Raw genomic sequence first — 72,089 nt, forward strand, 5'->3', positions numbered from 1 at the left:
TGGGAACATGGCATTTTTCATGCCGTACCACCACCAGCCTATTGAGATAAAAGAGGACAGGAGGAAAGACATTTTCTTGTTGCTGCCAAATTGCTGTTGAAGATTTGAGGGACACAGACAGTGGCTTTGGGGAACTGGTTTCAGCCTCTGGGGAAATAGCTTTAGAGTTGATCAGCACTCAATAAACTTTATGGTTTTAAAATAGATTATGATTTGGAAGTCCTTAGGTACCTCACTAAAAAGATTGGATTTGTCTTGACATTCACAAGACATTTTTATTACTAAGAGTTCTGTCTGTCTGTTTCTTTGAGAGTTTTCATTTTTTTTAAATGCCCTCATTTAAATTGTCAGAAGATCTCAACTGGCTGTGAGGGACAACCTCACACTGGCTGTAATTACCAAAGGGCAGTGATCAATAGGAGCCTTTTGTTAGCATTACAGGATCACTATTGACTCGGGAAGTGAAATGCCTCAGTGGGTTAGGCAGAAAGTGAAACAGACAGGCCTTCCTGCCCTTGGCGGCTCAAAAGCCAACAACCTACACTTAGCCCATTCATTATTCCTGTCCAAATGGCAATAGTTGTTGTGATCTGAAATCAGCTGTGAGGAAAAGGAAGCAGCAAGGCTGCATAGAGGGTCCATTTAGAGAGCCAGGAAAGGCATTCTTCCCAGCATTTGCCAAGAGAACCACACTGTTTGGTTAAACGCTGGGTTCTTTTTAGACATAGGTGATGGCACCTAAGGGACGACTCCCGTCAGCACTTAGAAATGGAACTTGTCTTCTGCAGTCTGCCCTGTGTTTCAACTTGGAAAGGAACACTTCTATGACACAGTGACCCAGCTCCTTTTACAGAAATAGACAGGAAGGAACATTCTTCATACCACAATAACATTCTTCACACCACACTGCCTACCTGCAAGTAAAGATTCCCATACCCTCCTTCTTCACCATTTTGACCAAAGACCAGGTCTCCAATGATCAAATTTTAAAAAATCATGTACAATAAGGAACTGACAGAAATGGCAGTAGAGTGAATATTTTCCTTATTCCTTAGCATCTGGAAATGATGGATTACATTTATAGGCAGACATACAAACATAAAGAGACATAAAAATGTATGAAAAGCCTGCTGGGCCTGATCAAAGGTGAAAGACCTTTTCAGAAAGGAAGCAATAGCTCAATTGCTGCAGGCCCCACACATGAAGGGCCTCCATTCAAAGGATAGTGCAGTATTGAGAATGGTGCTGGATGAAAGGGGTGTCTTGTATTTGCTTCTATCAGTTTCCATTCCATTTGAGACAATTGAATTGGCATCATAAATTCTCTCAAAGGGAAAGTGGATTTGTGAGGGGGGGCATAGGCAAAGTGGATTCTTGTTCTTGTTCTTATTTCGTTCCTATGATATGGCCAAGGATAAATATCTTTTTCTTCACTGAATCATCATTTTCTTCATGCTTCTCGTGTTTCAATTAAATCTCAGAACGATCTCATCAACCAATCATTTGTCCCTGATTTCCCATGCTTCAATTAAATCCCAAAGAAAGATATCATGGGAGATTTGTTCTCACTGTTTGGTTGGTTGTTTTTGTGGGGAGGGAGGGAGGGATATTTTATTTAGAGTAAAGATATTATCATTACTAAGGATAATCTCATCTTGGGAAACAGTTGGACAATTTTTTCTTGCCTGAACAAATTATCCACTCAGTTTCTCTCTCCATCTATTTGGTGTGAAATTCCAAAAGTAAATTGGACCCTTTTTTAATATTAGATGGTCATAGGGATTTATAGTTTCCATTCAAGCCTGTGAATTAAATATATTACAGTATAATCTTAAGAGTTCTTACAACATTTAGGTTGGCATCAGTAGAACAAAGGCAACTGAGATTCCAAAAAAAAAAACCTTTCCTACTGGAACCCAACCTTCCTACCAAGGCTGGACTGCATATTGTTAACTTGTAAATTTTGCTCAGCAAATAAAAACAAACCTACTATGTTTCCTCCCATAAATGGAAGAATTATGGGTTATAACCAGTCCAGCATTTACTCTTGACAGCATGTCTTTGGCTCTCTGCTTCAAGCAAAAAATAAACAGGCTCATGGTGCTAAGGGAAGAACATGCAGTATTTATTTCTTAGATGTGCCTCCAACAGAAATACTCAAACACCTTTAAGCAAAATCACATAGTGGAGTTATGAAAAAGTATGAGAATCCATTACCATTTATTTAAGTACATTTCCCCTGCAAAGTTTCTAGGTAGAAAACCCTTGCAAAATTTCCTACCCGGATACAAACAATTACTGGCAATCACTTTCAAGATCTTGTGATACTTAAATTTTAAAATAGACTTGAGCACTGCAAATAGAGGATGCTCTATGTTGGACAAAGACTCTTCTTGCAGGATCCAATCTGGGTCGGTCACTAGGACCAGAGGTTTACCTTCCAAGCTTTCGGATTCATGCTGGAGCCCAATTTCAAGGAACTTCTCTCTAACATCTTAACTCTTCTTCCTTTCCAAGTATTGCAGCTGGCAGACCACACTGCCTAGCTGAGTGAACTGGAGGAAAGGAAAAGGGGCAAGATGCCTTCTTTGAAACATGTGCGAATCCTCCCATGTAATATCTGGACACATAGGAAGATGGATCATATCTATCTAATGATCTTATCTTAGAATAGATGTTCCACTCTTAATTTCAAATTGAAATTAAAATCTGTTTAACTTCAGCTATTGAAGAAATTTACATGTGTGCTTTTTTGAAAAGCAATCATTTGTTACCTATAAAATTACTGACTATGCTATCATCCTGGTTCCATGAAGTTCCCCAAAGAAGGCAAGAAAGAAAGGCAAGAAAATGTGACTCTGGTGAAAAAGACTCTGGTGAGAGGGTACATAGTTGTTTTTTATTTTTTAAGTAAGCAACCTCTGCAACCTTTAAACAAAACTAAAAACCCAGCAATCCAAGCACACCTCAAAGCCATGTTATTTTATGCTATTCATACCACTTTTCTTATTTACCCAGAACATTTTTTGTTTTCCTTTCCAGAAGAATGCTGCCAATCGCCAGAGGCAGACATGTTTATCAAGCTGTGTATCTTGACATCTGACATAAAATCTTTGGTACGGCCAAAAAAGTTTCTGTCAGCACCTTGGAGAATGCAAGACCATGGGGCTGGCTTGAGACCAGAGGGCATAAGTGAAATGGTTGAGCTGTTGACACTACGCCAAGAATCACAAAGAAGGAAAGTCAAGTTGGAGTCGAACAACCTTTTTTCCATCTCCTCTGTTTAATATGTAAGGGAGGTACCCAAACTGCAAATCTTTCACAGTTTCAATGAGAAAATAAAAGAATAAATAGTTGATTTTCTTCCTGCATGAAGCTTTTCTGTGTCTACCGATATATGTATGTATATACTCCTTATATTGGATATGAAAAGAAGTGGCACTAAGCTCATGAAACTCTACTGTATGCTCTCGTGATAAGGAAAAATATCTCTCTTGATATTTTTGAAATTACATTAATTTTTAAATAATTAAAATCCCTTTTCCAGTAAGAATCCTGTCAGGCAGGAAAGAGAATGTCAACAGGAAAGAAGATAATCCTGCACTGATACCCTGTAACAGATAAAAGTACTACCTTAAAAAAACCAAATCGTAGGACTAGTAAAAGTTATTCTTTGATAATGCATCCCTGCATTTTAGGGAGCAGACTTTAGATACAATACTATACATTTGGACAAAAAATGAATGACTGGTGCATAAACAACTTTGATCAGGAGAGATATGTCATTAGAACTTTTGGTCCTAAAGAGTTCTTCCTTTTGGTTGTGTTCACATCAAAGGACTACATCAAAGAGCCTCCCTTTCAATAAATCTACTTCAAAGGATCTCCGTTGAAAAAAACACCTGCTTTTGCATAAGATGTAAGCATGATGGGGAACTCCTAGGAGTAATTAACATATTTCTATAAGCAATAACACATGTAAGCCCTAGTCATATGGATATCCATGTTGAAATCCTAAAAGGATTTCATTTGACAAAGAGGAAAAAACAAACCACTTCAGGCAGAATCATTAAACATATGCAGCTGACTTTACTTTCGCATCTACCCATCATTGTTCAGTTTCATTCATAATTAGGAAATATCTCCCCCAAAACATAAAAACTTCAAGGATGACATTTTAGTTTAAAAAATCATATTTGTTTTTCTATAGCTTCTGTTCTTTTTTATGTCCTTGCTATGCATATTCAGATATAATGGATAATCAGAGCTGGAAGGGACCTTATAGGTCATCTAGTCCAACCCCATGCCCAAGAGGGAGACCCTACACCATTTCTGACAAATGGCAGTCCAATCTCTTCTTGAAGGTCTCAACTGATGGCGCTCCCACAACTTCTGTTCCATTAGTTGATTGTTCTCAATATCAGAAAGCTTCTCCTTATTTCCAGGTTGATTCTCTCCTTGTTCAGTTTCCATCCATTATTCTGTTACTTCTGCTCAGTACTTCTGTTTCTATTTCCTTGCTGGCAAGACTCAATTCCTTAAAATCAGTAGGCCTAGGCAATATTCCATATTATATGGGAATATGAGAGAAAAATTAAAATGGGCTGTGTTTCAGCATGTTAAAAAAACTAACGCTAACATAACACTAACCCTAACCCTGATATCCAATCTGGCAGTAGATCAACTCATCTCTTTTCCTAATTCCATTCTCCATAGCTATTTTTCACTTAAAATCTCCCACAATGCCTTAAAATGATGCTGCATTAAAATAGCTAACTGGGATGAAAAGTAACTCTTGCTATAAATTTATAGCCACCTTTACCTGCCTATAAACCCATGAATTATTCCAAATATGTAACAGAAGACTACCATCAGAAGGAACTCATGAGATGACCAGGAGTCTCCTCAAATTTGTAGTAGACCTGAGACATTAATGAGCTTTCAATATCATTAGGCAATGTCTCACAATCTTAGCATCTTTAAGATGTGTCAACTTCAACTCCCATGCTAGCTGGGGAATTCTGGGAGTTGAGGTCCACCTATCTTAAAGTTGCCAGAGTTGATATTTTATTAGGATGATTCTGTGCCTTTTAAAAGAAGAGCTGACATAGATCTCATAAAAAATATCTTCTAAAAGTACTAAGATCAAATATACTTTTTTAATAGCAATTTTATTAAAAATTATAACTGAGAGTAAAAACTAATATAAACTAAAAAATATAGAAAAATGAAAATGAAAGAGTAGAAAGTTCAGAAAACAAAGAAAAAGGAAAAATAGAAAGCAAAAATAAATAAATAAAAGAGGAAAAGAATATATATAAAGAAGAAATTCCCTTCTTCATCACACATATAAGTCATTATAGTAACTTATCCCTCCTCTTGAAATACAAGGAATATTAGCTCCCCCCATATTCCATTTCTTATCTATAAATAAATCCATAAAATCTCACATTTAAGTCCTGATATTAGCAATATTCCATTAAGGGTTACCAGAAATAAAAACATAGCTATTTTAATCTTTATCAAATAAACTAACTTTATATTCTGTCCTTTTGCTTTTAACAATCTTAATCTTTAGTAGAGCTTGATTTCTTTTCATTTTCTTCTTTGCTGCATCTCACAAAACTCTTCAGATTTTAAAAGCCTCCTTTGTAATTTCCTTATAGAAAATTATCCAGTTCATGGCTTTAGTTTAATGTTTATTTATTCATTTGTTTATTAAAACATGAGCCAGTTTCTTTTGTATGTCCAGCTTAACTTTTTCTATGTTATTCTTGTAGCCTGTCATTTTTAAATCTACTTTCAATTCCATCTTGAACTTACCAGGTAAAACATATTACTCTTTCACAACATATTTAGACACTGTCTTTCCATTAGTGCAAATGTCTCTGTTAGATAACTCTATTGAAGTTATCCTTCAATATATGCAATGTTTTGCTTCATTCTGTAACTGTAAGTCAAGTTTATGTGTTCTTAAACTTTAATTTTATCTTTAAATTCTTCTAGTATCCAATTTTTAAAACATCTTGTTATTTTAAAAAAAAACAAAAGCAATTTGCCATCAGAAGGATTTTTTTATAATTAATTTAAAATCCTATTTCAAATTTATCTGGATCTTTAGTCTATTCATGACTTTTTAAAATCAACCTCTTGTGGTTTATTCCAAAGGTGGGGAAAGTCCATAAACTTAGAGTTAAATTTTTCTTTCACGAACAATTGAAGGAAACCTGCCTGCTGCTGTAAAACCTTTCCACGTAAAGATTCTTAATAGCTGAGAAACATTTAACAAACAATTTCAAAAAGTAATTTGAAAGGAAATATGTGAACGTAATATCCTTTCAAAGGCAACAATCACAAACTGAGAAAAATGGGTTAATCCCTTGTCACCCAGAGTTTTAAATCCACCAGATGCAATATTGCTATATTGCAGACTCCTTGCAAGATAACAGCTGTCTGGAGAACTTGTAGGTAATCTCCAGTCCTCTCTTTGTCCAGAGAGGAATTATGAAGAGCCTATCAATCCCCAGTCTTTATTCTGACATGATCATCAGCTCTGCTTTTTGCAGAGCCATCTTCAGTTCGCTATTTTTTCCTATATATATATATGAATATTATAAATGTTTTTCCTATAAATACCTTATAAATGCTATTTATGGTTGTTGAGTCAGGTCGCTGTATTAATATGAGTATCAAAGAACAACAAAGAATTTTGTGGAATCTAGAGGCTAACAAATTTATGATTTATTATACATATACTTCATGGGTTAATAGTTTATTTTATGAAAAGCATAAAAGTTTGTAATATGGTAAATGAGGGCATATGTGTAAGGCGCCATAAGATTTTATTGCTTTTACTATAATTTAATCCAGCTATCCATTTGGAAACTATGCAATATATGTATATGTATACATATGCGTATATGGATCATATACCCATATATTTCTAGGGGTTGTATTTTTGCTACAGTTATACTGTATACTGAATTCAGTCAATATTCTTAAACTAGAGTCCCTGAAAACAATTTCTTGAAACCACGGATAGAATTAGATAGAAATAGATGATTGATAGCTTAGACCAGGGGCCACAGGCCAGATCCAGCCCTCAAGGTGCTTGGATCTGGCCAGTGGAAACAGCCTGGAAACAGCAAAGATCTGGCCCATGGTGCCTCTCCAAGTGAAAATGGAGTGAGGGCAAGCTCCGTTTTCGCTGGCAGAGGACTGCAGGAGGCCATTGCAGCCAAAAACAGGGCATGGTGGGACATGCGCAGACCCCCCCAGTCCATTTTTGCAAAACAAACTAAAAACAAAACAAAATGAGAAATATTTCCCCTTTTGCATTTGAGCATGCAAGAAGGGACGGGAAAGAAAAAAGGGAAAGAGGAAATTCAAAAAAGAAGGAAAGATGGGAAGATGGGAAGAAAGCAAGGAAGGAAAAATAAGGAAAGAGGGTAAGGAAGAAGAAAGGAGAAGGAAGAGAGAAGGAAAAAGAAGAAAAGGAAGGTGGGATGGACAGATGGAAGGAAGGAAGGAAGGAAGGAAGGAAGGAAGGAAGGAAGGAAGGAAGGAAGGAAGGAAGGAAGGAAGGAAGGAAGGAAGGAAGGAAGATTATAATGAGAGTGATGAAAAGTCTGAGGGAAGTCCTGCCTTAGCACGACAGGTGTCCCCAACATGAGTGATGTCAAGTTGGCCGCATCCACACCCTTGGCCATGCCACACACCCAAGTCAAACACAATCCTGATGCAGCCCTCAATATAATTGAGTTTGACACCCCTGGTATAGATGATGGATGGATGGATGGATGGATGGATGGATGGATGGACGGACAGATGGACAGAGAGACAGAGATAAAATGACAGGGCAAGTAGTGATTATGTCTAGGAAGATTTTAATGTAAATGTGTATACACAACATTATTTAAACTTCCTTTCTTTTCAAATTGACCCCACTTTTCAGGCCGCTTATTCTCACCGTAAAGCAGTGTGATTAACTCATCATTTGCAGCAACTAAAAACATTTCCCAACAGATCTGCTCCAAAACTTGAGGATGATACAGCAGGCAAGTTGCTCCCCAAAAGGTGCTTAGTTGAAGTTCTATGGGCCTAGTAAAGGCAGTAGCATCTGTCTCAGTTGGCTTTACATTTGCCATTTCTTTGTTTTCTCTCTCTCTCTCTCTCTCTGTATGCCCGCGCGTGCATGTGTGCGTGTGTGCGTGTGTGTGTGTGTGTGTGTGTGTGTGTGTGTGTGTGTGTGTTTATGTGTGTTTTTAAGACAGCAGCCATCTCAAATGAGAATGGTAACTGCCTTCGAATCAAATGACAAGTCTCTATTCAAATCTCAGCATTTTCAGTGGCCTTTTATTCTCTTTCTATGTCTCTTTGCTAGCGATTGAAAGCATCTTGGTTTCAAAGGCCTTGGTGCTCTTAGTTACAGACTAAGTATGCTATAACAGATGCCTACTTTAGTTTGGAAGTCTTTGGAGCAAAAGTGACATGCTTTTATGTCTCACTGAAAGAAACATTCTAGTCATTTACCCAGACTTTGTGGGTCAACATTTTCATTTTCATGAACCTAAAAGATAATGTTTTCTGCATACTGGAAGTAAAAAAATTATGTGTGAATTAAAATTACCTGAATGCAGTGCAGTTGCTTTTATCTGTTTTATATTGGTAAACTGTTGGAGTTTAATGTGAAGAAGATTTGGAAGGAACAACAGCAATAACATCTGCAAATTTAAATTTACAATGTTTCAACTTTAGCAAATATTTTATGAATTAAACTGAGAAGGTCCATCTATGCAATTGTTTAGAAATAACCTCAGTTGATTGCACATATTATTGAGAATCATGTTATGAAAAGAAAAGGCACCTATATGTACGTCATAAACTTCATAGCTATTTTTTATTTCCACCAAAATTATTTTGAATAGGAAATCTAAATTTATGCATGCTTTATTGGGAATAAATCTATGAGTACTACAATTTTACGCATGTTTACTCAGAAATACATCTTCTGAAGTCAATCAAACTTGTTTCTTACTCTTATAGCATAAATCTCGTGGACATTATTGAAACTATTTTCTAGGCCCACAAGCAGAGGATTGGGCTGCGCACAACAACTAATCATTTCTCTGTGAATTAATAGGAGATTGCCAAATATTTTCCCAGGAGTTCATAATCTCTCTGGCATGCTATAACTGAGATTGCTCCAAATCAATTTCCCTGCATTGTTTAAAAATTCCATTCAGGCAAACAAATGTGATTAAGTTCAGAATATTTCTGTAACTTTTACAATAAGTAGCCTTAGTTCCTCCATGTTGAAAAAATAACAATATTATATCTTTTTTTAAAAAAATATAATCTCTCAGAATTTTTTACAAACATAAACAATCAACACTATTTAATTCTTATTTCTCTCAGAAAGAGGTCTCCTTGATTTCAATTACTACATGCAGGTAAAGCAGAAGGAATTCAATATCTCCTGATGAATTTTGCCAAGCATAGTATAATTTCCTATCATATTTCTGTGAAAACCTCTCAACAGTAATGTAAGTTCTTACAATAATGGGACATAAAGAAAAGAAAACCTGGTGCATAAAACTTTGCATAGTAAGAAATGGAAAAACTTCCAATTCCCAGTACATCAAAGAAAACAGGGAATATCACAAGCTTACTCGCTCCTGTTCTTTTGTTAGGTCACTGTCCCACTTTCTGCAGTCCTACCCATAGAAAACATTAATTCTTGTTATTTTATTTTTTTCAGTTCCTGTTCTTCCAAAATGTTGACCAACTTAGAGTAAACAGTTATAAAATTCCTTTTTGAGTCTGCATTCCTACTTGATAAAATTTGCCTGGAATAAATCCCATTAAATTTAAAAGGGTTTATTATTAAGTAGGTATGCAGAAACTTCTCCAAAATTAGCAAAAAGTGGCATTGTTAAAATAAATACAGTCATGGATGTCTGGGTTGGGGATCATTGGAAACTGACTTCAATGACAGCTTGAAGTCTGCAAATTCGTTAAGGGAAAAGAATCAGTACATGTTCAGCAGAATTTGTCCTCCCACACGTTGAAGAAGAAATGTTGAAGGAGAAAGAATCCTTAGTCTCTGGATATGGAATCTTATTTAGATGTTCTTAATGGTTGCTGCAAAAGCGAGACTAGGGGTTGTTTTCCTTAGCTTTCCTCCTGGAGATCATTTTCTAACCCAGAAAAATACAGTACCAAAAATGTCTTTCTATATCTCATTGTTGGCAGCTTGACACTGTAAGAGACAGGACTGCATAACATTTTTCACCCTATTATCTACCTAACATTTTTCACTCTATTATCCACCTGTATATTCAGCTACACATTCTTGCTCTTTTCGCTCAGCTAAGAAGATTTTTCTGTTCAGGCAGGCTTTTCCTTGCAGAATAAATAATACATGGCTTGAAAAATGTCATTTTTATGTTGTATATGATCCATTTTCTATAATGGATCATATACAACATGTTCTTTTTACATCAGAAGAGGATGGTATTTTTTTTTTTAAAAAAAGATTGCATTCTTAAATGGTAGAGTCCCAACAGAAACAATGTCACATTTTTCTTTCTTTTGAAAGTTGAAGATGTTCACAATATTCTCAAATTTGGCCTTCAAAGACTGTTTCTGCAGCAACGATAGGGAATCTCTGCATCATTTCTGGCTCAGTAGTCAAAGAGAATGAAAGTTATACTCCATAAAGACTGAGGAAGATACACATCCTTCTCCCCACTTCATCTTAATTCTAGGGCAGTCCAAAAGCTATCTGCTAATATTCCCTTAAACAATGAAAATTGGTGCATATATATGACTCACATTGGAGAAAATCTTTTGAGGCTTCTAAAAATGTATAAATGAATCCTGACAAAATCTAATGTGAGAAAGTTTGTGAGCTTTCTGAATGATATTTGAGAGGCCTTCATTTCTGACTCCACAATCAAACCAACAAAGAATGCTGAATCTCCTTTGGACATTTGACTCCATTCTGAATGCTGCTGAAATACTGGTGCTAAATCAATGGAACTTCCTTAGAAAGAGCCTCTTTGACCTATCAAGTGGAAAATATTGAGATTATGGGCAGCTCATTTTTGGAGCTAATGAAATGTGTCAGTCAAAGATAACTCCAAACATCTCAGCCATAGTGGTCATAACAGCACATGGTTTTCTTCCTTATCCCTCTCATAGTTTGCTCAAATGTTACAAGATGGCTGAGTATTCAGTTGAGTTAAGACTTTTGTCTTATTGCGTTTGAACGGCTGAAATGATTATTTAAAATAGAATAAGCTCATTATCACAAAGAACATCCATGGAAGAGATGTAGCTGGGTCCTTTTTTAGATTGTTCACAGTTACGATTTGACTAGGCTTCCAAACTATAGTTTTGACCTACAGTCATTTTTATAAAGGATAATGTTTACCAATTAGTAAAGATATAGTTGTGGATCGATCCTAAAAGACAAATTGAATACAAGATGCAAAACTTGCAAAAGAGCATGTTTAATTTTCTTCACAAACCTTGTCTTCATTCCTTAAACAACTCACCCAATCAAATAGTTTTATGTATGAACCAATAATCAACTGAGTCTCTTTTAAGAAGACAGCCTTTGTCCTTTTACCTGTCAAACAACATGAAAACATGAATAGACATTATAGGAAAAGTTTAGCAGCTGTCTTTGTCACCAATACCATTATAAAGCTATACCAACTCCCCCACCTCTTTATATCTCTGTTTAGATTTATATTGCCTCCTCGTGGCCAAAGTGAGATACATTGGGCTGCGAGATGGGGACCTAGGCAGGAGTGGTGGAATGGGAATCATTATTATAAAATTTGCCCACAACAACATCCTCGTAATTAGAGGATTTGTGTTGGTAAGGGTAGGAATCACTGGGCAGCTGAAATGGTAACTATATTTACAGGGAAAGACTGTATTATAGTTAGTCTTATCAACCATTGTAAATAAATTATTCATGACCGGGGAAGGAAGATTGCAGTCCTGGAGAAAAAACTGTCAGACAAAAAAAGTACATTTTGTCACAGAAAGCAAAATGAAGAGATCAAAAAGATAGATTTCCTGCAAGATGGCTGATAAGAATCAATAAGAAGCTTAAAATATGAGCCTTCCTTGTAAGTGTCAGCTTTCACTCTGAAATGTGGAAAGTATAGTGTGTTCTCCATGTTCTGAAGTCTGAACAAGACAATGATTTCCCACACAATCAGACAAGTTCCACAATAAAGGAGAGTAGCTGGAGTAGTTTGGCTTTCGTTTAAACATGGTGACCCAGTCCTACATTTAGAGACTATTTCAGTGTCTATGGAGATTCTCAGTCATCCAGGCCATGGTTGCCCCAAAGGTGCTTTTTCAAGAGGCAACGGGACTTTCTTTTTTTAAAAAAGACATTTCACTTCTCATCCAAGAAGCTTCTTCTTCTTCAATTCATGAGCCTCTTGAAAAAAGTCTATTTCTGCGTTTTTCAACATCTGCAGTTTTAAGCTATGCGGACTATTATCTATCCTATTATGTTGGTCTTTGTGTTACATAATGTTGTGTTACAACATTCAAATGTATTTTATTTCCCTTCTCCCCATTATCTCTCTCTCTCTCTCTCTCTCTCTCTCTCTCTCTCTCACACACACACACACACACAGAGCATGATCCACAACATATCAATAAATTGATTTAAAAGAGATCCCAGATCGAATGGCTTGATTTCCAAGTAGGCATGAGGCCTATCTTTTATCAAAGCTTTGGTCAATTGAAGCTAAGTCTTTCTGTCCTGCTTGACTGGTGGGGACATTACTAATATTCAGATGTCAACATTTTTAACTTGAATGGAATATAAATTCTCAGATGTGAATATGTTTTTAAAAGAATAAAAAAAATTTAAAACACCAGAGTGCAGTAACTCAGACAGCTTTATTTGCAGTTTATGTTATTTGTATCAACAGAATGTTGATACAAACAGTTCTAGTTACAATTTTCATGTTATTTGTATCTACAGAATATGCATTTTCACATTTGTAAGTTTTATTCATCCATTTTGACCAATGGGCACCGTAACTAGAGGCAAAAGTAAAAAGTATGCATGTGCAGGTTTGAGAAACCAACCACATTATACGATCAAAACTGTTTTATTGTGATTGTATATGCCATGCCTTATTTAAAATAAAGGATATTTTTGCATGCATGTTTTGATACAAAAGTATTTTAGAAATTATATATGTATGTATGTATGTATGTGTATATATATATATATATATATATATATATATATATATATATATATATATATATATATATATATATATATATATATATATATATCTTTCCATCAAAATCTTCCATCACTAAGTCTGCTGTGAATAACATCTGGGGCTACTGCCTTATCAAATAAAAATGGTGAATATTTGAAGGTTGAGACCTGATTGTCTGAAGAACTCTTTTGGATTCCAGTGATGAATATAGAATAATAGAGTTGGAAGGAACCTTGGAGATCTTCTAGTCCAACCCCAGCTCAAGCAGGAGGCCCTGTGCCCTTTCAGACAAATGGCTGTCCAATCTCTTCTTAAAGATGAACACCCACAAGTTCAGGAAGCAAGCTATCCAATCATGGTTCATTGTTCTGTCAGGAAATCTTTCCTTAGTTCTCTCCTTGATTAGTTTCCATCCATTGATTCTTGCCCTGCCTTCAGTTCAGTGGTGGGCTTCAAATTTTTACGACCACTTCTATGGGCATGGCTTGAAGGGCGTGGCAGGGGAAGGATCTGTAAAATCTCCCATCAAAGGTGGTATTTGCTGGTTCTCCAAACTACTCAAAATTTCCACTACCAGTTCTCCAGAACTGGTCAGAATACCAACTGCTTGAATACCACCTTTGCTTCAGGTATTTTGGAAAATAGGTTGACTACCTCTTCTTCGTGGTAAGCCCTGAAATATTGAAACACTGCTATCATGTCTGAAGAAATACACTAAATGAAATAGTTGGGAAATGCTTATTCTGACTGAGGATTCTGGTGTGTCTTATAATTCAGCTTTGGCAAACACCCACAACGAAACAGAATTAAGAAGTTCTATGTGAAATATCTTGCACTTTAAGAGTAATAAAATACTGTGATTTCACTGAAATGTAGCATTGTCTATTTCAAACACTGACATTTAAAAGCAAAATATATATATATATATATATATATATATATATATATATATATATATATATATATATATATATATATATATATGATTTGGGAAGTTCAAACCTGAGAGGCATTTAAAATACAAAAATATTGAAGTATTTAAACAAATGATTATTAAAGATGTCTTCCAAATACCAGAAATTTCATTTATTTGTACTGTCAGTGTACCTCCCAGATCAGCTGGGACAGAACCACAGCTATAAACCATCTAAGAAAAATTCTCAGATCAAGGATGAGGTCAAGAGTAAGTTTGTCAGAACACACCTATCCAGTCACTCTGGTTTTGCAAATTTCTAGTTACATATGCTATAGACTGATTAGGCTATAAGAGTATTATTCTCTCCAGCGTCAATATCCTATAATGGTTACTCTCCATTTCTGCTTTAATTAGGCTTTTTCATTTTTAAAAATTACTTCGGCAAAAGAGAAGGGTGTGAACAATTGATATGTCAAGGGTTTTGTTTAGCTGACTTTTTTTCTTGGTTCTCGAACAACCTCAACCACCTTTCTTCTTCAAACTTCTCCCCCTCCCAGACCATCTGACGCAGGCTTTTCCTGAGGGAATGAATTCCAGCCCTGACTGTCTCCAAGGAACTGCCTTTATTTAGACAGAAATGACAAACACAGAGAAAGCCAGAGCAAATGGACAAGAGGTGGGGGGAGGGAATGCAGAGAGAGGGGGGGGAGAAAAAGGGAGGGAGGGAGGTAGAGAGAAAGAGAGAGAGAGAGAGAGAGAGAGAGAGAGAGAGAGAGAGAGAAAGAAAGAAAGAAAGAAAGAAAGAAAGAAAGAAAGAAAGAAAGAAAGAAAGAAAGAAAGAAAGAAAGAAAGAAAGAAAGAAAGGCAGCAGCAGCCAAATTCGAAGGTTGAGACCTAACAGCTGGGAAACTATGTTGGTGGTTTACATCCGAGGCTTTGTTTAGATCCTATTTTACAGTCTCCAATGAAAACAAATTCCATAAACTTGGTGTGTGCAATTTCCCCCTATTTGTTTTCCATTTTGCTTGCTTTTTTTAATCAAAACAAATCCACACAATTTCTTCTCCCAAAGAACAGATTATTCAAGAACAAGGGTTAAAACACATCCTGTGCTGTCTTTTTAGGAGCAGCTGAAGAAAGCTTCTACCTATGGGCTGCTAGAATCTTTGTTGTCAACCAAGAAGGGGAAAAAAACCATCGCTGATCAATAATCCTGAAAAACTCCAACACTGGCATCTTCCTTTGTGGCCATTTTTGAAGCAAAGGCATTATATCAATTTGAGACTTAAGAGTTGCTGCAATATCTAAGTCTGTAGATCGGTGTATCTCAAATTTAGCAACTCTTAAGATGTATGGACTCCAACTCGCAGAATTGCCCAGCCAGTGTAGTTGGCTGATGTAGTATGGGAGTTGAAATCTACACACCTTAAAAATTGCCAAGTTTAAGAAACAGTGTTGTGGATCAGCTAAAACAACCGGGAATACCAAATACTACGGGCACCCCAGAAATATAAAACAAATCTATGGCCCAATAAAATTGAAAGAAATCCATGTTGTCCAAAGTTGAGCAATTACATCCTTACCCTCATCTGATTTAAGTCTCTATGGGGAAAAGCCAGGCATCTTCCAAACAAATTTCAATGAAAATCCATTTTCTTCTGGGTAGACACAGGGAGAATGTTATGGTACAAGTGCAGATTGTAGGAAATTTAAGATAGCAATAGCACTTAGACTTATATACTGCTTCACAGTGCTTTGCAGCCCTCTCTAAATAGTTTACAGAGTCAGATATTGCCCCCAACAATCTGGGTCCTCAGTCAATATCTAACTGCTGGTAGCTGGCAGAATTAGCCTGCAATACTGCATTCTAGTATGGGGGATGTGGTGGCTCAGTGGCTAAGATAATGAGCTTGTTGATCAGAAAGTCGGCAGTTCAGCAGTTCAAATCTCTAGCACCATGAAACAGAATGAGCTCCCATTACTTGTCCCAGGTTCTGCCAAACAAGCAGTTCAAAAGCATGTAAAAATGCAAGTAGAAAAATAGGGACCACTTTGGCAGGAAGGTAACAGCATTCTGTGCACCTTCAACATTTGGACATGCCAGCCACATGATCATGGAGACGTCTTTGGACCCACTGGCACTTCAGCTTTGTAACGGAAATGAGCACTGCACCCTAGAGCTGGAAACAACTAGCACATATGTGCAAGGGGAACCTTTACCTTTTACCTTACTGCATTCTAACCACCGCGGCACCATGGGTCACCATTCTCATTACCTGCATGCAAAAATATATAATCTCTTTCTCCTACTCTCGATCCAGGGGCAAAGGCATCCAGTAACCACTTCTTCTGATGTATTATTTTTTGCCGGGACCCATCTTAAACACCACAGATTGAATGGTTTGCAGAATTTAATCCTCATCTTCCAGCAACAACTGACTATAGCATTTGGTATGTATCTTCCCCTCCAGCTATTCGTCACTGTTTAGCTTTATCTCATCTTGAAGAATAACACCAGCATTGCTCTCAAATGTATAGCCAGTGGACTCACATCTATACCAGGGGAAGCCAGGGTAATGACAATGGTGAGCTAGATATGGGCAGAGCAGTCCGGTATCTAGACAAGGGTCAGTTGTGTCATTCGACTGGATGGAGAGCTTAGGAGATACACTAGAGAAAAACATGAGATACAGCTTTGAAGCTTTGGGTCTCTATCTCTGGCAATAGGATGCCCAGATACTGCTTCTAGAGTGGGGGGAATAAGTTGTCAAACAGGTGTAAATAAGAAAAAGATGGTTTTGGTTGAGCTATTGTTCCTGCTCTTCTTCTGCCTTCTCTTCCCCTGGATCCAGTTCTAGCTTGAGGCAACAGCTAGCTGATGGGCTTAGCCTGATCTATGAGACATAGAACCGAGAACAAAATTCAGAATGGCATTGTTTTTATTTCCACTAAAGAAGCAGTCATTCCTATACAGGGATTACAGTCTCCAGTAGCTGATTGTGTATAGGTAGTCCTCACTTAGTGGCTCATTCACTTAGCAACTGTTAGAAATTCCAACATACACCACCACCCCCAAAAAGGTACTTACATGTTGGAGAGCAACTGTCCCAGTAGGGAGGTAGGCTCATTGAACAGCTGACTTCATTAATGAGTACAACACAAAAGACCCCCTCAAATGATCTGTTGGAAACTGCCATTCGGGTTCCCATAAACAATTCACATTAACCTCTGAAGGTTCTCATCTTTTCTGCTTCTCTTCAAAATCTTTACTGGTCAACTCCCTTGGTAATGCTATGAAACTAGCTGCTCAGTTGGGGCTGCTTATGGTGCAGATTAACCAGAAACACTGGCAGGTGGACATTCTGCATTTTTGAACTAGTTGAAGCACAGTTACTGCCAGGGTTTTCACCTTGGTCTTGTTGATGCAAAACAGCATACACCACATTTTGATCCAATGCTGCTCTGATTAAGGATATGTGGCCACTCTAGTAACCTTCCAATGTTCCTGGACATAAAAGATACAAGTCTGGGGAAATTAATGTCAGGTATGAACAACCAGACCTAAGCATGTAGAGTTCAAATTAGTTACTTTATTGCTGTCTGCCAGTAATACAGGATTCTCCCAAGACTGGCAGCTTTGGCCTGGAAAAGACTAAATAAAGCTCAAAGGTATTTGGGGAGAGGAGGTCACACATTTGCCCTCTTGTGTTTACTTAGCAAGTCCAGGCTAATTCCCTACTTAAGCCCAACTGGAACAATAGCTTTCCAACATTATGACTGATTCCAAAATTCCAACAATGGCATTTTGGCTGCTTGGCAACCAGTTCACCTTTACAGCTGGTTACTATGTTCTATATTCATATGATGTGGTTTGCATTTTTTGCCAGATATCAGTCTTTTCACACTGCTTTTGACAACAACAACAAAACCCCTATAGGAATTGAATCACGTAATGACCACGGCATTGCTGCAAGGAAGGCCATAAAATCTGCCAGTCACATAGCTCTACTTACAACCATCATTATTTATGACAGAAATTCCAGGTTCTATTGGGCTCATAAGTCAAGGACTCAACTGTATTGGTTCTAAACACTTATTGATAGTAGTCTCCTAGTAACTAATGCAGGAAAAGACTCCCATCCAATCTGCAGAAGATGGCGGACAGGCAGCAATGCCTGTAAAGAGTTTTTCTAAAAGTAAACAGGTTTTTTTTTCTTTTTATATTTTTAACTCACTTTTAACCCATTTTAACCCATACTTGACTTTTTACAAAAGCACATATAGTGAAGCTACCAATTTGTTTAGCTACATTTTAACAATACTACAGGCCAGGATTTTTAAGAATGAGGAAAAGGAGAAAGAGACAACAAAGCTGAGTTCATCATTCATCTGCTGCCATTGAAGCAGCAGAAAATGGAAGGTTGTACTGCAAAAAGACAATCTGCTCCGGTAAGGTGTCAACTTTCTTCTGTCTTTGCTTTGCTGGATATTGTTCTTGATATTATTCTTTGTGTGTTCATGAGTTGGTCCAACAACTTAGGTATAAACTTTTTTGTTTCTATAAATGTGCCAAGGCATTCCTGTCTTAAACTGTTACCACAAAGAGGTGGTTTCATTATCTGGGAATAAAGAAAACATGTCTGTCTTCCTGTAACCCCATTCTGGGTAAAGTCCATAGGAATTTATTTTTCTTAAAGAAGGGTTACCTTTAGAAGTGTTGCCTAAACAGAAAGCTTTCTTCTGTCACTTTTGCTTTGCTACTCTTCTTTTCCAGCAATCATGTGTTTCTCATAGGTGGCTTTCCTATTGCATTTTGAAAAATGCAAAAGCTTTTCACAGTACAGCTAAACCCCTGGATATGAAGGTTCACTTCATAGAGTGGTCAGATTACATTCCTTCTCACTCCATTTCCCCTTGCTTCTTTCTTTTCCAAAAGGGGAGGGAAAACAGTCCCAAAACTGCATACACTGCCCAACTGCAATGATTCTGAATGGTGGTGAATCCACATTAAAGGGAAGTAATAAGGCCATGCAAAGTCTCTTCCATTAATATTTGAGCCACACCAGTTGTGGTTGCTCATTTTAAGATTTTTTAAAATATCTGAGTTGTTTACAAGGGGGGGAAACTGTTCTCTTGAGCTTCCTATGCCTGCTAAAGAGATCATCAACAAAGTTTAGGAGCAGGAGGAAAGAACTGTGAAAAATCAGATAGAAAATTAGAGACAGGCTCCACCTTGTGGGGAAATGATTGCAATGGTATGAATGAGGCTACATAGAGGATCTGAGGCTACAGAGACAAACTGAGGAGCAGGGAGAAGCTTAAATACACCCCTCCCTGCCCCAAGAAGGCCACGTCTTCCAATAATGTGGCAATCCCAAATGGATGTTGTTGTCCCTCTAGCCTAGCCCTTTGTCTCTGAGTCACTGCTGAATTTTGAAATCAAGCTTTCAAAGTCTAAATTCATGAGCAGACATCAATGTGAAGCAGCACATAAGCTGATGCCAAAAAGCACCTTGAAAATGAATGCTGTTTATGACTGTAACTGCTCAGTCTATATTATTTATGAAGTACATAAACATCAATAGACATAGAAAGAGACAGTGACTTCCCTGCCACTAAATGCAATAGAATTTATTAGAGAAAGTGCATTGATTACATTGACACTCAGTTCTATTTCAACTTTGTACTAATACACAAGGAAATCGATAAAAGACATAATAATTGCAAGAGCTCCAGTCAAAAAAAGGGAAGATTATGGTCCCAGCTTGGTGTACTGAAATAGTTTCTCTTTAATAACTTCATAATATAGGAGTAAATAGCTATATAAAAGCAGAAGATTTCTGGAGTTTGGTTTACTCAGCCTCTTCCAAGCAAACATATTATCCAAGCCTTTTTTAACCCAATCTTTCTAGGTGGCTAGGTCTTCTCTCTCATAATCTCCATTTGGCTGTGGATTATGTAAGCCAATATCCAGCATGTCTCCGCATAGCTGTTTCCCCCAAAAAAACTTTTTCCCGAAATCCTAATATCCCCATAAGAGTTGTAATTAAACATATGGGAGGGAAATATCATTACCTGTCTACCAAGTATTTTTAGGTGGCATTGGCCACAAGATAAAAACCAAACTCTACTTTTTTCAGTACAAACAATCCATTGCATTTTCAGTCAAGGCCAGAGGTCATTCATTCATTCACTCATTTTTCCCTTCTACTTCAAACTAACACCCTCTTGAAGGATTATTTCTGAAGATGGGTCCATCATCCTTTTGAAAGAGCGCTAAAGTACTGTTCAGAAATAGATTGGTTGACAGAATACAGGGGTGGAAGAATTACTAGCACCCATTTTCTTTCAGCTTCTCTTAACACCTGCTACTTCCTAGTCAGGCCACTTGACAGATTACTGAATCTGTCATGCCAGGCACCTATCCATACACTGCTTCACTTCCCATTTGGTTATTGTTTGGGGAAGCTTGATGGGAAGAAAACAAGGCTGAAGTAATTACAAATCACTTTTTAAATTTGTTCCTTAAGCTGTCAGGAAGCTCATTTGCCTTGATGTTGTGCTACTGTGGTATCATCAATGAAACAAATACAATTGCATTTACTTTTATGTTGACTTAAGAAAAGATATAGTCCTTTAAAGTACATTTTGTGAAGAGCCCTTTATTCTACAGAAAGTATGTATCACTGTTGTATTACCAAGGTAAGCATGTGTCCCATCTCCTTTTCCAGGAGATACCGAGGAGCCCCATGCAGACCTTTAACAATGTGGATGTGAGTATCCAACAGAATGCCATGTTGTCCAAGAAACTCTATGCAGTCCCAAAGTTTACAGTCTTGAATTCTCACCACATAAGTAGCAGTTATTTCCTTGAGTAGAAAAAGCCTTTAATTCCTATATGCAACCACATAGGTCAATAAATACAGAAGATTCTGTTGAAACAAGGTAATTTACACCCAGAAATATGACCCAGTTAAGCTATAGGAACCCTACTATAGGTAATGTAGGTTACTCAAAAAAACAAAGGCCAATTGTTTCAGCCTTAATCAAATCTTATTTAGCTACAGGAATAAATATTCTATTATTGTAATGCAAAATTACTTCTAGATAAGTACATTATAATTAGATTCAACACAGCCCTGATAGAATGTCAGTCATAGCAAATACAATAGAGAAAAGTGTAATTATATAAATATTAACAAAATGTTCTTACTTAGCTCTTTAAAAGCTTGCCATCTGGTGGTAGAAAAAGGAACAGCTCTTTTAAAATGAAACTGGGACACTGGTGAGTGAAGGCCAGTAAACTGAGCAAAATTTTATACCTCTCATCTGTATCCTTACTGCAATTGTTATTAAGTCTTTATCATTACATAACACATTCATGATCTATTCACGATTGTTATCATACCAATTTTCAGTGTTATTAGTTTACATGAAATTAAATAAAAGGTGAAAATAGCTCTGGATTTAAGAACTGTAACCCTCTCAGAATAACTGCATGTTGTTAAACAGAAAAGTTTAGAAAAATAAATTCCTTTAAACATTTGTTCATCATTTGATAAGTTTATTCATTTGCATTACACATTTATATGTTTTTAATCTACACCAACTCTCTTGCTATCATAATTATTATTGAATAAAGAGATGTTTGGCCATAAACATTTTCATTTTCATCCTAACGAATCATTTATGAAAGTAATGGCAGCACTTCATTTTTGTAGCCACAGGGTGGCAGTAAAAGCAGGTATTTATAGTGGGAACTATTAATATTTGCATGGCTAACTCTGATTGGTTCAAATCTACATAAGACGTCATCTCTTTCGTTCTTATCCGTGTTCACCAATGGTTGAGAGGAATGCCTGCAATTGGTTTTTCTGACGATCGTCAATCATGGCTGATTTGCATAATGAACTTTCGCTGACGTCCTGCCTGCCAGTCAGTGGATGCAGAGAGCGAAGGGCGGTGGGGCGGTGGGGGGGCGGTGGGGGGAGGAGAGGACCGCTGCGTTACCGAGCAATAGGGGACATTTGAAGGAACGGGGTTTAGTGCAGACTCCGCTAAAGCAGGACGATAAACCAGCTACCATGTTCAGGAAAGAACCCTGCAATATGTACATAGGCATTGTGTAGAGGGGGATAATATTGTTGAAAATAAAGTTTTGTTTGAAGCCTTGATCAAGACTATTAGTGTAATTATGAAATCGAATTTTTAAATAAATGATAATGTGCAAATGTAGGTGAAAAATAAAGTTGGCGAAAACAGACAAGAGGAATAAAGTATTAGACGCAGTTTTGCGTTCATTGGTCCCATTGTTGAGGAACTGTGAAGTGATGTGCAGTAAACATAAAATATTGAAAATGTGTCGATGTGAACGCTTTGAAAAATTCTGCCGATTTTAGTTATTTACCACCATTAATAAAGATTTGGAGAAAAGATCATCATTGAGGAGGGTCTTAGCACTTGTTTTAGGTGTTACTAACATTTTTCTTGCTGAGACAAAATAAATCTTCGAATCAAACTAAAATTCACCTTTTAAACAAAAGAAGAAATTGCTTAAATAGGGCGGACAGAGAAGCCTTTGGTTGGGGTAAAGACATAACTAGCTATAAGACTTCTAAATGTTTTACCAAGCGATACCGAGTTTTTGAAGGCCGTCTCATTTGGGTAAGATCAAGGGAACCCTTTCCATATTGCAGAGGTTTTAGCGGGTGTAATTTTTAAAAACGATGTAGAACTGTACATACCAGTAGGTTATTTTCACGTAGTGGAAATGTAAAGGAAATTCCCAGGGAAAGAGATGCATAATGTTTTTTTTAATCGGTTCTTCGGTGCATTTTTCCAGTTGGCATGTCCTGCTAATCCATCCCTTGAAGAAACCTACTCTGCCCCCATGCATTATTATACAGGTTATCACTGAGATTATGTACCAGCAACGTCAACCTATACAGAACGCTTCCCGATGAGCATGCGCCACGCACCCTTCCCCTTCGGAGGTCAGACCTGATCTGACTGACTCAGCGCAAAACGCTCCCATCCGCGTCTAAGCATTACCGCCGCTCAAGGCTGGAACTGTCAATCATCCTCTCTCTCTCTCTCTCTCTCTCTCTTCCTTCCCTGACGAATTGCCATCTCATTGGGGAGAAAGCGACCAATCATCGAGCAAGCTGGAGAAACTAATGAGAGGCGGGGTTTGCCGTGGAAGCGAGTTGAAAAAAATTGCAGAAAGGAGAAGTAAATCCGTCGTTCGAACTGGAAGGCCTGCGATGATTTATGCACGTGTTTTATTATTTGTAACACGTTGGGAAGTTATTAAAAGCAAGATCTATAGCTTCCTTTTCCTAGGTACAAATGGCTGTTACTATTCTTCCTTGTGCCAAATTACACAGGGGGATGTATCCAGGCGAGCTGAGGCTTTATGGCCATTGTGATGGATTCTGTTTCTTTATGATTCTAGATGCTCGTATTTCATTTATTTTTATGAGCTTAAAATTTGATCCTCCAATCTACGTTGCTGTAAAGCAAGCACTGATCCGACTGATTAAGGGAGCCTGAGAGATTGATCATAATTCACACCTAGAGATCTGTATCTATACAGGGGAACCAGAAGACAGTTTAGTTTGGACATAAAGCGTGAGCAAAGGCAATCCTACAATATTACTTCGTTTCTTTTTTTAAGATATAAGAAGGCCTTGAGACCTTTGGAAGAGTTACACTAGTTGCTTGTTTCTAATCTCGAAATTAATTCAGGCCCTTTACCTCCCAAGGACTTAATTGCAGTTCTATATTATCTTGAAATTACCCGGCACTTAAGCCTGCAGTTTAATCTTTACTCGAGGACTGGCCCAAAATTCATAACATATTCTGTAATTAAAAATCTAAGTCAGATTTTTTTTCCAGATCTATGAGACTTAACTCAGAAGAGAAAGTGACCCGGATGGTTCTGAAAATTCTTCACCAAAAATGGCTATTTGATACTTAATCGTTAGAATTTACAACACCATCTTGTGCTCGGTAAGAAGTTAATCTCACTGCGGTCCACAGGTTTACTCTCAGTTGATTTATTCCTAACGGGTCTCCACATTGCAGGGTGATTGGCAAAAAAAAAAAAACCCGATGAATTCCTTTAGCGCGATAGTCAAGAGAATGGTAGGAAATATGATTATATGTACTGTATAAATGCCATATTGGCTCATACCACCTCTGAGGAAAATTAAACCGGAATCAAGACTTCAGGTATTCAGAAAACCTTTATTTAGTCATTGACTTATGTTTAACCGAATGCAAGGAGAAGAACTTCGGTAGCTCAAAACGTCACCAGACAATTCTGTTTGCATTTTCCACCGCTTTTTCTTCTGAAAGGTTTCCTTCTACTACAAGGCTTGCTTTCCTTTTAACCGAGGGGGAACGGCGAAATCTTTGTCTCGCTTCTCCGACGCGAGGGGGCGCTTCATCATAGATCTGAACAGTACGAGCAAATAAACGGTGGGCCTCGGAGAAATGTATCAACGATGATCTGGGCTAAATGAGCCATATGAATAATGGTAGTAATAGAAGTTTCCCACGCACATTTTTTTTTTTAAAAAATCCTTTTTCTGCATGTTTCCGGCAACAAACCAAAATAGGCTCCACCCTATTCCTTGACTAGCCTGTATTCCCGTTCTGTCATTGGCGATGAGGTTAAGCTTCACTCTTTGACGGGTTGGGGCGAGGGAAGCCCATCAATCAAGCAAGCGGTTTAATCTCCCCCGGCAGCCGAGGGACAGCGGGAGCCGTAACTGATGAGCTACGCCTCCCTCGCCAAATGCAACGAAAGGAAACCCTGCGTCTAAATACGATCTGGCAAAAGGTGCCGCGCGTGGTAGAAGATTTGCAAGCAGCAAACGACCGTGAACTGTAGCGTCAAGTTTCTCAGATGACATGTTACAACCTGCTTTAAAACCCTATTTTTGCAATCCTGCCAGAAAGTTTTAGATTATAAATTGATGGGGCAAATGAGGGTCGGGAACGAAGTAAATAATTCCGTTTTGAAACAATAGTTCGGGGTTTGTATTTGTTTTCCCAGAACGTGCAAAAAGGCAGAAGGTATTAGAATTCCTGTGGCTTGCAGTTGAAATGGGCTTCTTGGGAGCCAAAATCAGATCGTTAAAATGAATGTATAAACATAACGGGGTCGAATTATCCACGGTGCTTTTAAAAACATATCACTGTTTTGAAAATAAATTCAAAATGGTTTAACGTGAACTTGGATGTTGGCATACCTTTCCAGCGGGGCGAGGGGAGGTGCTTCCTATAAATTCAAGAAAGGGTCCTTTCCGCGCTTTCTCGTATTACCCTGTTTGTTTATGAAAGGGAAGCCGAGATCCGACGCCAGCCAGCCTGTTTGCTTCACTTCCAAGGAGTCTGATTTTATCTATTATTTCGCTATTCTTAAGTGATATAGCTAGAGTATTGTATGCAAATACAACAGTTCCCAAAGGACATACTTTTTTTAACAATATGCAGAACAGCGGAGACATAGAAATTTCTACTTAACATTAAAGTGTAGTATTGCTCTTTGTGAAGAGATATTGGTAGGTTCCCGTGGTGGGAGGATTGTTATGGGGGCTTATTTCTGATTCCGTTTATAAAAGATATATAAGTATTATTTATGGACTGGCCGAGAAATAAAATACAAATTATCTGCAACATGTTTGAAAAAGAAATACACTTTTATATCAGCCACAGCCTGTATTTCCAACTCTCATATTTTTTGGAAGTAATCCCCATTAAAGTAAGTTTGAAAAGAATTCTTAAAAATCAACCTCAATAAAATTAACAAAAACTTTGCTCCAAATTTTAGGTTTCAGACTTTGGCTTTTATCACATTAATAAATGGAAAATTTATTGCTGATTTGGATTCAACTTTTGCTGGAGGCAGGTGATGTTCTCTCACATTTTTTTCTGCAAATGTGGTTCTACTTAACCTCAACAAATTCTTATGGCACATAGCTATACATAAATTACATACCTGGCTCTAGAACTCTATCTGCACTCTTATTTAGTTGAGACTAAATTTCAATTAGTGAGGCTAAAACCTTTGTTCCACCACGCTTTTAAAATGCTTTGACACGTTCTTCTTTATATATTTTATGCATGGATTTCCATAAAAACAATGTGTACAGCTACAAAAATTAAAGCTGAAAGTCTATCACTTTTTAAGCACTTTTTTGATTGAACTCAATGGGTCTTTTTAAAAAAATTATGGCTTGAAATCCAACAGATTTATTATGGCACATGATTTAGTATACTACAAATCAGTACATCAAATGCCTGAATCATTTTTAATCTATAGATGTTCTGTGTCGGTAATACTTAATGCATATATGTAGGAACAAACTGTATAAACATAACAGAAATTATTGTCTTTGCTGTGTAATTTAATATGCCACATTATTTCGTATTTAATAAGGACATTTTTACATACATCTTTGCTGCTTTTCATGAGCACCAGTCCCCATTTATCCTGCTAGTTCAACAATGTTAAATACTTTATATCAACAAACCTTAGTAATCCAATTTTATTCAAATTGATAAATCCAATTTTCTTCCAGTTGGTAAATTCCAGATATGTTGGATGATGATTCCTGTAAAGTATGGAGAATTATGGTTTGTAAGGTCTGGCAATACGCTTAAGCCAAAAATGAAACAAAAGATTCAGTCTGACACATCAGATTGAGAACATCTGTATGTTTATTTAAGATACAAAAGTTCTTCCTGATTTTGGTGGAGCAGGCTAACACATTTTTCTTCTAATATGCATCCAGGCTTTAGCTTTCTCAGATTTTAAGAGAGTTTTAAGCTACTGTCTTAGGGCAGGCTAAACATTAAAATCTGCTATAATCACGTCTAACAAAATAATGATGTCTCCTGAAAATGGGGACCTCTGAAGGAAATTTAAAGGAATTTTATAAATCATGGTTTTATAATACCCTGCTCTAAAGAGCACTTCTGGCACTTTAAAGAATAGATTTATTGCCCTGTATTTTATGAGAGTAAAGTGCTAGTCCAAAAAGTTGATGCCACAATAAATCTTAAAAAGCTGAAGTGGCTTTTAATTCTGCCCCCACCCACCCACCCCCAAAAAGTTGTGTCAGAATGCATTTATTACGTGCCTTTAAAATAGTACGAATCTTTTTTTATTAAAGATAGGGGAGTTCAGGTCCCACGTGTATCATATTAAATTCTGACAGATTTTTATGTTTTGTAATTTTGTATCACACTCCCCTTATACTGCTCTTTGACCATAATAAAGATTTGACTTGATTTGAGGTCCTATATGAAGATAAGATTTGAGAAAGACTGGATAGGATTTCTGCTCACTTTTTGGAAACAAGGTCAATTGAGTTCATTCAAATTTAGTTTTAAATAACTATGTCCAGATATCTGCTAGATAATTATGTAGTTAATAGAATATTTTTTCATATTATCAATTATATGTCTGTACAAAGTTTGAACCCTTGACGGCAATTTTCAAAGAACTGTTTTTTTTTTTGTGTTGATTATTTCCGTGTTGCTACCCAGTAATGGACAGAAGAATCCAATATCACAGTATCAGGACACATTAAACACCTGTAGGCTTTGCTGGAAAAAGTTATGCTGAAATAAAGAAAGAAAGAAAGAAAGAAAGAAAGAAAGAAAGAAAGAAAGAAAGAAAGAAAGAAAGAAAGAAAGAAAGAAAGAAACCAAAAATTGTACTGCAACTTCTAAAAGTAATAAATCAGAAAGACCGGAGGAAATTGCAGGAAAGTTGGGAAATCAAGCAGGATTGAAAGTTAAATGCTAATTTATTTGGATTAGATTTAACAAGCAAATTGTTTTCACATTGACATTCTAATGTTTATTGAGTTGCATGTTAATTGCTCCCAGTTTAAATATATATAGGTTTATTATGTTTTCTTCTGGATTTAAAGTATCAAAACTTAAAAATTTTCACGGATAAATTTAAAGCTGCTTGCATCAATCTTGACAATGAATAAAATAGAACTAAAATCAAATAAGCCAGAACTTATGGACAATTTTTGTTTAAAGCAATCTTAACACTTATGGAAATGTACAACTGTAGTAAGCTCTACTTTCCTCTTCATTCATATCACACACACACACACACACACACACAAAGTTCAAGTCATTGTTGACTGGATTACTCCCTGAAGTTTTCTTGGTGATATTATATATAAATATATTATATATATGTTATAAGAATACACACATACATCTAAATTTATGCAAGTTAATATCCCATGCCTAAAAATATTTTATTGACAGGAACATCCCAGAATTTAAAGGATCCAAATAATAGTTCTGGAAGTATTTATTTTTATTACAGGTATTCCTGACAGCCTTACTTTTCTTCCAGCCAACTTGTAGCATTCAAATAAAGTATAAACTAGTTTTATGATGTTTACTTTTCTCTCCAGGTTGATGTGGGATAAGTTCAAGAGTCCACAGATTCCACAGGGGTAGGTGCAGCAAAAACTGGCACCAGTTGCATCAGAAAACATATTGTTTCTCTAGTTACTTAAATCTTTTAGCTGCCAATTTTCAACTGCAGTCATATTACAGGCGTTAGAAGTGGGGGGGGGGGGGAAGGAACCTTTATTTCTTGGGGAACCAAATTTCTAATCAGTGGGATTGCCAAATAATTGAAGAAAAAAACTGTCCTAAAAAGGCATCTGGGTTTAAACGGTGCTGTGATTTCTGCACCGAGCCTAAATCAAGAGAAAGTTTTCCAAGGTGATGATGGAAGAAACATTTCGTCAATTGTATATCTTCGGCTTCAGTGGGGCTTCACCTCAAGATTTTGTACTCCATTTTTCAACCGGGCAATTTAATTTAGTATAAACTATATCCATGGTATAATATCTATACCTGTTTTATTTACTTAAATGTTTCCCATCCATATGAAAAACTTGATGTATAATAATACTCTGTGACAGGAACTGTGGTATAACACTCCTTCATGATGGACCACAGGGTACGTGTGATTTAATAGCGGAGAGAAGGGTGGGAGGGGAAGGGAGAGGAAGTCTGCGGATAATAAGACCTTTTCCACTAAAACCCAAAACAGCCCCGGGTCAAGAGACCACAGGCATTGCTCCTGCAGCTGAAGACAATTCACTCGATTTCCTCTCCCTTTCATGTCCCTGTTGTTCCTCCGAAGCGCAAGCAGGATATTGAAAGGCAATACCGGCATAATACGCAACTCTTTGAAGGCGTGTCTAAAGCATCGGATAAATCAAAAAAAGCTTTAGAAGGGCCCTTAAGAGCGCCCCACAAGCTGAACACGCAGAATGCCTTTTATGAACAGGTTTACGAGACCGACGAGCATTGCAAATGCCGGGTGTTGTTTTTGTTAAGAGCCTACCCTAAATAAGTAATGGGACCTTGTAATGTTTTAGCTCCATCTGGTTGTTTTTACGAGCTCCGAAGAGAAGTGCAGGGCCAACGGATCTGCAGAGGACGACTGATTTGTGTTGTGTGTATTTGGAGAGATAGATGCCTCTGTAGAAGGCATTATGTCTATGCACGATCAAGTGGCTCCCCCCCATGTAGTCCCCTCGCCATCCCGCTTTGAGAATTGAACGTAACAGCCTTAATAACCCCAAGTGTAAAAAGGGAAGTCCGGTGGGATTTTTGTTCTGTTTTATGTTTCAAGGTCCCTTTGATCCATAGAAAACAGATCCTCTCGAGTTACGTGGCTTATTAAGATGGTAAGATTAGAAAGTCCGCTTACAAGAAAAAGCCGCAGGGATGGGGCTGATCGTTTCCATCTGTTGGACATGTAGTGGGTTTTTTGGCAAAAAAGTGGGGATTAAATAATAGAAAATGAAGAAAGGGACCTAAAGACTGGGATCCCACATCAGATCAACCCAAATGCTAATGATTGAACTAGAAGATAAGGGAATCACTTTGAAGATAAACAATAAATTCTGGGGGGGAGGGTGGGGGGGAAGGAGGGAAATGAATTTGAACAAGGAATAAGAGAAAAACTCCAGGAATTGGACACCTTCCCGAATCACGGAAGGAAATCAGTAACCCCATCCCACCCATGTTTTTGCATATGCATATAGTAGATTTCAATATTCATTGTAGTAAGCATCATTTATGACGTCAAGCAGTCGGATTGGTAGTCGAACTTAGGAGGTGGTCACTGTTTTGTTCTCCGCCTTAACCAATCATATGGCCTCCGAAAGACTGTCCAATCACAGTCTTCAGCATATTCTAGCAATCTGATCTTCACGCACTTGAAACGCCTCTCGGGTAAACCCACCGGAAGCATAGGAAGAGCAGCGAATTGAAAAGCCGTATGCAAATAGTGAAAAGGGGTGGAACGGAAATGATTCGTTCCGGGGGGTATACTAGATATCTCACCCTACGTAACAGCGCTGTACGTACTGTGCTGTGAGCGAAATGCTCCTATTGGTGGAGCCGATACTCCTCCTCTTCGAAGGTTCCATCCGGGAACTTTATAAGCCGAGCCTATAAAACACAATATTAATTATGCATGCAAAAAGTGGCCTCTTTTCCCTCCTCCTTTTCTCTGAGGGGCGGGTCAGTAGAGATAGGAGGAGGCATAGTAGGAGGGCAAAGTAGACTCCGCCTGCTCCAAGTCACGGAGGCGCTCGAGATAGGATAAAAAAGTCCCGTCTTAAAGAATTGGGGCCACGGTTGGATACAAACTACGTAGTACTACAGTATTTATTTTTTTATTAATCTGGATTTAGATTGGTCTTTGTATTCACCGACTATTGCTGCGGTATTTCTGCATATAATTGAAAATACATTTTAAAAAATACGAAGAAATTGATGAGTGTTTAACAACTTGGTCTCAAAACTTTCAGTGAAGGAGAAAAACTTCAGCAACGTTAGCTTAAAAGGCGCTTTTATATTCATTTCTGACTTACCTTCTTATAGAATCTTTGAGAATCGGATGGCATACACGTTTAATAAGTTATTATAATTGAAAGTCTTGTAAAATCTTAAATTCAAGCAGAAATATTCTCTTCGATTTTACTAAAACGTCCAAGTTTGCAAAATGTATATTTTTCAGTTCCCAAGTATAAATGTTTAGAATTTTTAGATCACTTTTTAAAATTAACTGTATTGAACTGTTTTCACATTATACTGTATATGTAGTAGAATATCATGTGATAACAGTCCATAAAAAGTAGGTCTGGTTTTAAAATTACTGAATACTTTTAATATACAGTTACATATGTCATTGTGTTCAGTTTCACACTTGAAAGATAAAGCAATCAATTTATTGTAATTATTTTTAAGACAATTTTTTTCTATTCAATTTTACTAGTTTTTACATAGCAGAATTTTTTCCATCCCTTTTATAATCTTAATTATCATAAGGGGACGACATAGGTTTTTTATGTGAAACTCATTTTAAAACTACCACAAATATACAAAAAATTAGATTCACATAGTGATTTTTAGATTTCTTATTTACTTTTTCATCTTCAAATCACAGTCTCGGAATCAAAAGACCCAAAAGCAGAGCTGTTAGAATCAAATAGAAATGACACACCAGTGTTTGTGAGCAGTTGAATGCCCATAGCACTGCTGATGATTTCTGTCAGGAACAATTGCATAGCAGTTAGATGGGGCAGAGAGCTTGCCAGATGCCAAAATAGGGCAGAGTTGCTCAACCTGACTAACTTTTTTAAAAAACAGACTTCAACTCCCAGAATTCCCCAACCAATTAAAGTTGCTAAAGTTGAGAAAAACTAAGGCACGCTAGTCCAGCAGGCACTAAATTGGTAATCTCAAGTTCATTCATTGAGCTTGAAACATTTCCATGCTATTCAGTAATGGAAAAGATATTTCAAAAAATAATGGAACAGCAACTCACCAATATGGTGGTTCTGTGAAGAAGATGACATGCTAGCATCTTCTAATTATCTTTTTCTACTTTTTTTTTCTCTGATTACTTAAACTGACTGCTAAAAGGCCATGTGAAGATTCCTTCCCAATATTCAGCTTCTAACAGACAAACCTTTGGGGGGGGGAAATATTCCCAATTAATGTAAGGATTTGGAAATCCAAAATTTATACTCTCCCCTGCCTTTCAGTGCTATAGGTAGGGAAGCACTAATGGTCAAAAGTGATGTGTACCTTTCAACAGCATTCAGGCTGATGAGGATGTTTGCCGAACCCCATCCTCAATTATTTGTAGTGTCAGCAACCATCCCAGAATTGATAAAGTATGTGATAATATTTAATTGTTTTTGTTTTGTTTTCTTTGACCAAAAGAAAATTACTGAAGCTTGACCACAGGAACAGAACAAAATTAGTCTTGAGGAACAGCTGTGTTTACACATGCCTACCATAACTGCAACTGGCTGCTTTCAAGTCTTTGTAGTAAAATGGTTTACAATGCAGAGTCTTATGTTTTCAGTCTTGCATGACAGAAAGAATCCAGAAAGCTCAGTTATTTCTTTAGAATAGATCTGACTCTTTAGACATCATCATTCCTCACTTTTTCCTAAAGCCTGACAACTGCCATATAGCATTTTATATTCTAGTCCATACTGGAAGATAGCAATGGCAAACCATTCCTGCACAGGAGCCAAAGAAAGTACAGGGATCTGTCTGTGGAACATTAGAGGTCTAATATGACTTGAAGAAGACTTTATTTAATTCAACCTTTTCAAAAAAATGAACATTGTCAAATTTCCTCAGATTAAAAAATGGCAGGGGGTTGTTTGGTGTTTGAGAAGGTGAAAAAAAAATCTAAACATTTTCTAGATTATACCATCATCAGAAACTGGCATCCAAAGGCCAGAGTTGTCCTTCAATACATTCATTTCAATGCCATACAAAAGTAGAAATACAAAGATCAATCATTTTGGAATGAACTAACAGTGCAGTTTGAGATCTGCTTTTCCTAACATCATAAGTGTATGTTAATGAACATTAAATTCTAATCTTGGCTTGCAGTCTTCTACAGATCTATTAAATTTCCTTGAGGTTGTCTTCAAGAGGTAGACATTATGCATGGATGACTCCACACTGAATAGCACAGTGTACGAGTGCTAAAATGTGTGACTGCAAACTGAGAAGAAGTGAGAATGATCACTGAGACAGGCACAATTTTAAAAGCACATACGAGGTTCATTTTAAGAACCACATTAGTTGCTATATTTCCAACAAACCTTGTGATTAACTATGCTGAATGGCTTACTGGTAGTTGCAATTCAGCAATATCTGGAGGCTACAGATTCCTTTGTTGCATATCTAGGAGAAAAAGCTTCTCAGTTGTTCAGAAGGGGAAGAAGGACTTCCAAACATGCATCTCTCCATTGTTTTATTCAAAATGCCCAGCTTTCTATAAGACTGCCCCATGGCTTCCAGTCTGACTGAGAATCACAAAGGGAAAAGTTCCTCCATGTCCAGGGTTACCAGATATTTGAACAAGCAAAAGAGGAAATGGACATTTGGAAAGGTGGACAAGCGGGGAGGGCCAAGCAAGAAAACCACATTGTTTAGATTTCTTGGCATCCATAACAAAAATTTAAAAATGGCAAAATGAATAGAAAACTAGTTAAGCCTACATCTACTGAACTTACTTTTTGCAGCATCAGAAAGACTGGTTTTTCAACCACAGTTTTTCCAACAAATCTTTTATTTTTAAAAACATGTTAGTGAAAATCTAGAATGGACAAGATATATATTCCAAATTTACCCTAGAAATGTTTAGTGAGTCATGTGATTTACAGATTGTTCTCAACTTACAACCACAACTGAGTCCAAAATTTGTTAAGTGAAGCAGTTAAGTGAATTTTGTCCCCTTTTATGACTTCTCTTGCCACAGATATAGTGAATCGCTGCAGTTGTTAAGTTAGTAACACAGTTGTTAAGTGAATCTGACTTCCCATTGACTTTGTCAGAAGTTTGTAAAAAGTAATCACATGACCTTGGGACATATAAATATGAGTTAGTTACCAAGCTCCTGAATTTTGATCATGTGGCTGTGGGGATACTGCAATGATTGTAAGTGTGAAAATAAGTCACTTTTTTCAGTGCCATTGTAACTTTGAATGAACTGTTGCAAGTTAAGAACTACCTTTGCAGTGACCACAGATTTAAAGGGGTTCAACTGAAGCCAATTGCTGGAATCAGATGGCAACCTAATTTTTTGCTATTGAGCCTGTTGATAGACAAGGGAAAAGATGAAACAGGACATTTACATGGTCACAATGTATAAAAGCTCCAATAGTTATTGTGAAAACAGTTTTAAAAACATAAAACACCCAGGAGAGTAAAAAAAAAACTGGACAATATTTGAGTTTAAGGCTATGCCTACCAAACGGCATAAAAACAAAAACGAGGGCATATCCTCTTGTAGCTGGATACCCTATCCATATCTCCTGCTATTTGATCCAAGATGAGATTTTTTAAAAAAGAAATTCCTATTGCACAAATCAAACAGCCAGAACCATCATCCAACCTTCTTCACCCTTAAGTTTAAAGAAAGACAACAAGAAATGGAAATAGATAAAAATGAACAGAAAACAAAGAAAGGAGACAGAAATACTAAGGATGAAAGAACGCTGAAAAAGAGAAAATGAAAGAAAAGCACAAAAATAAAATTGGGTGTGCCTTTTCAAAAATGGCAATAGGTGCATGTTTCTCTTACGTGGTATTTAGGTGATAAAGTTATATAGCCCAACCAACATTTATCATTTCTTTTGTAATTATTACATAATGTTTATAATTAGGAGGCTGGGTACTGATAAGTAAATTATTACAAGTTATAGAAATTAAAATGATGGTGCTAACATTACTACCTGCTGACATTTCTGAGATGCAAGTTTTATTTGTGCATATGTGCCAGCTAAGTAAAACGTGATATTTCACAGCAGCATAAATACTTCCTGTTTTTAAGAAGAACAGAAAATACATTTCTTAGAATTTCTTAAAATAGCTAATTTATCTTTCTAAGTATTTTTTTCAGTTCCTGCTTGTCTGCATCTCTTTCATAGGGACTAGTAAAGGAGAAAAATAGTTTATCAGCACTCTTCTTAAACCACCAAACAGCATGTTAGCTATTAACTTGTTCAAAGACTTGTTCATTCATTTCTTGGAACAGGAATCCGTAGTTTTTGACATTTTAAAAGCCATACTTTTCAATCCTTTTAAAAAGTTGACCGATCATTTTCTAAACTTCAAGATTTTGGGGTGAATGCTACCCTAATTGTCACTTAGTAGAAGCACTGGCCATTTTGCCAGGAATTATTTACTGTATTTCACTCCTTCCTCTGGGTAGGTGGTACTCAAGTTAGTACTTAACAGTCTTCAGGTGTATCCTAACAACAATCAGAATACTGGATTGAGATAAGATTTATAACCCATTCTAAACTAGTTCAATGTGGGAACCCAGTTATTGTGATATGTAAGCCATAGTTTATGACTTAGCATGTTGTAGTCACCCAGTCACTTGCAGCTTTTTCAACAAGCCATAAGCAAATCATACAGCGGTGGGATTCTCCTGTTCGCTAGAACTGATTGTTAACATTCTAAACAGTTCGGAGAACCGGTTCTTAGAAGAAATTACTGGCTTAATCCTGTAAGGAAGGCAGGAAAGAAACATTCTGGTGTTGTTTACAGAAACTGCCTCTCCGTTGACCCTTATTACATTCTTGGCAGGACTAGACTTCCTGTCTCAGGAAAGTCTCTGGAGTTTTTTCCCCTCCTTTGTTTGTGTGGAGTGACCATTCAAAGTTACAATGGCACTGAAAAAAGTGACTTATGACCATTTTTCACACTTACGACTGTTGTAGCATCCCCGCAGTCATGAGAGGCCAGGTGAGGAGATGCATGTCTCGATGTGAGTGATATTGAGTTGGCCACACTCAGACAATAACATGACCACCAAGCCATGTCCACCCAGTCACATGATCACCAAGCCACACCCACCACCTAAGCCATGTCCACAGAACCAGTTGTTAAAAATTTGAATCTCACCCCTGAAATCATGGGATAGGTGAGCTATGCATCTATTAATGACCCAGTGTCCCTATGGTTCATCATGAGTCAAGGGGGACTCAGGTGGTTGGACCTAATAGATGCTTTTATTCATTCATTTACTTTCAACCATGATGAATTCATTTACATATGAATGAGCGAGTGAGTGAGTGAATGAATGAAAATATTCAAACAAGTGAAATATCTTAACATCCTTACCATTAGAGAATGATACTTTTCTAGCAGCTGTTTTTTATTGCTCTTGTCTGTTTTGAAAATATACAAGGAATGTAAAGCTCTAACCATGTTCCTAAAATCTTCTTTTGCCAGAAAAAATAATCTATTCACACTTCTCAGATACTAATGCAAGTAAGAAAGAAGTCATGCAGAAAGAAATATTTCTGGAGTTGATTTTGAGTATGCAGGTGAGACTTATACTTAGTAGAAAGATCCGGCCTAAGGAAAGGGTGGTGGGTAAAGAAACTTCCTAACCATACTAGATGGTCAGATCAGATGTATGATAAACATCACCAAAAAGATCAATTTGTGGGGCTGGAGGTTGAGAGATACTGAACAGCCATCTGATGAATGCAGCTTTGAGATCAGTGGTAAGGTGGTTGGGCAAGATGATCTAGAAAAGGAAGACCATTTTTTTTGCAGTTAAGATCCATACCTTAAAAGTAGACCTTTTTAGCAGTGGAACTGGAGAGGGAGGGCTAGGTAAAAGAATCATAATACATAAATAAGTGATAGTCTAATAACAAGGCTTTGCAATTTCAAATCTGGTGGCTTGGCACATATATGATTTGTTACTAGAATTCCGCAGGGATTCATATTATCAATTTTTGCCAGTGTAAGTCAAAGGAATGCTGAATGCATACTGTCAGGCAGATCCAACTTAAGTTCTTCCATGACATAAAAAAACACTTTCCTTCTTTGAATTATTTAAGATTATTTAAAGTATTAAAAATTAAGATTCTTTAAGTAAACATGGAAGCAATGGTGCAGAAGCTGGAATGAATTTCCTGAAAACAAATCCCTGTAATATAAATTAAAATGCAATTCCCATTTTAAATTATATGCAAGCTTAACTTCAAACAAAGGAGAAACCTAAATCTGCATGTACAATCTGTTGTATTAATGTGGACTAATTAGCACAAGCAGCTGGCAAATCTTAATTAACCACCATTCTTAGCTGAAAATAAGACTCAGGGGGGTTCCTGGGAAAAAGAAAGCACTCCAGACTGTAACATAAGTATTATAAGATTGCCTCATAAATAAAGGCGGCAGTAGTAGAGCCATGAAATTCACCACCCAAAATTGTTCTATCATCAGGGTCTCTAGAAACTGCATAAGATACGAAGCATAATACTCTAAACTTTTGGTGCAGGCATCTAGCCTTTCCCTACTTGTATTAACTATACACAAACATCTTATACAAACACTGGCAATATCTCTTTTCTGCTATGTTTTCATTCCATACCTATGAAAAGTTGTGAGACAGTTTTAAGTCAGCTGTACTAGGTAGTATTAAAGTAGTCTTTCCCCCTTTGTTCTGACATTGTGCAAGAGCAGCCAAAACAATAAGATACTGAGGAACCCTGGATGCTCTTGTTGTTTTCTTGCAGATGTTTCATTACCCAAAGTAGGTAACATCATCAATGCTAATAGTCTACGGGAAAATGACCAAGTATCAAGGATCCCTCATTTCAACCCTGAGTTATAAACATTTTCCTTTTACTGGTACAATAGAGACTACCTTAAATATGTCAGGTGACCAAGGAGACCCTTGGCAAAGAAGTCGCTAGAAGTTTGATGGTGGATGGCAATATGGATAGTATGTTTTGTGCTAGTGTAGTTTTCTGCTGACACAAGGATGGATAAAAACCATTTCAACTCAGCGGTAATAAAACACAATTGACTGAATTTTCCATGTTACCTTGTCAGACAGCTGGAGAGTTTAATTAGTTTGATTTGCGGCAAACACACCCAATGTGATTTTTAAAATCATACTTTATGGCTTAGTATGTTTAGGCAAATGGGGCCTGTGTTAAGCAAATCTTAAATTATCAGTGTCAACACACAAAAGCCTCATGACCGTCCTAGCTACAGATTTTCTGAGTTTTATATTGCAACAGCAAAATGACCAGAAGAGGACTGACTTTCAGCAATGAATAATTATTACCTGGAGAATATGTGAAGTTTCATGATAGATATTAAGTCTTAGTGAACGTTAACTGAAAAATTCTGAAGCTTTAATTTTCCTCTCAAAAATTCCTTCCCAAAGGCCTGAAAGTATTCACCTTTTTATCCCACCTTTTATAAACAACTCAAGGCAGCAGACATACCTAATACCCCTTGCCTCCCGGGGTGGGATTCGACCAGTTCACACCTATTTGCTAGAACCGGTTGTTAACATTCTAAGCAGTTTAGAGAACCGGTTCTTAGAAGAAATTACTGGCCTAATCCTGTAAGGAAGGCAGGAAGGAAAGATTCTGGTGTTGCTTACAGAAACTGCCTCTCCGTTAACCCTTATTACATTCTTGGCAGGACTAGATTTCCTGTCTCAGGAATGTCTCTGGAGTTTTTTCCCCTTCCTTTGTTGGTACTTTGCTTGTGTGGAGTGACCATTCAAAGTTACAATGACACTGAAAAAGTGACTTGTGACCATTTTTCACACTTATGACTGTTGCAGCATCCCCACAGTCATGAGAGGCCAGGCGAGGAGATGCATGCCTTGATGTGAGTGATATTGAGTTGGCCACACCCAGCCAATAACATGACCATCAAGCCATGTCCACCCAGTCACATAACCACCAAGCCATGCCCACCACCTAAGCCACACCTACAGAACTGGTTGTTAAAAATTTGAATCCCACCCCGTCCTCTCCCCTATTTTTCCCACAATAATCCTGTAATTGAGAGTGAGCCAGCCAGCTTTCATGCCTAAGGCAGGACAAGAACTCATACAATCTGCTGCTTTCTAGCCCAGAGCCTTAATAACTAAGCAAAACTGACTCAATGTCAATATCCTGCTGCTAAAAGTTGTACACATCTATCTAAACAAACTTAAAGTGACTTCATCATTTTTGCAGAAGAAATGTCCTCACATATGCCTGCATTAGTGCAGATGACTACAAGTAAAATATATTTTTAGATTCAGAACCATTGAATGAATATGAAGAGTATCCTCTGCTAAGTAGTGGTGGGTTTTTTTCCCAATACTGAATAAACTGGAGACAATAGATTAACCCAAAGTCCCATTTCTTGATCTATTCACTCCTGCTTCTTGATAATCTAAAAAAGAAAATCATTGTTGGCCTGTTGACTGCTTTATTCGAATGCAAGGAATTGTTGATATTTTTGCACCTTTATAACATTAAGAGGCTAGGACTTCAGTTTTCGAAACTGCAGAAGTAAATTGGGTGGTAACCAAATAAAAATATTTTGATTTAGATTTAAATTTCTACCACTACGGATCTTTGATAGCAGTTTTAGGAAGAAAATAGTTGGACAAATCATTTCTTAATTCTCAGTGCCATCCTAAATATTAATAGTCTAATTGTATTCTTGGTGGAGCTGAGTAAGAATTTGATTGTTAACCTTTTTGTACTTTTAAGTATAATAAATTAGATAGCAACAAAAACTGAATCTTGTGGCTTTTCTTCCTTACAATATTCAGTATCTTTAAAATGTTGAATATTATATTGAATTTGCAAGCTTTGAATCTGAGTCTTCAAAATTTTGCCTTTCTCGGCTGATTAAAAAACTGTTACTTGTTACAACTTGTCATGTAAGAGGTAGATAGTACTTTATTCCAGAGTGTCTAAGAAAAATCACAGCAGTAATAGTACTCTCTGGGGATTTATTAAATAGCCGCAAAGTGTCACAAAAATAAACCTGCAAGCTTATGGAAATTTGCCGAAGCAACCCTAACAATCTCTCTCTTCCTACCTGTCTGTGGAATAACTATTTTCAGTCTTAATTGCCACAGAATACTAACCGGTTATTAGGAGGGCAGGCAAATGCAAGGAAGTGGTATGGACTCTAACAAGAGTTTATTTGTTGACTAAATATTGTCAAACCATCTGTTGTGTTTAAAATACATAAGCCATTGTATCACAAAGAAAGCATAGAATAAATATGTTAAAAAGAAATTATATTTAAAAATAAAACATAACAATATGATGTTATCAAAAGTAAATATTCAGCAGTCAATTAAAAACTAGGTTGATTTAATCAAGGATTTGCCTTGACAAAAACAGACTATAGAGTTTATAGATTCTATAGATTTATACATCTATCAAATCCCACATTGGGTAAGGCAAGGATTTTTCACACATTGTCAGGCTGTGTATCTAAAAACAATAACCAAATTGGAAGCAATCATGAGAGGCCATCCAGATTAACTACAGTCACACAACAACAATCCATTATTTGGACCTATGAATTTGAAAGTCTGTATGAAATGCAGTTGACAAATTGAATCTGCGTATAATAGAAGCACATACTGTACATCTTCATTGCCCTATTCCATTTTTACCATGTCTTTTGCTTCTGGTATGAAAGAATGGTAAAAAAGCAATGGAGAAAGAGAGTTGCCTGCTTCTAGAAATTTAACCTGTTGTTGTTGTTTAAAATTAGCTATTACTATGTTTTCTAGTGCTACAGTGACTCTTTCCATGGATTTCCTAGTCTCATCAAATGCCTACAAAAAAGACAGAAGGCCTGCAACACTCCAGCATGTATTGCCACCTGAGATAGAAGAAAAGATATTCTCTCTTCATTTCCTGTACAGGAAACAACTAAGATCATAGTTTAATTTTACTTCAATTCTGATGACAGCATAATATCTGCTGCTACTTCCCAAGGTTTACGATCTAGGTCTACAACAGATTGAAGATTAATCAGGAGTCCAAGATAGGAAAGTTATGAAAGCAGAATTATATTCATGCACAAGCTCTGTCCCTTTTGTACCTACATCGTGACATTGCACACACTATTGAAAAGAACGGAACTTCTTCGTGAAGCACAAAGCTGGTTTTTCACCATTTTAATAAAAGCATGGATCCTGCATATCCTACCCTGAACAAACTGATTCATTCTAACTAATGATCAGGCCTCCGTCAACAGAACACTCCACTGATAGAACAGAAGCTTGCAGGATCCTACATTTGATTCTAAGTAATTTTAATTCTGTTCCTGTGGTAAGTCAGATGTTACCATGGAAGACATTGTTGTAAAAAGAACCATGAAATTTCTTGGCCTTATAGCAACGTGAAGAGGAAATGACAAATATTCCTCTCAGATTCCGTACTGCATGACTTGGGACACTGCAACTGTTGTTTATACATGCTGGTTGCAAAACCCATGGTTATTTACTTTTGTTCAGTAACCATTCTGGGCATTCTGAGACAGTCATAAGTGTGACGTTGGGATGTAAGTCACTTTTTAAATGCCATTGTAACATCAAATGATTGCTAAACTAATGGTTATAAACAAGGGTGGGATTCAACTGAAATTACTACCGCTTCAGTATTTGCGTTTTGCGTGCACATGCAGAATTAAATTTCTTTTCAGGAATTATTTCCTGCTGTGCAGAATTAAACTTCTTGCAGTTTCTTTCCTGATTTATCCAGAAAATGGCAGTGCTGAGGAAGTCAGAATTCTTTTTCACTTCTTATCCCTAATTATATCTTTTAGGAAACTCAATATAAAATGTTTAAAATCAGTTAAGGGAACCAAAAAGTGATGCCTGGCCACCAGCTGCTGATATCAGATCAAGAACAAAAGTAAGTAATATATTTGTTCATCTTAATAATTTTCCTGGTAATAATTATTCCAACTATTTTTATAGGGCGGGGGGTGAAGAAACTTTCCTATGCTTGGAAATACCAAGAAGCTGTTTTTCTCTTTCAGGCTTTTTATTAAGATGTGTGCACCCAGATCAGCAAAAGAGAGAAAGAAAAACATCGAGGAAAAAATATATTCAATTGATTGTATGTGATTTATTTCCCGCCCCTCCCTCATGGATTTATGTAATAAAAAAGCTAATCACTGTGGCAGAGAGAATCTCTGCGTAGACAGTCTGGTTAATACAGCTAATATATACCTCAAGATCTTTGTATTCATTGAACTGACAGAAGAATTTATTGTTCTTGGAGGATCACTAGAAATGCTTCCTTGCTGGATGTTTACTTCAAAATTGCTGTACGTTCTTCATTCCTTGTGGGAGAACTATATGAAAAACACCATTAAATCACGCTTCTCCTATTTCTTTTTCTTTTTTCTTCTTTCCTTGCAATCCCTACCAACACCTCGGGTATATACCAATCTTAACAGGTTACAGAATAAATAAAGAGAATCAGGAAAAGTCCACCAATAAAACCTGAAAACTTTAAAAATGATACAATCCAGCAAAAATGTGTACAAATTCTCAATCATCCAGGTCATGGTTGTCCCAAAGGTGCCATCCAGTCAGATCTCAAGAAGCTTCTTGGATGAGAAGTGAAATGTCTTCAAAGAAAAACAAGAAAGTCCAGTTACCTCCTGAAAAAGCAGAAAGCACTACTATTTTCTGGATTTGGGGATATAATCCACCATTTTTTTATTTTGCAACAATTCAGACTTTTTGCAACAAGTATTAGTCACAAGACTCATTTACAGTAGCAATAGGTTCAGTATTGTAAGATTTGAAAGACCCAGTAGGGGACAGGCCATCCTGGATAAAATTTATGTAATTTCTTAGAGTAAACCTGATTTAATGTACATAATTAATTAATTTAAAAAATAGTCATAAGGCTGTGTTTGTTTCACTGTTCCATAAACACTCCCCAAGCTAGGAACAAAAGGAACCATTTCCCGTTCACCCTAAATCGAAGAGATTGAGCATTTTTTCCATTCGTGCTCCTGAGCATAGCTCAGCTCGGGCAGTAGCAATAGATGCTGTCAGCTTTTATCCTGATTCTTTTTGCTACCTTTTGTATTTTGTAACTGTTGGCTTGCTTGCTTTTTTCCGTGGTATAGAAAGCAACAGGATTCAACTGCATAAAGCGTAGGCTAGAAAAGAATCATGCCAGTATCACTGAGGACAAGGGGAAAATTGGTGTTGCCAGACCATTCCAATGTCACTATAAATCACTACAAAAGTCAAGCGGTAGAGTACAGGTAGCTAATTCAGGAAGGACTCTTTCAATTACCTAGTTTCCAGTCATTCAGTGTTTCTAGATCAATGTCATCTCTTGGATTCAGTCTGGAAATGAAAAGGTCATCAATGCAGAAGTTTTAGGATTTATGCTGCACTTCCTAACCATTGTTTTTGGCAGTCACATTGTGGACCTATTGCTGCTGAATCATTCTTAAGGACAGGACAGGAGAAAGACTGAAAGCAGTTGCATTTATTGTTATGCCTGTACATTTCAACCCATCTTCCTTATTGTCAGTGCCATTAAAGTGCTTTTTTAAACCCCTTCTTTTTATTTGCAATAAAAATGCCCTTTCTGTTGTTTTTTAAGTTATTAAAATATTCAAGCAGTGGCACTTTCTCTAGGAAGAAAAGCATTTTAGCCTAACTTTAGAAATCTGCTTTTATAAGTTATACTTCTTTTCTGGACAATGCTTTCTTAGCAATGTGTTCCTTTTAAGAATTAATTTTAAACTTACATGACTATTCTATTTAGCTTACAGGTAAAGTGGGGGAGGCTATTTGTGCAATCGCAAGTTATTAAAGTTTTAACATAATTCTTTTAAAAGAACTGTTTTAAAATAAAAACTGTGTAGATCCAGCCTGCTTAAATGCATATACTTGCACAATGGTTTGCTTAGCATATTGCCACTCACCTTCTACACAACAGAAATATGCTAATTTACTAGGAAATATAGAAATAATTCAATAAATATTGCAATGAATTTTTGAAAATGTTTTATAAAATTTGATAATATAGATTGATACAAACTAATAGACCAAGAGGTAGCCATGTTAGTTTGCAATAACACCAATATCAAAAGATATATTTAATGGATTTGTTGGGCTCCCATTGACTACATAGCCAACATTATCTGAAGTATAAAGTACTATCCTTAGTTGGACATTGTACCATTGCACAGATATGGTTTCTGGAAGTAAAAGATAATACTTTAGACAGAAGTATTAGTAAAACCTGATTATTAATTGAATGAGACGGTAGGCAAGATTGGGGAGGAAAACGATTTCCAGAAAGTGGGAAAAATCTTTACTGAGAGGTTGCCAAGAAACTTACTTGAATAATATATCCTTGTAGCCACTAGAAGTAAAAGAGAAATTTCTTGGTTTTTACTTTATCCTTTATATACAATTGGATAGGTAGCATTTCCTTGCAATAAGTTGGCCAATTTTTAAATATAGGCTATGTGCCCATCACATAATTACATGAAAAGGTCCATTTCATGTCCTGATTATGAATACATTATTTCCCTTTATTTACAAATAGGTCACAAAAAACATGTTGCTGTAAGTAGGTGGCTGCCTCCTGAAAGATTAATACTGTACTGGAGACACACCACAGCACATTTTTGTATAAAAACTCATACATGTAATCTGAAACATGGATCTTTATGAATTTATCTCTCAATATACCAGTGAGACTTCCATACTTTAATTGTATGTTCTAGAAGATATCCTAAATCTGCTCGGATGAAAAATACTGAAACACTAAAAATTTTACATGATTCATATGTCAGTCTTTTCATTTGTAGGTGAATAGTTCACCCAATAAATTTTAAGCATTCAGCAGTTATTCTATTTTTTTTTTTGTACTTATTTATTTTATGTATTTTCTATTTAGGTTTGCACGTACATGTTTATGTATATGTATGTATACAGATTATACTTCAACAAAGAGCTGTGGCAGGACAAATATAATATATAAATATTAAGTGAATTAATAACTTCTTATTTAAAATAACTGCCTGGAAAATAGGATAGGATATTTATAAAAAGTAATTGGTTATGTTTCAATGTATGCCAGCAGTAAGCCAGAAAAATTTGCTAATACAGAGCCCACAAATCTGTTATGCTTTTATTTATGCACCAGGGGGCAGTATGCTACCACATATGCCACAACCCGTGTATTTTTTTTTAAAAAAAAAAAAACTCGTTTTTTTACAGATGCAGTAAAGATGAAAATACATACTGCTACCATAGGCTAATATTTCCCAAGGGATCATAGTACAAATGGGACATTTCCTATGGGCCCAGAGCACAAATTCAAGTGTATGTGTAAAATAAATATATATCTTTTATATGTGTGTGTGTGTGTGTGTGTGTGTATACATATATACATATACATATATATATACATATATATATGGTATTCAGCTTTGTTCGGGTATTTTCCCACGTCATTATAGTTGTGCTTTTAAAGTTGTAGCAACGTTTCGGCAGAATCTCATCTGCCATCATCAGGCTTTGTATTGTGTTCGTCTGTTCGTCTATATATATCAGTTTTTATTTTGCTTTGAACAACGTTTTTTAAAAAAACCTGCTACCACATTACTTAATTTGGGCTGAACTATAAGGGCTTCCTTATATACTGCTATAAAAGCATTATCATATCTTTGAGCAATACTCAGTCACAATACTTTCTAAAACCAAAATTGGCAAACATTTTATTTGGAGGTTTTGCTTTCCATTTTGCACAGTTCCTGCATCCTTTCCCTCCTACTCATAGTATTTTTAGATTTCTGCTTCAAGTCAAATGTACTGATTTAGCATTGCCTTTGGAAAAGCCGTCTTCTGCTACTGCAGGATGAAAAAACAAACCACTTTTCATCTCATTCCCAAATGCTTGCAGTTTTTAGGCATCCTTTGTTTGATCTTGACAGTGAGATTAGAGCCGTATGGCAAATTGATTTGGGAGTGGGGTGGGGAATAGCATAGTAAAAAGAGAAAAGTGAAGGCCGTGAAATACTTAAGAACAGAACAAAAACAGGAACAAATTTGGGGCAAGAAGAATGATACAAAGCCCATATTAGTATTGTACTCTAATATTTCTTAGGAATATTTGTTAACGTGTGTTGCATATGGTCCAAAACATTTTGGAGTACAACATCAATAGGATGGAACTAAGAAAAGAAACTAGCCAAGCTAGCATTTAAATTTAAATTTACATTAGTAATTACATACTATTTATTCTCTCTGTACCTGATTTTTTTTTAAGTGATATGAATAGTATAGAGCAGGATTCACAATATACACAAAACTGATCAATCTCTGTATTTTATTCTGCTTAGATCAGCCCTCAAAATGTGAACTCTAGTAATTCTCATGACTACCTTTTTATAGTATGTCTGTAAAGTTACCTCACAAACCAAACATATGCAAAACAGAAATGTTCCATAAAAATTTATTTCTTGTTGTGCCTTAGTGAACAATTGTTGTTATTGTTGTATTTGTATTCCTCTTTTTATTTTTACAAATAACTCACAGCAGTGAATATATCTAACATACTTTGCTATTCCAGTTTTTTCCACAACAACGAACTGTGAGATTAGCTTGTGCTGAGGTAGAATGTCTGACCTAAAGTCACCCAGTTAGCCTTCATGGAAAAAAGAGGCACTTGAACAGTCTCCTGCTTTCTAGACTTGTGCCTTAACCATTATACCAATACTGCAGAAAAAAATATTGACCTTAGAAATGGCATCTAAGAGCTGATAAGCCATGTATTATTTGATATTATATATAAAATTAGAAAGGGCCTCATCATATCGCAATATGTATTAACTTATAATTTTCACCAAAGCAGCCATTGTAGACTACTATATTTAATTCCTGGCATACCTCTTAAAGATGATGTGGAAATCTTCTGCCAGAGCAACACATGTTCATTGTCCATCAAAATTAAAAGGACCGTCCTAAATGGATAAGCTGTCATAAATTATACTTCCCAGTATATTATGCATCCTTTGTATAATTATGTAGCAACAATCCACAACTTAAGTGAGCCTGATTGGTCATAATCTTTACTGGTCATTTAAAAGTTTTCCATGTGACCATGCCTGATTTTATGACCTTTTGTGGTGATCATTAAGTGGGTCCATTTTCTGCAATGGACATTTTTGCCAGAAACTGGAAATAAATGCTGGTTTTCAGCAAAAAATGTTGTCAGTCATGAACACATGACCATAGGTATTGCAAAAGTCATAAATGCAGGCCAGTTGCCCAAACCCAGATAAGATCAAGGTGTCCAGCCATCAGAACCTCAAAGTCAGGTTGTAAGTAGCCGTGGAGAGGTCCATCAGAAATTTGAATGGTCACAAAGAGACCAGTTATAAGTCATGGTCTACCTGTATAATGAGAATATTATTATAAAGTTGTTTCATTATTAATCAATTTTCTGGCCACTTCTTTTTTACAGAATGCTAGACTTGAAAGAAAATGTGGAATATGTTGCCAGTGGTGAGAATCTTATATGCACAGAAATGAAAAGACATACTAATTCCCACTACGAAGAATGGATAATAAAGACCATGGAATTGGCAGAGATGGCTAAATTGAAGAGGAGAATCTTATCTAATTTTGTTTTCATTTGGAAACCAACATTCTGAACTTTGTATTTGAAACTAAAAAAAGAAAAAAGAAAAAAAATTAGTTTTAGGTTTTGACTCTAACTTTGCTGTTATATAAATAATTTGAAACAACAAAGAGATGTACTCGGTGCTCTCTCTTGTATCCCTTTAAGATGCTTACTATCAGTCCCTCATCTATTTTCTAGGCAGACAACTACCTTAAAGCACTGAATTGTAATCATCAATCATTTTTATTTCCTAATAATCTCATGATTAAAAAAAAACCTCCTAAAATCTAAAATTTTACATTAGCTACAGTTCCATTGCAAATGTTCCCTGTCTTGAAAAGAGAACTGACAACCTTTATAAACATAAAATGATTACTATCATTTGTTTTCATCTGAGTTCAGAATCGGGTTTGGCACAAAAAAACTTCAGTTCCTAACCTGGGTAAGGTGGAGTGCAACTTTATTGATTTATCTGAATGACAGCTTTTGGTATTTTTTGTCTTAATAATCTGCTCAACTTTGTAAATTAAAAATTGGAGATCAGTGAAACAGAGATTTCACTCCTAATTGTAAATTTATTTCCAAAAGAAATAAACCTATGGGCAATGTTTTAAGACGTCCTACAATATTTCATTCTATCATCCATATTTTTAAAACAGGGGTCCCCATCCCCTGATCCACAGATCAGTCCGGTCCATGGCCTGTTAAGGAGGAGGCCATATAAGCAGCGGACAGGCAAGTAAAGATTCATCTGTGCATGTGGATGTGCACAAAACCCTCTTCCCACTGGTCCATGAAAGACATTTTTTTCTGAAAAATTCTGGTGCCAGGAAAGTTGGGGACCCCTGTTTTAAAATATCTGCAGGACTACCTCAGGAAGAGAGCTCCAACGATAAAGTACCATTGCCTACCATCTGGAGGAACCACATGTGTGCCCAAGATTGTCTAGAGCTATCACTGGAAGGAGGAAAAGACAGTAAGAAAATATTTTCCAAGGTTCAGAAACTGAATGCATGCAGCCTTTTTTATATAGGGTTGCATTCCTGAAGAACTAAGTGTGTAGGGGGGGGAATCTTTATTACTGCTTTCTCACTGAAGACTCATCTTTGAATTGAATACCACTTATCACTATTGCAGAGAGGAAAGGAATGCAGCCACACTGACTCATGTTCTGGTAAGTTTCCATTTAGGTTATTGTAAAGTACTTTACCTGAGCCTGACCTTGAAAATTATCCAGAAAGTAGAACTGGTACAGAAGGCAGCTTGAGCCACTATCAAGAGTCATATGGTGCTGATCCTGAAAAAAAAAATAGCATCAGCTGGCTACTCAGAGTGTTTGTATAATTTGGTAATGACCAATAACAATGTTTTTGCAAATTAATTTCATTTGGGAATAGCCAAACTTCAACTGGAGATTCAAGTGACCTACCTCTGCTCCAGATTTCTTGAGACAGAGAAACTTATATAAACTAACATGTACAATTCCTCTTTCACCCTATTTTTTGACAATGCTATTTCTTCAACCATGATGAGTTGTGGGCTGTCCTTTTCTGACTGTGGCTTCAAAACTCTCAAAATGGGCAGTTATTCAAGTAAGAACAAAAGATTAAACTTTTTTAAAAAAAAATCACAATAACTAATTTAGCGGTTAAAACCATATTTATATTAAAAGTTGACTATAGTATGTGCTTGAGTCTGAATCAAAATGTCTATAAAAATTCAGGTTTGACTAAAAAGGGGTTTTTAAAAAATCTGTGAAAATGCCTGGGCTGAGATTTCACAAATATTGCCTATAAATATATGTTTTTTTAGTATTAAGAGCCCATATGATAGACCTATGTTTTTATCCAGTGGTCCACCTAGAATGTCAAACTGTGATGCAACAGTATTACCTTATAGATAAACTGAACTGTGTATATAATACAATGTATTATTAGAGGCAAAAAGTGTGAAGACACAACCAAAATCTTTTTTTTTTCACTTTTGCTCCCCCCCAGTCTTCAAGGATCAAAACATTAACCTGATTATCAAATCTGTATCTTCTTTGCCACTACACATATCAATGTGACATCTATGTCCAACGCAGTATCTTATGTCTTCTAAAGTTGCACCATCATTGCTTTAATTGAATGCATGCATCATACTTGTGATCATCCTCTTCTTCTCTTCCTTCCCACAATCCCAGCACTAAAGACTTTTCAGAGAGTTAGGCCTTCACAAAATGTGTCAGAAGTATGATAACTTGACCCTCATCATTTATACCCTGAGTGAGAACTCTGGATTTATTTGTTCAATGATCCATTTTTATTTTTATTTATTTTTGTTTCCTTGGCTGTCCTTGTTACCTTCAGTAGCTTTTCTACCACCACAGTTAGGAGCCTCAGTACAATAATGTTCTAGAATTATAATCTAGATTTAGCTATTGCATTGTATTCTTTGTTTTTAACCAATAGGCATTTTGGGTTGAAAGATATTAATAATAGTGGTGTATTTTACCACACCCTTATAAGAGTCACACATACTATTGACTGGAATCATCCATTTCTTCCTATAGTAGCAATCAACCAAAGCACTTATTACACAAACCTTTGGAACAGAGTGCTCTTATCAAGGTTTATAGGTTATCACTCACAGTGTAGGACTATTTTTTTTATTGTTACTTGTTGAGTTCTTGTTGAAAAGTTTACTCATTTACAATATCAGAAATAAAATCAGCTGCCCAACACACCCATGAGGTACCATAAGAACACCATACATATATAGAGCCATTCTGAGGGCACTTGTGGAAGTGTGGACCAACAAACATATTTAGAGTTTTGAAACTATTTTGTGGATACTCAAAAATGGCTATTATGAGGAGGGATTTATCTATTCACAAAAGAGCTCACACTGGAAGTCATTAAACCTCCATTTACCTGAAAGCAGACTAGTAAAATTGATATTACAGATAATCTTCAATTACAACAATTCATTTAGTAAAGATTTGAAGTTACATACAACACTGAAAAAAGTGACTTACAACTTAGTCGTTACATGTGGGACTGTGACAGCATCCCCATGGTCAGCTGATCAAAAGTCAGGCACTTAGCAATTGGCATTTATTTGTGATGGTTGAAGCATCTTGGATCATGTGACTGCCATTTGTGACCTTGCAAACCAGTTTCTGACAAGCTAAGTAAATGGGGGAAGGTAGAGTCCCTTAATAATGTGATTCACTTAACAACCGTGGCAAGAAAAGTGATGAAGCTGGGCATAACTCACATAAAGATTGCCTTGCTTAGCGATAAACATTCTGATCCTAATTTTGCTGTAAATTGAAAACTACCCATATACTTCCTCCATTTATCTTAACTTGCTTTTTCAGGAAAGAGAAATACACTTGTGAATAAAATTCCTTTTTATTTTCTTAGATGCCTCTGCACCTTATTGGCACTCATGGAAACTGTGGTAGCTGTGGTAGCAGAGCTTCCAGGCTCTGCTTGAGAGTTCTGCACTGCCAAAAAAACCAGGCAGGCACCAGGCCTGTAGAGGTGGTGCATGATCAGTCTCCCTACCTCCTTTTTTTCCTAGTTAAAGCAGGGGTGTCAAACTCAATTTTATTGAGGGCCACATCAGGGATGTGTTTGACCTCAGAGGGCTAGAGTGGGTATGGCCAGGGTGGGCATAGCCAGCATGACGTCACTCATGTAGGAGGGTTGCCTGTGGTGGCCCAAGCGCTTTGACAGCAAAAACGGGCTCCCAAGCTCTGTTTTCGGCTGGACAGCCTCCTGCAACTCTCTGTCAGTAAAAACGGAGCTTGGGGGCATGCATGATCTTCATGAGCTCTGTTTTTGCTTGCAGAGGCACCGTGGGCCAGTCCTTCACTGTTTCTAGGGCAAATCCAGCCCACGAGCCTTGAGTTTGACAGCCCTGAGCTAAAGGAATCAGAAGCATGATGGGTATCAATTGAAGTACCATGGTCACAACAAATCCCACATGCCCATTACCAGCTTGTCATTAAGTACCTCCAGTGTTAAAGATTCAGCTATGCAACTGCATGGATGATCAACCTTTGTTTGTGTATCGTGAAATTTGAAATGTCCACTATAACAACATTATTCTACTAAGTAATGTTCAGTAGAGTCAAATCTTACTTTAAAATTTCTGTCACAGCTACTGTGATCTGCTACCTAGCCTTGCCATTGCTGGACAAAGTTAGACAATAACTTACACACACACACACACACACACACAAAGACAAATATTCAAGAAGTCAATTCTGATGGATGACAAATCATGATGCTTTGGAAATGCCACCAGACTTGAAATTCTAGACCTAGAAAAACTTGAATTACGCCATCTTCGGTCGAAATACGACTTCAGCAACAGAGTGGTCAATGTCTGGAATTCTCTACCTGACTCTGTGGTTTCTTCTCCAAACCCCAAAAACTTTAACCTTAGAATGTCTACTATTGACCTCACCCCTTTTCTAAAAGGCCTGTAGGGGGCATGCATAAGCGCACCAATATGCCCACTGTCCCTGTCCTATTCGTTTCTTTTATTTTTCTTATATGTACCCATTTCATGTATTCATAGCTATGTATATACTTATACCTATTATCTTGTAAGCGATTGACAAATCAAAATAAATAAATAAATAATAAATAAAATAAATCCCATTTTCTGGAGTACTAGATGTTAATCAGATTTGTCTCATCTTAGAGAGAAACTCAGCTGTACACTTGGATTTATTATACACTTTTCTTAAAGTTTTGTCCAGTGATATCAACTCTTTGACATCATACTGTCCATATTGATTATGTGACTTTTCTTGAGAAAATACAGTTTTTAGTTTAGACTAAGATAAGTAAACTGCAAGATATTCAGGCACTGGGTTTGATCTTTAAAATGCAAAAGTCTGCCTTTGGTATCAAATCATATCTAATAGCCTTGTAGTTGCTACCACAATATTACTGATTCAAATATTTGTTCCAAAGTCTGTTTTAATGGCTAAAGATACAAGCAGTAAAAATGACTATTCCAAAGTTCAGTTACTAGTGCAGATTTAGTACATTTCCAAGTATCTAAGAAGTCAACAGTGTAACATGGTAATGCTAGTTCCAGAATTTTGAATGATTTGTCTCCTTTGAAATATAAATCACTCTCCTAAACCTAGCATCTTCTGGATATTTTGGACTTCATAATCCATATTAGGTTTATGTCAGGGTTCTAAGTATAGAAATAGTGTACTAATATATATGGTAAGAATGTACAAGTTCCTTACAAAATATGACTAAAATTCATTGATAATGTTTATAGTTCCAGTTTATTGTAATTTCATGAATGAATCAAGAAATAGTTGGCACTTTCTCAATTCCCGCTGTTCAATTTGATTCGCTATCACAGCTAAAATGAAAATTATTTTATTGTAAATCAGCTAGAAACAGCACTTTAGAAACATTTAAACTATCATGGACTTCTGCATATATGACTCTTCCATTCTATTACAGATTTGTATACTGAGAAAAATCACATCTCCATACTTTTCATGGTTTCCAGTTTTATTTAATCCCTGTTAATTTTAATGTTTTTAATGTTTTTGTATTCTTGCTTTTATTGTGGTGTAAGCTGCCCAGAGTCGCAACATGATAGATAGATATGATAGATAGCTAGAGATAGTCCCTTAGTTTCTTAAACCTTTTGAGAATTCTAGCCCTTGTCTTAATTTTGAATGTGCAAAGCTAAACAAGTTATTTAGTAGAAGATTGCATGTATGATGGGTTAACCAAACTATATTTTAGAAAACTGGGCACCACCCAAAATATGTTTAAAACTTTATTTTAGGAAGTTCAACACATAGGTTTTCCTAATAATGCACATGATATAAATATATCATCTTTCTCAACAAAAGGAGCAAGGCAAGAAAAGATATTCCATGGTATCCCACTCACCACAATAATTTGTTTGCTTGCTTTAAACTTTTCTTGCATTTCCACACCTAAAGTAGCTCAGAATAGTGTAATTCTGATAAAAGATTGCCAAGTACAGAAAGCCTGCATAGTATAGCTTCTGGAATGTTCTCCAATTTTTTCATCAGCAGTGGCTATTGAAAATATTTACTGCATTTTTTTCCTGGTCTTTTCTCTCCCTATTTTGCATATGTGTATTCATGCATAGAACATCTGACATACATGTTGCATTTGGTCATATCACTGGGAAGGAGGAGGCAGAGGAGCTTAGAATAGAGCAATTGCCAGCAGCCCAGCTATCCCTCCCAATATATTTTTTCTAGCATGATTTTCTCCACAGACTTTGATCTGATCCAGGCCATTTTCAACCTCAGACTTCTTTTGTCATCATCTCTCCCACTCCTCACAACCTTCTACCAACTTTTTATAATACCCCTTTTCCAATTCCAATATAGCTTATTTCCAACATTTTGGAAAAGAACAATGGAAACAGAACAATTAAAAAAGGTTCATTTTAAAAAGCAGTTAAAAAGACTGCCTGTTCCAGTCGTTAAACTGAAAAATATATGGAGGAACACACCAATTTTTGGTGTCTACTAAATAAGACAGTGTTATTGGCTATTTATACTGCCTTAGAAGATTGTTCTACAATTAGGAAAGTCGGATGGAAAAAAATGTTAAATATCTTGGGGTTGTATTGGCAAATTTTATGCCTGTTTGAAATTATATTGAAAAAGACCTACTAAGATGGTAATTATTATTAACTTATTACTAAGTTGTAATTATTCTTATGGATAGAATTTCTGTAATAAAAAATTCTACCAAAGATTTTTTTTCCAGACATTACTGATATTGACAACTGATATTCCATTTAAACAATAGCAAAATAATATTTTTAGTTTATTGGCAAGGAAACTGTATTTTGATGCTTGTTGCTTGGTATGGATCTTTAAAAAAATCAGTACTTGAACTTGCAGGGCATGAATTAAGATTTGGATGGCAAGCCTACTTATACTATGACAAGGTTAAAATAAATAGTGATTTTTTAAGAATCATTTTGATAGATGTGCCATCCTAAGTGTTTGGTTATGGTGCCACCCAAAAGGCTTACTTCAGAAAAGAAATGGTCAGGCCAGACTGGTGGCTTTATGGTCAAATAATATCTTTTAATCAAAATGAACTAATCTCGTCAAATGAAGAATTGGAATAAGAAGGACATAGCGGTCACTGGCTCATATACTTCCAGTTGAAGGAAAGGTTTAATTTATATTTAAAAAACTATGGGCTGAACCTGGAAAAAAATAAATTTGAAATTGTACTGTGTGTTAATGATGAACATGTTATTACCAATGTTTAAAAAATGTTGCTGAAATTGAACTTGGAAAATGAATATGTGAAACTGTATGTTTCATTGGACAAGGAATTTTGGGTATAATATTATGCTGGCAATAGGAAAACCTGTGAATGAAATTATAATGTATACTATATTATTAAATAATTTTTTTAACCAAATGATGTATCATTGGTACCTAACATTTGATAAATTGTAAAAATGTGTAAAGGGATTTCAAATGTATGTTAGAAATGCAATTGCAAAAAAGACTTTTTGGTGGACTTGAGATAAAGCAAAGTAATATTGTAGCCAGAGTCGTATTTTAATACAGAAAATTCTTACAATGAATATAAGACTGAAACCAGAGGTTTTCTTTTAAGACTAGTGGACAAGGAACTTGAAAAAAATGGAACTTTATTATTGCATATATTAACTGCAAGAGAATTCTTTAAGTGAAAAAACAGAAAGATATTATCTATCTCCACAATAGAAGAGTGATGGAATTAGCACAAATGGCAATTATAACTGCTTTAATTTTAAAAAATAACATACTAGTTTTGTTTCTACTGGGAAATTACTTCTAGACTTTGTACTCAAAATAGAAAAAAAATAACACGACTTTAAGATTTGCTGTTTAGATTAGCTTGTTGTTATAGAAATGGCTGGCATTTTCTAACTATTTAAAAGAAAATGTTGAGACTGTAATTTCATTTTTTTATTTTACTGAAAAAACCTGGAAACCAATGTTTTTTTTCTCCTTACCTTTGTCCTGCACTTCTCTTTTCCCTTTATTTCCCTTTCCTATTTCCCTATTATCTTTATTTTTATTTGTATTTTATATTATGATAAACTTAATTTTAAAAATAAAAAGAAAGACAGTTCTACAACCCACAACTCCACATCCAACCCCACCCCATCCAATCCAACATCACTCAAAACTAGGCATGCACGCCTCTAACTACCTCTATTCCAACCATAACTGGCCTTAAATGCAAGCTACTCAATTCAAGAAGCCTTGTAAATAAAATACCTGAATTTCTCCTCTTACTAAATACGGCTAAATTCGACATTATATTTGTCTGTGAAACATGGCTCAACGCATCTCTCCCTGACTCCATTACCACAGTAAGAGACTATCATATTTACTGATCAGATCGTGAAATCCGTAGAAGAGATGGTGTTGCTATCTTCTATAAAAAGTCCCTACATCTAAAAAACATCCAAGTTACCCAGGAGCTTGCTATTCCTGAGACCATTGTCTGTGAACTGTCCTTAAATCTCACATTTCAGTTCTTACTATGTTACAGAGCCCCTGATTATGACATCGAACATGTATACAAGCTAAATACACTACTAACATGGGCAACATCCTGCCCACATGCTTTTATCTTTCTTGGTGACTTCAATCTACTTCATATTAACTGGACCCTTAAGAAAAGTACAACTAACCCACACATGCAACCTTCTATAATGCAGTAACAAATCTGGGACTAGAACAACTAGTAACCAACAATATTTGACTTAACAACTGCCTCAATCTCATCTTCTGCAATAGTTTGAATTCAATTTACAGAATACAAATTAAAGAACCCTTTTCCAACAGTGACCACAACATGATTGACTTTTGTCTCAACATATGTCCACACAAAAATCATTACAACAATGGAATCCCCAATTATAACTTCAAAAAAGGCAACTATGATCTTATAAACGATGATCTCTCATCCCTTGATTGGCAATTTCTATTCTCTGCATGCAATACTGTAGAAGACCATTACAACATATTTTTACTTGAAGTCAAAAGAGTCATCAAACTATATGTACCATTAACAACTCCCAAATCCAGAAAAAACAAATTATCCAAAACAATAAGGAAGCTTCAATCCAAAAAGAAATCACTTTGGCGGAAAAACAAATCTGGTCACGTTGCCAACTTCAAAAGCTGATACAAAAATTTATGCCACCAGATAAAAACTGAATGCACCAATTATCACATTAAACAAGAAGAAAACCTTCTACACATCAATTCCTCCCGCGCTTTCTACAATTTTGTAAACAACAATCTGAAAGTCTCAAGGTCCATCCCACCCCTGAAAGGACCTAATGGTAAAGACTGCAATGATGACACTATTAAAGCCAACCTCTTTAACACATTCTTTGGCAAAGTATTTGTAAACAGCAATGGATCATGCCCAGTATTACCTAGTCGAACCACAGACAACTATAATGATCTAATACATATAGATTTTAAAGAAGACAATGTTGAAAAAGCACTGCACAATCTAAAACCATCTCTATCTATTGGACCAGATGAAATATGTGCCTACTTCTTTAAAAAGCTACCCACTGCCATAGCCGGGCTCTAAGCATAATCTTTGAAAAATCTTTCAGGATCAGCTCCTTGCCAAAACTATGGTCACAAGCCACAATCATCCCCATCTTCAAAAAGGGAGACCCCAGCCTAGTTGAAAATTACAGACCAATCTCTTTATGCTGCATCATCTGTAAAGTCATGGAATCAATTATTAACCAATCCATCATCCTCCACTTAGAAACAAACAACCTACTCTCTAATAAACAATTTGGTTTTAGGAAAAAACCATCATGTAATCTGCAACTCTTACACTGCAAAAACATATGGACTACAAAACTCGATCAGAGCAAAGCAATAGACGCAATCTACATAGACTTCTGTAAAGCCTTTGATTTAGTGGTGCATGACAAACTACTCCTAAAACTTCAGTAAAATCTTCCAGTATCTCTGGACACCTGCATAACTGGATAGAAGTATTCCTGTCAAATAGACAACAAATGGTCAAAATTGGGAGCTATCAAATTCTGTACCTGTCAACAGTGGTGGCTCCCAAGGCAGTGTTCTAGGACCAACTCTTTTCATACTCTACATAAATGACCTCTGTGATCATATCAAGAGCAACTGCGTTCTCTTTGCTGATGATGTAAATCTGTTCAATACCACAAACAATACTGCTACCCATTAAAAAGATCTTGACTATGTATCAGAATGGTCAAACAAATGGCAACTTCAAATCTCAACAAATAAATGCTCTATCCTACATATTGGCCAAAAAATCAGAAAATAAAAAACAGGCTGAATAGTCAAGACCTTGTTGATGATCCAAACTCTGTCAAGGATCTTGGAGTGCTCATCTCAGATGACCTAAGTGCTAGAGCCCACTGTAACTACAAAGCCAAAAAGGCGTTAAGAGTTGTTAACCTAATCTTACGCAGCTTTTTCTCTGGTAATATTACACTACTAACTAGAGCATACAAAACATTTGCTAGACCAATACTCAAATACATCTCATCAGTCTGGAACCCATATTACGTATCTGATATTAACACAGTTGAGAAAGTCCAGAAATATTTCACAAGAAGAGTTCTCCATTCCTCTACTCATTGCAGAATACCTTATGCCACCAGACTCGAAATTCTAGACCTAGAAAACCTTGAACTACGCCGCCTTCGGTCCGATCTAAGTATAATATATAAAATCATACATTATAATGTCCTACCAGTCAATGAATACTTCAGCTTCAACCATAACAACACAAAAGCAAACAATAGATACAAACTCAAGGTTAATCACACCAAACTTGATTGCAGAAAATACGACTTCAGCAACAGAGTGGTCAATGTCTGGAATACTCTACCTGACTCTGTGTTTTTTTTTCCCAAACCCCAAAAACTTTAGACTGTCTACTATTGACCTCACCCCTTTCCTAAGAAGTCTGTAGGGGGCATGTATAAGCGGACCAACGGGCCTAGTGTCCCTATCCTATTGTTTCTTTTATATTTTTTTATTTTTCTTATATGTATCCATGTATTCATAACTATGTTTTTACTTATACCTATTATCTTGTAAGCAATTGACAAATAAAAATAAATGAATAAAATAAATAAATAAATAAATTTGAATACTGCCACCGAAGAGGCCCTTACCCTGTAGGCCCAGACCTGCATTGTATTTACTGTGCTTAGTAAAATTCTTAGTTTCTTGATAAGTCTTTTTTGCCTTCCCTTAAACCATCTTCTGGAAGCATTGTTGCATGATGATTTCTTAAAGCATTTTCTTTTTACCCAATGGAAAACTCCATGTCTGCATTTTAAAAAGTCTATCTGAAAATAGTATCAATACTAACACAAGGCACTATGTACTTTGAGAAAACTTTGTGAACCAACATTCTTGCTGATGACCTGTGTGTGGCCCATAAATTTTGTTGGCTGCAACTCTAACAGTAGAAAAGGCAAATACCAATGTTGACTCTTCCAGGCTATGTCAGCAGTTTTTGATGTCAGTGATCAGTTTCCACTGAGCATGCACAATTTGGAAAGGAGGCATTTGGTTTTCAAATTAGATTCTAGTCCTTATGGTTGCATTGTTAAGGTGGAAGATCCAGACTCTACTTTTTGTGATTAAAAAAGCCTCACAAAAAGGTAGAGAAATCTTGTGTGACCCAACAAGGAAGAATCCAATGTTACAGATTTCCCTTTTTTAGGGAGAGGAAGAACTAAGAAACAATACAATAGAATGTACTAAACCAGCAAATATGCCTCTCTTTTTGTCAGTTTGAAATTTTCCTTCAGTGGATACCCTTGCTGGTGAAAATGAAACCTGGAATTCGTTTGATCTGTGCTCTTAACACAAATGTTTACTACAATAGGGAGCACACTATGCTTGATATGTTGCCATACAAATAAGATATTCATTTCAGATAAGCTTTGATGGGAAAAAAAGAACAAAGTGAAATAGAGAGCATATTCTCATATTTCAGAAGTTATGTCCTCTTTTTTATTTTCAAGAAGACTAAAAGATTTAGAAAAGGGAGCATGTATAAAATTCAAACTCAAGTCTTTGCTAATGTAATTCTGCAAGTTTCAAAACTTTCTAAACCATAGGGCTATGACTTGAGGCTTAATTCATTTTAAGCTGTTCCTTGTTTGTATGAAAGATGGATAAAGTTTTCATGGTTTACATTTGTAACACTATTTACTACTGTTCATAATTTGTACTGGAAAAAGGGTTCAAAACCCCACTGAAATTATGTAAATGCACTTTAGCTGCAGACAGAAGGAAAGGGATCATCCTTTACAATTTTCCTCTTGTCATACTGCATGTTCTTGTTTGTTTGTTTTTAATAAAAAGCATTACATCAAATTTTTATATTATTTTATTTTTCAGTGTGACTAAAGGCACCTGAAATAGCTTTGAATATTTTCCAAAATTGTCTTTCTGGGAGAGTGGGATGGGGAAATTTACTAAACAAGCTGACCTATACTTTTTTTAAAAAAAATGTGGATTAAAATACAACTCACCAGTTCTTGAATCAGCCAGTATAAACTCTGCTGCCCCTTTATATTGCCAGATAAGTATCTGTATTTACCAAGTACAAGAGACATTAACAGTATGCATTGGTAATCTTATTTCCACTCTTTGCAGGAAAGGCCCCCAGCTGGGAAGAGCACCAAAAAGTTTAATTAATATGGAATTAAACATGAAGTGGGGAGAAGCTAAGATTTGATTGATCATTAGCCTGGGAGTTATCCATCTCTCAAAACTTGTTGCTTTGGCACAGATATATTAAAAAAAAAATCCCACTAGAAGGCTCCTTTCACATATGGGTTTTAATGCCATTCCAAAAAAGAGCTAAACCGATTCAAATGAATAGCTAACAGGTCCAATAAACATGTTATGTGGCAGCAAGTAATCCAGGTTTTTTTTTCCAACATCACTCCACAGATTCCTTATCCCATCACTAGTCGGCTGCTATCTAGATATCTGGCCAGGGATTGGATTGCCCAGCTTCTATTAGCCACTTTAGGCTGCTGCAAATGGACTTCCAAATATCCCTAGCAAATTTGGTTTGGCCAAGAAAGCAAAATATGGCTTTCACAGAATCATCTGCATTTAAATACACTTTTAAAGGCTGACAAGGATTCCTTATCAACATAAACCCAATGTTTTGGAAAAGCTGTAGACCTTTTGAACATGGATTTCATATGCTTTTGAATGGGTGCTAATCCTATTCTGTTTAGGAAGTTCAATAAAACTAGGAAACAGATGTAGTTTTAATTGCTGTTGGTTGCCAGTTTTGTCAGTTGTGGGCACTACAGTTTCTCTGGCACTTCTGTTGAGAAATTTTGCATGGTCTTATTTTCTCTTTGGTTGCCTCAGGGGATCCGCCTAAGAGTACTCCAACTATCACCCTGCCTATAAATATCATGATTACGTGTTCTCACTGCAGAGGGCAGCAGGCAGCATTGGTGGCACCATAATGGAAGTTTAATCACAATTGGGAGCCACCCAGTGATTGGTACAAGATAGGTAACTATATAATTTTTTTTTTAAAAAAAAAATACAATTGTCTGGGTCCACAAGAGTCAGAATTCTTGGTCACTCACCACCTGTACTGTCAGCCTCTAAAACACTAGCTGAGAATGGACCTATTGGTTGGATGTGCACAGAATATAGCAGGGGTGTCAAACTCACATCATCGCGGCAGCATCATGTGACATATCAAGACTTTTCTCCCTTCACTAAACCGGGCAGGGGTGGGGCCAGTACATGATGCATCCGGCCCACGGGCCACAAGTTTGACACCCCTGGGATATGGGATGAATTCTACCCACACATAAACACACACATACACACACATACCCCACACCTCTAAAAAGACATCAATATGGGATGCTTGGTGGAGGCATCACACAGAGTTTTGATTTCTTCCTTAAAAGTGGAAGGAATTGAACCAAGGACAATTGCCAAGAGAAGGCATTTTAAGGACTTAAGAACATAGAAAGCTAAAATAATTTGCATGGGTTTTTAGGATACTGTGTTAGACAAGATACAGCCTCATGTAGCAAATTTTTAGTTGTAAATTGATATGGCTTCTCCTCTTTTCCTTTGCTACTAAATTATAAACAAAATAGCTACTTCCATATGATCAGTGGTGGCTACTCTGAGCCTGAATGGCTGGCGCCATGCACATCTGAAGGGCAAAACATTAAGGTTTTTCTTCCTTTTGGAGCTGATAATATGAAAAATGTGCTCATATTGTGCCTATAATTTAGTTTGTTCTGGGATTTGCTCAGACACTTCAGTGTTACAGAAATGACATCTTTTTTAAAAATTTTAAAAATAAACTTTATTAAACATTAAAAATATTTACACATTACAAAACATTTAGTTAAAAACAGAATCAAGACAAAAAAGCATATCTAATAAATGCAAAATATGTACATATACGTTTCTAATTGCTTAAATGGTATATTCCTATCAGACTATTTTCTAATATTTATTTCCTCTATCTGGTTAATACTCCTATTATAACCTCTATATATTTTCTCTTCCCTATCTATTCATTCACTGGTTTCTATTTTTTATCCAATTATACCAGTTTTCCCAAACTGTAAAATATATTGAGACTTCCTTATCCATTAACTTCTGAGTGAGTTTATCAATTTCTGTGCAATCGTAGATCTTCTGAATTATCACAGTGGCATTGGCGTTTGATCACCCTTCCAACATTGTGCTAGTGCTTGCTGCAGTGATTATATGTAAAATTAAATATTTTGTTTCTTTTGCAAATTCACCTTTTATTATTCCCAGCAAAAAGATTTCAGCCTTAAATTTCAATTGAATATTTGTTATTTCTTGTATCCATGTTCGTATTTTTTCCCAATATTTTTTACTCTTCAGGCATAGCCACAAGCGTGGAAGAAGATACCCCTTGTTTTTTTACATTTCCAACAAAGTGGGCTTAAATTTGGATACATATTGGCCAGTCTGGAGGGTACCAGATGCCACTGATAGCACATTTTGTATTGGTTCTCCTTATAGACCACCGATTTTGTTAATTTATAATTTTGCTTCTAAATTTGTTCCCAATCTTTCAAAAAGAAATGACATCTTAAGTAGTTTCAAAAATTGAGTTTGATATATCAGATTAGCATAGTCTGTTGTAGTGTAGACCCATATATAAAACACTGTTCACGTCTTGTTTCAGAAGATGCATTTCTAGAAATAGATGTTCTGAAGGTAGCTCAGCTTTTCCCATAGCATTCTGGGAATAGACTATGCTGTGTCATAATCCTATTTCCTATTGGTTAGAACATTTAGTTAACTTTTATTTTACTTGAAAAAGCAGTGTAAGATTTGGGTAGTATTTTGAAAGAAGGCTACTAGGAAATCCCAGAGCAGAATAATAGAGTTGAAAGGGACTTTGGACGTCTTCTAGTTCAATTCTTTGCTCAAGTAGGAAACCATATGCCAGTTCAGACAAATGGTGTTCAATCTCTTCTTAAAAACTTCCCGTGTTGGAGAATTCACAACTTCTGGAGGCAAATTGTTCCTCTGATCATTGTTCTTACTCTCAGGAAATTTCTGCTTAGTTCTAGATGTCTATGGAGATTCTCAGTCATCCAGGTCATAGTTATCCCAAAGGTGTTTTTTTTCCCCCCCAAAAGGCAATTGGAGTTTCTTGGGGTTTTTTTCTTTTTCTTTTCATTGAAGACATTTGCTTCTCATCCAAGAAGCTTCTTCAGTTCTTCAGTTGCCTTTTTGGTCCTTAGTTCTAGGTTGCTTTTCTCCTTAATTAGCTTCCTTCCATTATTTCTTGTCCTCCCTTAGGGCTTTGAAGAATAACCCTAACCCCTCCTTCTTTGTGGCAGCCCCTTAGAAATTGGACTGCTGTCTTATCATCTCTCTTCTTTTCATTAAACTAGATATACCCATTTGTAGCAACCATTCTTCATATGTTTTAGCCTTTAGTCCCCTAATTACCTTTTCTGCACTCTTTCAGAGTCTCAACATCTTTTTTATTGTGGCAACCAAAACTGAATGCAATATTCCAAATGTGGTATTATCAAGGCATTATAAAGTGGTATTAATGCTTCACATGATCTCAATTCTTTCCCTCTATTTATGTAACCTAGGACTGTGTTGGCTTTTCTGGTAGCTGCAGCACACTGCTGGCTCATATTTGAGTTAAACTCAAATAAAATAGACTTTACTTTACTGTTTTACGCTAAAAAAAAACCCATTCATATATACTATATGATGCCAATTGCATTTTGAGAAACAATGATAGTTAATACCCATTTAGATAAAGGGAGTTTCAACTTGAAAAGTTTTTGCATTTTCCAGTACTCCCAAATCCAATTTTAAGTATCCCTGATGCTAATATAGACTATTTTCAGATCTATCTAGACATTGGGATGGTATAAGAGTAAACATATCTACATATCTGTGAAACTACGGAACTTACAGAAAATAATTAGTTTACCCTTTCTGGCCACAATCTGAGCATAGGAATAAAACTGTCAGTCATTTAGTGTCCACTTGCTAGCTAGTAATTGAATATGCTGTTATGCCATCTCATACCTAAATTCACACCCCTACCTCTTCAATAGTAAGGAAGAATATATTGTTAACTTTCCACCATGCTTCTATACTTTTACTAATGTTAACTTACTAGCAATTTGGTTTTTTTACCCCTTTTCGTAGCCATGGCAATATAATGCAGGGTCTTAGTACTTTGCAGGAGGGATAAACCAAGAATCCCATCTGAGGAGAGCACAGCATTGCATTTCTGAAATATCATAGAACCCACATTCTTTTTATACAAGGGTCCAATGCCACTTCAGTATACTTTTTTCTAATTGCAGGCATCTATTATATAATCAACGATGAAGCTCATCTTACATATGATATCTATGTCTCTTAAGGAACATATTACCTTATTTAAATGAAACAGGTCAGTCAAGCAAGTGATTTGAGGATTTTAGCTACAATTACAAAACCAATACTTTCAAAAAACACTTAAAACCTGCCCGTGCAAAATTAGGGTATATCTTCCTAAAAAAACATTTCAAGCTTGTTGGTTAAGCTAGGAACACTGCTGGAGGCAGCTAAACAGCCATTCTTAATTAAGACAAATTGGGCTGAGGGCGATTCAGTTTAAGGGATTATATTACAGTTAAGAGAGACATTGATGAACTCTACTTCTGCTACTATACAATGACCGTATCATCTAACCCAATTAATCACAATTTTGCACAAACACAGTGAATCTTGTATCACAGACAAGTGTTAGAAGAATGAGATCTGGCATTTCACTGGACTCTTGAGTCCTGATCAAGCATATTTAAGCAGCATTTTTCAGCCCATGAATCCTATCAAATATCAACATGTTTTCAACTAGACCTAAGGCAGCTATCCAGAACCGCACTAATCCTCTTAATACCCAATGACTTATTTTGTTTTCTCAAGCAGTGCATCTTGTTTTGTAATAAATGAGATTTTTTAATGGATGTGACTTTTATGGGCAGAACTACAACAGCTGTGAAAAAACTTCACCACAAATTAGTTACATAAACATGTAATTGACTTTCGTATTTCAGTTTACCGCATAGGCCAAGGATATGTATTAAGGAGACAACAGTTTTTCCATTATAAGTAATGTTCAACTTATAACCACTTACGATGCTTACGATGCTGCAATGGCTGCAAAATCAGTCACTTTTTTCAATACTGTTGGTAATTTTGAATTAACACTAAATGAATGCTGGTAAGTGAACGGTGGTTTTCGGGGTGTATTTAAGAACTCTTTCTTCAGCAATTATGACCATTACAAATAAGAAGAATTTTTTTATAATACTTTTGTTTTGCCCGCTCTGAGTACACCCTGAAACAGCCCTTGATCTTTCCTGCAATCTGTATTTCTCCTCCACCCCCACAATCCAGTTCCTGATACTTTAGCTCTTGACAGCACTTTTGGTAAGCCACTTATGTGGTTTTCAAAATATATTACTAGGATTTGGTATATAAAAACATGAAGCACTTTATATCTTCACAGAACACTACATAAAAATAAATATCATTATCATCATTAAAAAAACATGAAATATAGCCCAAAGAATTGTAGGATCAGCAAAACTTAAATAGACATTTAAGATTTTTTGTTCAGATTAAGGAGTCGGGAAAAACTAAATCAGAATCTGCTCAGAGACCACAAAGAAATTTGGAGTGTACTTCTGCTTCAGGAATGTACACATGTCTGTAAACCAGTTTCTAAACTAAACATGCAGGATGATAATGATGATATAACAATAACAATATTAATAACCATCAAACATCCACATCTATGTATTGGTCATTAGGAAGGGATTGATTGTTGGATAAAAAAAATGCCAAATACAGACTGAAGATCTGGCTGACTGTGTGATTAAATAATAATAATAATAATAATAATAATAATAATAATAATAATAATAATAATAATAATAATAATAATAATAATAATAGCAATAGCTTTTCTCCCTCCCCACCCCATACCTGACCCTGCCTTCCTGACACCAAAGGGCAGTTGGGCTGCCATGGCTTGGCCTGGACAGGTATCCTGTGCGGTCCCTATAGTTATGGAATTACTGCCTTTGAATCAGTAGTGGCTTAGCCACCATGAACCAACCCAGGCACTTACCATCACCAATGATAAGAAGAAAACAACAAAATTCCACACCGGATCAGTCGTCACTAAGGGCTGCATCAGATGCTATGGCTCCTAGTCATCTGTCAAAAAATGGGCTACAGGGCTCAGTTGTACCTACTGGGGAACCAGGGCGTGCAACTGCAAAGCAACTGGAAAAAAAAGTGTAAAACCTACCAGACAACTGAAGAAAATTGAAAAATTGTCAAATGTTACTACCTGGCAGAACCAACAGCCAGGGGATTTTTAAAAAGAATAATGCAACTGTGGAAGGAAAAACACCGAAAAGTGACCTAACTGAACAACAATTAATTTGATCAAAGACGTTTCATCATCCATAATAAATTTTTTACAGATGCAGAAATGCAACATCTAGAAACAGTGGCTAAAAAAAAAACAAGTAATGATGAACAGGCTGAAGAAATTGTTCCAATACCTAAACAAACTGACCAACCAGTGGAAGAAATCATCATACAGGATAAAGATCCTCCTGTGCAACAACTCAAAAATGTAGAGCTAAGTGATCTAGCAAAAATGCAGAAAGAAAAAATTGAAAACCACAATCAAAGAAAACACAAAGAAAAAGACAGACTGCCATTCACGAAATGTATAGCAAACGAGTGAAAGATCTACTAACTGCCATGAACAACATTTTAACTTCCATCCCATCCAGCCACTACATGAAATAAACCAACTTATGTACAGCACAGCTGCCATTATAACTGCAGAATTGGGTTTTAAAATGCCAAAAAAGAAACTCACTAAAACACCAAAGTGGAAAAATTGGTTTGAAAATAAAATAAAATAACAAAACTACATGGATATGTCAGCAATTTGAAATACTTGAAAAAAGAAAAACTAAAGAATTAAAAACTGAAAAATAGTTTATGCAAAGAATACAACCTGGAGAAAAAAATAATAACAGAAATCATGGAAGAACTAAAACAGTATATAGTAACAACAGCAAAACAATAGAAATATACAAAGGATAAATAAAACAATACTGTGAAAATGTCCAGTTCAGAAGAAACCAACACTTTTCACTGATCACTTGATGAAAATTGAATCCAAACTAATGTTCACCCATGTAAAGAAAAATTTTGAAGAACTGTGGGAAAACCCAGGGGAACACAATAAAGCTGCCTCCTGGAACAAAAATATTAAAAAACAAGCAACACGAAATGAAATGGAGAATATTGTAATAACAACCGATATGGTTGCAAAACAACTAAAGAAGGTCAAGAACTGGAGTGCACCTGGCCTGGATGAACTGCATGAATACTGGCTAAAACACCCGATCAGCCACTCAATTTGACAAAATGCTTCAAAATGCAACAAGCAAAGAATGGTTAACATGTGGCTGAACATACTTGATAATGAAAGAAATAGAAAAGGGCACAGAATCAAGCAACTACCTCAGGAGTGGTATTCAAATTTCTTAACAACCAGTTCTGTGGGTGTGGCCTACTTTGTGGGTGTTGCTTGGTGGTCATGTGACTGGGTGGGCATTGCTTGCTGACTGGGCATGGCTTGGTGGTCATGTGACTGGGTGGGCATGGCTTGTATGTAAATATTATAAACATTTATGTAAATCTTTATTTTTTTATAAAAAAGAACAACTTTTACCAAAGAGCAGGCAAAGTAGGCAGGCAGATTGAGTTGCTCACAGAATCACAGATTCACTTAGATATCTATCTATCTGCAATCGGCTACCTGAGTCTGCACTGGAAAGCTTCAGTTTGGCTCTGCTTTTAAATTAGCTAGAAAGCAAGAAAACCAAGGATTTCTTGCTTTCCAGCTAATCTAAATCTCCCAGCAGAGCAGAGCAGCTGATGGTTGGGGGAAAAAAGGAAAAATAGCAACTTACCAAACCATGTAAGTTGAATGGCTTGCATGCCAGATAAGGAGTTAGTGGGTGGGGAGGGGAGAGGCCAGCCAGTGGAGTGATTTGCCAGTTCTCCAAACTGCAGACAATCATAAACATGTGTATGCAGCATTTGCAAGAAATCATCAGCTGTGCCGCGATTTGAAAATCCTCTTATTTCCTGATTTTTCAACTTCAGTTGTGCGGCGCAAAGCAGCTGAGGAGGGAAAAGCAGGGAATAAAGGACAGCCTAGAGTCGGGAAGATGGATGGGCCAAACACTGAACCGGTTTGGTGTCAGCTGCTCTTCCCAGCTACCGGTTCTATAGTACCAGGCCAAACCGGTAGCATCCCACCCCTGCACTACTTCCCAATTACTTGTCTGCCAACAATGTTCAAACTTTTTACAAGAATACTGGCAAATTCAGTATTCGATCATCTGATGGAAAACAGTTTGTATCCAAACTGTAGAACAAAAAGGAAATTATAAAAAATCAAGAGGAACAAAAGATCAGTTGCTCATTAACAAAATGGTACCTAAAAATGCAAAACAAAGAAAAACAAATTTAAATATGGTGTGGATTGATTACAAGAAGGCATTTGACTCATTACCCCACAATCTGTCTGGAAAATTTAGGAATCAGCAAAAATATTTGTACATTTTTAAAAAGAAACATGCAAAAATGGAAAACAGTTCTAACAGCAAATGGGGAGAATATTGGTGAAGTCAACATCAGATGAAGAGTCTTCCAAGGGGATTCACTTTTGCCGCTACTGTTCAACATTGCATTAATTCCACTGATGAAACACAAAATTGGGATACTCAAATCTCAAGTCAACATGGAAGATAAATCATCCACTGTACATGGATAACTTAAAAATGTATGCAAAAAGCCCCACAGAATTTAAATCAATACTCAACACAGTTCAACTGTTCAACAGTGACATCAAAATGAACTTTGGACTTGAAAAATGTGCTATATTATCCATGCAGCGAGGAAAAATAGAAAAAATAGAAGGAATAGAACTGGGAAATGGAAGCATGGTGAAAGCATTAACAAATTACAAATACCCAGGCATATTGGAAGCAGATAACAACTTGAATGGAAAACTCAAAAAGTCAAAGCAAAAGGAATACATAGGAGGGTCCTCAAAATCAAAGCTGAATGCTGGAAATGTAATTAAAGCCATTAATACATGGGCAGTTCCACTGATACGCTACCCAGCTGGAATCATCAACTGGACTTTGGCTGAACCGAAAAACTAGGACCAGTAAACACGCAAACTTTTGAATATGTACCATGTTTTACATCCATGAAGTGACATCAATAGGTTGTACCTGCCAAGAGGAATAGTGGGTAGAGGGCTATTGCAAATCCATCAAACTGTAGAAGAAGAAAAATGAAGTTTGAATGACTATGTGAATCAAAGTACAGAAAAATTGCTGCAGGCTGTGAAAACCGAGAACATTATAAAGATACCAGGAAAAAGGACAGAATATAAGAAAAAACAACTGCATGACAGATTAAATGGATGGAAAACCAAAGATTTGCATGGACAGCACTTGAAAAATGTTGAAGGAAAATGTGATAACAACTTGACATGGGCATGGCTTAAGATGGGAACCATCAAGAAAGAAACAGAAGGTTTAATACTTGCTGCTCAAGAACAAGCACTACAGACTAATGCCATGAAAGCGAAGATACAAAAAACCACTGACCATTCACACAGTCAATTTTGCAGTGACAAAGTTGAAACTGTTTCACACTTAATATATGAGTGCACCAAAATAGTGCAAACTGATTACAAAACTAGACATGACCGAGTTGCTAAATTAATCCACTGGTCATTATGTAAAAAATACACCTTACCTGTATCCTAATAGTCATGGGAACATAAAGTGGAAAAAGTTGTTAAAAATGAGAAGGTGAAGATCTTGTGGAACTTTCAAATACAGATAGATCGTCATTTGGAACACAACACGGCAGATATCACAGTTGTTGAAAACTGAAGTATACAATTTATTGATATCGCTGTACCAGGAGACACCAAAGTTGAAGAAAAATAACTGGGAAAAAATCACAAAATATCGCACTTGGCCATTTAAATTACGTGATTATGGATGAAACATGTAATAGTGATACCCATTGTCATCGGGGCACTTGGTACCATATCTAAGAATTTTATAAAATACATCAAGTAATTGCAGCTTTCTACAATAACAGCAGCATAACTACAAAAACTGCACTACTCAGAACATCGTACATCTTTAAGAAAATACTTGGTTGATATCTAGGATGCTGGCGGCAACCTGTATCAACCATCAGAGCCAATTATATTTGTGATACATTTTTAAATGTTCTGTTGACTGAGTTTCTTGTTTAATGAATAAAAGAGATAATAATGATAATAATAATAATAATGCAGAAGAATAAAGTGAAATTCGTATATCAAGAGGTCTATACCATATACCCTTTTTTCTTATACAGCACAGGCAGATTGAGGCAAGAGGAATAAAATTTAAATTAAGTTTTTCATTCTATACTCATTATGCAGGCTATTTTAATATTTCAGGAAGAGACCATAGATATTAATGTATCAGTATTTTCAGAGAAAGTCCCTGTTGATTAAATTAGTTGAGTTCTATTTCACTGCTATGGCATAGATTGCTATGCAATCTTCTCTTACTAAGGGCAGTTCAATTCTAACTTTGGATTTTTTTTCATCAGAAGCTTATTCCAGAATCTGAATCCATGAGCAGAGTGACCCAAAAATCACACACACATAGATGAAAACTTAATTATTGTAACAATTAAGAGTTTGAATAAAGAATGGAACAAAGTGAGATTTGAACTTAAGCCCCAACAACTCAACAATGAGCCTTAGTCATATTTTTAACCCATCTGTTTCAATCTCCCCCTATAAGATGATAAATTATTCTCTATCCTAGGATGTTTTAGTAAAATAATCTTGAATAACTGCAAGCAATTTGATTGTTCACTGTATTTATGAAAAAGAAGCAACAGCTAAACTTTACACAAGTAAATGGTTCTTAAATTAGACAACTCAAAAGTACCAATTTTAATAGCTTGGTTGTGAACTCAGGATTCTTTTTTGGACTTTAATATCTGAATATCTGAAATAGTGGTATCTTAAATTTAAAAGAAGTTTTATCTGAGAAGAATCTTTCTTTCATAAGTATTTTTTGGTTCTTTCATACATTTTTGTTCTTTTAAAATTCTGTTTTATTTTAATCAATGCCCTTCAATTTTTTCTACTGTTTTATATTGACCTTTTATTTCTGAGCTCTTCTGAGAATGTCTTGAACTAGAATAGAATCATAGATCATTGGAAGGGACCTCAGAGATCTTCTAGCCCAGGGGTGTCAAACTCAATTTCATTGACGGCCACCTCAGCATTGTGGTTGACCTTGGGGGCAGGAGGCATGACCAGTGGGGGCATGGCCAACTCAATGTCACTCATGTTAGGGGCACCAGTGGTGGCCCAAGCAGGGCTGGAGAATCCATTGAGGAATTTCTCAATGCAATCAAATGCACTTTTGCTAGTAGTTTTTTTGCTATCCCTCTGCCAGCAAAAACAGAACTCAGGAAGGACGCACATAACCCACCCAGATTCTATTTTTGGCTGCGATGGCCTCCTGCAGCCCACTGCCAGTGAAAACGGA

This window comes from Pseudonaja textilis, chromosome Z, assembly GCF_049901715.1.
Source record: "Pseudonaja textilis isolate UNSWEBS1 chromosome Z, rPseTex1.2, whole genome shotgun sequence".
NCBI classification, from domain to species: Eukaryota; Metazoa; Chordata; class Lepidosauria; order Squamata; family Elapidae; genus Pseudonaja; species Pseudonaja textilis.